At 43.2% G+C, this 72,089-nt stretch overlaps 1 long non-coding RNA gene across 1 annotated transcript; it reads left to right on the top strand.

Moving 5' to 3' along the window:
* Nucleotides 1–34,555: 34,555 nt before the first annotated feature.
* Nucleotides 34,556–51,296, top strand: LOC129851410 (uncharacterized). Its single transcript, XR_008758969.1, has 2 exons — nt 34,556–34,724; nt 51,033–51,296. It is a non-coding gene; the product is annotated as an uncharacterized LOC129851410 (long non-coding RNA).
* Nucleotides 51,297–72,089: the final 20,793 nt, after the last annotated feature.

Below are 72,089 nucleotides of genomic sequence, written 5' to 3'. Positions count from 1 at the left end.
TACAAAAACAATGGAGCAGGCAAACGACAGTTCAAGGGCAAGCAGAGGTCAGTAGTCCAGAGCAGAGTCTGAAAGGTACAGAACGGCAGGCAGGGTCAGGGCAGGCAGAGGTCAGTAATCCAGGGTGGTATAACAAGGTACAGAACGACAGGCAGGCTCAGGGTCAGGGCAGGCAGAATGGTCATAAACCGGGAAAGCTAGAAAACAGGAACTAGAAACAGACAGGCGCACGGGAAAAACCGCTGTTAGGCTTGACGAAACAAAACAAACTGGCAACAGACAAACAGAACACAGGTATATGTACACTGGGGATAATGGGGAAGATGGGCAACACCTGGACGGGGTGGAAACACGCACAAAGACAGGTGAAACAGATCAGGGTGTGACAAGTGTCTGAATTAGAAAATGTTCCTGTCCTGCTAAGCATTCAAAATGTAACGTGTACTTTTGGGTGTCAGGGAAAATGTATGGAGTAGAAAGTGCATCATTTTATTCAGGAATGTAGTGTAGTAAAAGTTGTCAAAAATATGAATAGTATAGTAGAGTACAGATACCAAAAAAATACTTCAGTAAAAATTCTTGAAAATACTACTTAAGTACTTTACACCAATGGATCAATGCACTACTTGATCTGGTATCTTGACTACTCTCTTGTTTTTGGCATTTTCCTCCCTGGAGTCTTCATACATCAAACCATCTAATGATGGATAACTGTTTTAGGAGGGGTTGAAAACAGTTTTTTGATATTTCTTGCAATGGTAAAATGTAAATAACATATTTCTCAGACGTTGTTCCGTATTGTCTTCTCTGAGATGGTTCTGTATTTAAAATAGTTGCATACTGGTAAATTAGACAAACAACTAATGATGGTAGTATAATCATCATCATCAATCATCACCACCAGCAGCATCATTTAGTAGGCCTAGCTACATGACATGCTTAAAAAGGGACGTGTCACCCATGTAATGGATACAGGGCCAACTGCTGAATGTTGATCAATGTGACGGAGGGAGGAGGCTCAGCTTGTCAGGGAAACAGCAGCCTCCCCAGGCAATCTCTGCAGTCAGGAGATGGAATGAACGCAGCCCTGAAATCCATCATGTGCCACATTCGTATGAAGCGTCGTTTGATAGAGAGGAGCCACCGTGCCAGTCCCCTGGGTTACACTACATGACTGATTTGGGATTTCAGCGCTCCTGGCACAATTTTCTGGGAGAATAATTAACTAATGCCACCTGTTTCCTCCTAATGCCCAATGACTTGCTTTTTTACCACCCCCCAAACAAAAAAATTATACAAAAAATGGAGCTGATAAATGTCTGCGTTGAATAACTAGTCAAATGAAATTACATGGAGGAACATTTTAATAATTGTCACAATAGTCGCTCACATTAGATAGCGTTTAGTTGGATTTATTTGTTGTGTTTTGCGAGAACAATGGCATGTCTAATCTTGTGTGGCTGAACCTACTGTAGATGTTGTAGCCTACATAAAATACAGGTGAAATATCAATCACCTGTAATAGCGGCTGTGCTATAGAGTTACAGTAGAAGGTAAAGGGAAATGCTAGAGCAGTATTTCTCAACTGGTTGGACTAGGGATCGACATGCTTTGGTCCTTCCTTTTGCTCCATTAAAACAAACACTTGAGGACTGATGAAATCCGTGTCAGCTATGAATCTGAGCGAGCGGTCAGCAACATCCCAGGGTGGTACCAGGGGGCTGAGCAACTGAGCAACTGTGCAAGACAAGGAATATTATAATATATAATATATGCCATTTAGCAGACGCTTTATCCAAAACGACTTAGTCATGCGTGCATATATTTTACGTATGAGTGACCCCAGCGGGAATCAAACCCAGCTCTACCGACTAATCCACACAGGACCTATTAGGATTATTAGAAGGAATATATATATTATATATATATATATATAATATATATGGTGTCTCTCTACCATCTCTTCGCAAATCCTCTGGAGCACATTTCTTTAGCTATGTACCGCAGATATGATTAGCTACATTTCTCAGCTCCTCACGGCACAGTTATTTCCAGTCGCATCACTGATGTACTAACATGCTCTGCAGGGAAAACAGATACTTATTACTGAGTATCTGACCCCAGTGAGAGATGACATCATTATTTCATCAGACCAGCATTCCTTGCATTCTGAAGCTCTGTATTTTGATACTCTTGCGTTTGGGCCTTTCACCTGCATATGACGGCACTCCGCAGGTTGTCATAAATAATGAATAAAAAACAAAAACAGCTACTCAAAAATGGGTGAAAACAGATGACTATGGCCTTTAGTCCTCAACATACTTTGTCATGTCTGAGACGCTCTCAACAGCTGTTTCGATCAGTGCAGGCTGCTGAGGGGAGGACGGCTCATACAAATGGTTGGAACGGAGCAAATGAAATGGCATCAAACACATAGAAACCATGTGTTTGGTGCATTTGATACAATTCCACTTATTCCGCTCCAGCCTATACCACGAGCCCGCACTCCCCAATTAAGGTGACACCAACCTCCTGCGGTTTATATAATCCTCATAGGTATTGTAGGTTCACTGAGAATACACTCCCATTTATGGCAGCATGATCCACACCCTCTAACTACCATCCTCTTTGGTACTCTGGCCCTGTTGGTAACAGGATACATGCCTGATTGTTGACACTCTTTCTCCATTGTTGTTTTCATGTCAGCCCTCCTCCCTAGTCAGCAGTGAACAGATATCTGTTACCTTCAGCAGTCCAGCCACAAGTATAACCACCAATGAGACCACCAAGCCTCAAGTGACTCCTACTGCCCAACCTCATTCTTCATACAATGGATGATCGTTTCAATAGGGACCAGTTCCAGACAGTTTGGCCTGACATCAACGATGGGGTTGGCTGGAGCAGAAAGGCTGGCACTCAGGTCCGTGTTCCTGCAGTCAGTAAGGGTTTGATTCAATCCATCCCCTCTCATCTCCACTCCAGAGATGCAGATGTGTCCTTGGGCTTCAGTGAAGTACTGTATGTCTGAGAGCTCTCTAACGTTAATTACATGAGCCTCTGGTTCTTCTCCAGTGTTCCCCTTGAGAGGTCTCAATAGAAGAGTTCTGGAGGGGAACGTTGGAATCGCCAGACATATAAAATTTGATTGACTGTGTGACTATGGAACGTTCTGATCCTGCTGTCAGGTACAAAATGGTGAAGGATTGTTCGGGAACAGACGAAACGACAGTAACAGACCACTGAGGTTTGAAACCAAAGCTTTCAATCACACTCACACTCCCAGTTCCGCTCTACCTGATTTGCCCACACAGATCATTATCGCTACAGTATGACTCTGCAAGTCTGCAGGAGGTGACATGGCTAGTGAATATTCAGCATGATCACAGTATGTTAAATATTATACAGATGGAATAAACATAGATCAAAGCCTGTAATTAGCCATGAGAGAAGGGTTGGCAGAGAGGAAGGAGAGGTTGGGATTAACAGTAACCTAACATAGTAGGCGTAGAAAGACGCCTGGGCAGAGTTTCCACTTGCGTTTTTCAGAAGAAACGGAAGCTAGGTTGAAAATACTGTATCCCTGAAAACTGGATGTGAGCATTTTCTGGTGACTCCACTTTGGCTAGAACTAACAGAGACAGAGAGGAAAGCTCCAGTCATCTCAAACCCATGCCTTCTTTTTCCCTGTATCTGTCAACCACAAACCTTTTCAGTGGCTGCCAGCCCAGCCAGTTGCTCAAAACTATTTTGACTGTATTTCTATTGATACCTCAGAGGTGGAGACAAATTAATCTGATGTGTTTCTCTTCTGTGAATCAGAGCAGCGCAAATATTACACAAGTATTATGCTAAAACATTTACCTTCCTGATTAAATAGCACTACCACACTATCATAGTGCTCCTATCCCTGCATGAGGAAAAACACTCCTATTGTCATTGATATGTTCTCAGAAGAAAAAAAACAAGAGGGTGAGAAACTAATAAAAAGAGACAGGTCCTGGAACACTTGTAGTCAAGGTCACAGCCATCAATAGAGTCACAGCATTGGTAGGAAAGAGGAGGCTGGACAGGAATAGCTTGGATTCCAAGCCCATTGTCACGGGAGGCGTCTCCATTCCCCAATGGGTTGCGATAGAGATCTAAGGGCCTGGGTTGCGATAAAGATCACAGATTGACTGGGAAGCCTCCCTCAGGATTTAATTGAAGTCAAACCATGTCACAACATCTGAGATGTAAAAGATGACCTAAGTAACAGTCCATTTTTCATTGAGGCTTTTTTATCAACATGGCTCCTCCTATCCGTTATCTAAAATAGACAACGACCATGAAATGTGGCTGAATGTAATGCGACTTTGAGTATCCTTGACTAGCCTTTATCCTGGGTTTGTTATCAGTTGGGTCAATCTTCTCAATATTTATTTTCATGCTTGCTGTATCTTTGTGTACTGCATACAATTAAGTGGAGGTTCCTATTATTTTCTCTTAAAGTACATTGCACGGCAATTACTCTTTGGCCCATTATGCAATTGTATTATGAAGTGGACTGAGCCATCCATTGCTTGACTTTTTTCCGTCTCCACAGTTTAAGGTCGCAACACACCTGTCTTCATTCAAACTGTAGTCTGACAACAATACCAATATCATCACACAATTATCAACTTCAGCCTGACAGCCATCCAGACTGCCATCGTGCTAATGTATTCACTATTCAATGCACAATCTTAATTACCTACCAGACTCACTGAGTCTGCTCTCTCCTCTCCACCATGGTTCAGATACATCCTAATGGTCGTGTGGCATGCACAGGGCTGTTATTACTGTAGCACGCACAGGCCTGTCATTGTAGGACAAGGAGTGTGTGATTGATGAATTTCCCAGAGTGGAGGAATGTTCCGCTGAGTTGCCTTATGCACCAATAATGACACATGATGGAAACCCCTGTCAGGCCGTCAAGATGGGGAATGAAGATGGATAGTGTCCAGGATACAAACTCATCTGGTCGAGGCAGGAAGTTAAGGAACGTTTTGGTTGCGATAATCTCAGGCAATTAGGCGGCCTCCCGCCTGCTGTGCTGCAGTGTTGCAGGAGACCTAATGGAGACCATCGTTTCTGTGCAGGTTACATGATATCAGTGGCTGTCCAATGGTACGGTCTCTCCTGTCATAGAAGACTAAGGATGGGCATTTTACATTATTTCACTATTCGGCTATCCGGATATTTAGCCGGATATTTTTTAAACATTTTATTTCACCTTTATTTAACCAGGTAGGCTAGTCGAGAACAAGTTCTCATTTACAACTGCGACCTGGCCAAGATTAAGCAAAGCAGTGCGACACAAACAACAACACAGAGTTACACATGGAATAAACAAGCGTACGGTCAATAACACAATAGATAAATAAGAAAGTCTATATACAGTGTGTGCAAATGGCGTGAGGAGGTAAGGCAATGAATAGGCCATAGTAGCGAAGTAATTACAATTTAGCAAATGAACACTGGAGTGATAGATGAGCAGATGGTGATATGCAAGTAGAAATACTGGTGTGCAAAAGAACAGAAAAGTAAATAAAAACAATATGGGGATGAGGTAGGTAGATTGGGTGGGCTATTTACAGATGGGTTATGTACAACTGCAGCGATCAGTAAGCTGCTCGGATAGCTGATGTTTAAAGTTAGTGAGGGAAATGTAAGTCTCCAGCTTCAGCGATTTTTGCAATTCGTTCCAGTCATTGGCAGCAGAGAACTGGAAGGAAAGGCAGCCAAAGGAGGTGTTGGCTTTGGGGATGACCAGTGAGATATACCTGCTGGAACGCGTGCTATGGGTGGGTGTTGTTATCGTGACCAGTGAGCTGAGATAAGGTGGAGATTTACCTAGCATAGACTTATAGATGACCTGAAGCCAGTGGGTCAGGCGACGAATATGTAGCGAGGGCCAGCCGACTAGAGCATACAGGTCGCAGTGGTGGGTGGTATAAGGGGCTTTGGTGACAAAACAGATAGATAGACTTTAACCAGTTTGCTGAGTAGAGTGTTGGAAGCTATTTTGTAAATGACATCGCCTAAGTTGGGGATCGGTAGGATAGTCAGTTTTACAAGGGTATGCTTGGCGGCGTGAGTGAAGGAGGCTTTGTTGCGAAATAGGAAGCCGGTTCTAGATTTAATTTTGGATTGGAGATGTTTAATATGAGTCTGGAAGGAGAGTTTACAGTCTAGCCAGACACCTAGGTATTTGTAGTTGTCCACATATTCTAAGTCAGAATCTTCCAGAGTAGTGATGCTAGTCAGGTGGGCGGGTGTGGGCAGAGTTTAATAAGAGAGTTTAAGAGCAGTTGGAGGCCACGGAAGGAGTGTTGTATGGCATTGAAGCTTGTTTGGAGGTTAGTTAACACAGTGTCCAAAGATAGACTCTCCCGACCAATCTAAATGATGCAAATGCACAGAGGTAAACATTGGACAGGCTGCATTCCTCTGTAGTTTTTCGCTAAACGCAACAGTGAAAGAGAAGTCAGATTTTTGCCATGATAGAAGTGATTGTGTTGCAATCTGGTGAGTGTTTTGCATTAGGTGTATTTGCAATGTCAGGGCAGAATGGATGGCTACATGCATAGCATGTTGTTACCAATTTCACAAGGAGAATCTTCATTTATATCAAAGCTTTAAATGAAGGGACAAGACAGGGATGCCTTTTGTCTAGTTATTTATTTCTTTAGCCACAGAACCCCTAGCATTAATAATTACAACTCATGGCTCAACCCGGGGCATAGAGATTGGTGGAGATCAACATGTGATATCATTGTATGCACTTTTTACTTTATTTATCTGAAACAGAACATTCTCTCATCTATTTTACTGTTGTTGGACAGGATTCAAAGTGAATTGGGAGAAAATTTGAAATTGGCATTATTTCAGTTATAACTCAAGTTTAGATAGTACATTTAAGTGGAAATGGACGTTCACAGATGGAGATATCACCCTATTTCTATGTTAGGTAGGGTCAACATGTCACGCCTTGACCTTAGTTATCTATGTTTTCTTTATTATTTTGGTCAGGTCAGGGTGTGACGAGGGTGGGTATGCTTGTTTTTGGCTTGTCTAGGGTTTTTGTAGATCTAGTTTTTGGAAGTCTAGGTAATTGTAGGTCTATGGTGACCTAAATTGGTTCCCAATCAGAGGCAGCTGTTTATCGTTGTCTCTGATTGGGGATCCTATTTAGGTTTGCCATTTTCCCTTTTGGTTTCGTGGGTTCTTGTCTATGTGTAGTTGCCTGTCAGCACTCGTTTTATATAGCGTCACGGTACTTTGTTTAGTGTTCGTTCCTTATTAAAAGAATGTATGCATATCACGCTGCGCCTTGGTGTCATTACAACGAGCGTGACAGAAGAACCCACCATAAAAAGGACCAAGCAGCGTGTGAATGAGGAGCGGACATCATGGACCCGGGAGAAAGATGAGTGGAGGACATCCTGGACCTGGGAGGAGGTAATGGCAGGGGACAAGACCCTGCCATGGAGGCAGGTAGAAACAGTGCAGGAGGAACGGCGACGATATGAGGGGACACGGTTAGCACGGAAGCCCGAGAGGCAGCCCCAATACATTTTGGGGGGGGAACATGCGGAGTCAGGTTGGAGACCTGAGCCAACTCCTCGTGCTTACTGTGGGTAGCGTGTGACTGGTCAGGCACCGTGTTATGCAGAGATGCGCACGGTGTCTCCAGTTCGCATTCTTAGCCCAGTGCGCTCTATTCCAGCTCCTCGCAGTTGCCGGGCTAGAATGGGCCTCCAGCCAGGACGGATGGTGCTCGCTCAGCGCTCCTGGTCTCCAGTATACCTCATTAGACCAGGATATCCTGCGCCGGCTCTGCATACTGTGTCTAAGGTGCGTCTGCATAGCGCACGGTGTCCTGTGTTAGCGCCCCGCACTTGCCGGGCTCAAGTTAGCATCCAGCCAGAACGCATTGTGCCAGCTCTACGCTGCAGATCTCCAGTGCACCTCAACAGTCCAGTACATCCTGTGCCTCCTCTCCGCACTAGCCCTGAGGTGCGTGTCCCCAGCCCGGTACCACCAGTTCCGGGACCAGGCCTCCAGTGCGCCTCCAGAGTCCAGTACGTCATGTGCCTGCTCCTCGCACTCGCCATGAGGTGCGTGTCTCCAGCCCAGTACCACGCACCAGGTATCCAGTGCGACTCGGCAGTCCAGAGCTTCCGGCGACCGTGCCCAGTCCAGAGCTTGCCATTTTTCCTTTTGGTTTCGTGGGTTCTTGTCTATGTGTAGTTGCCTTTCAGCACTCGTTTTATATAGCGTCACGTTTGTTTTGTTTGTTTGTTTAGTGTTCTTTCTTCATTAAAAGAAGAATGTATGCATATCATGCTGCGCCTTGGTCTCCTCATTACAACGAGCGTGACAACATTATCAAAATGAACATATTATAGTGTCTTCAGAAAGTATTCAGACCCCTTGACATTTTCAAAATGTTGTGTTAGACTGAATTTAGAATGGATTAAATTGAGATTTGTAATCACACTACCCAATACTGTCAAATGTTTGTTAATGTTAATGTTACAAATTAACCTCTTGACGCTAGGGGTCAGATTATTATTTATTTTTTAAAATAACGTTCCCAAGGTCAATGGACTATTTCTCAGGTCCAGATTGTAGAATATGCATATAATTTACAGATTAGGATAGAAAACACTCCAAAGTTTCCAAAACTGTCAAAATATTGTCTGTGTATAACAAAACTGATTATGTAGGCGAAAACCTGAGAAAATCTAACCCGGAAGTGATTTTTTTTTTTTTTTAATCTGTGTTTCCTGGCCCGTCTTTCTTCCATTTAAAGGGGTATCAACCAAATGCCGTTTTTTTAAATAAAAGTAATATTTATCCACAGGGTATGGCATGGCGTTGCAAGTGATAGCCTTCCTTCAAGATCCCTTTCACCCTGTACAAATCTCCCACTTTACCACCACCAAAGCACCCCCAGACCATCACATTGCCTCCACCATGCTTGACAGATGGTGTCAAGCCTTCCTCCAGCATCTTTTCATTTTTTTCTGCGTCTCACAAATGTTCTTTCTGATCCGGACACCTCAAACTTAGATTCATCTGTCCATAGCCCTTTTTTCCAATCTTCCTCTGTACAGTGTCTGTTCTTTTGCCCATCTTAATCTTTTCTTTTTATTGGCCAGTCTGAGATATGGCTTTATCTTCGCAACTCTGCCTAGAAGGCCAGCATCCTGGAGTCGCCTCTTCACTGTTAAAGTTGAGACTGGTGTTTTGCGGGTACTCTTTAATGAAGCTGCCAGTTGAGGACTTGAGGCGTCTGTTTCTCAAACTAGACACTCTAATGTACTTGTCCTCTTGCTCAGTTGTGCACCGGGGCCTCCCACTCCTCTTTCTATTCTGGTTAGAGCAGTTTGCACTGTTCTGTGAAGGGAATAGTACACAGCATTGCACAAGATCTTCAGTTTCTTGGCAATTTCTCATATGGAATAGCCTTCATTTCTCAGAACAAGAATAGACTGACGAGTTTCAGAAGAAATTCCTTTGTTTCTGTCCATTTTGAGCCTGTAATCGAACCCACAAATGCTGATGCTCCAGATACTCAACTAGTCTAAAGAAGGCCAGTTCTATTGCTTCTTTAATCAGAACAACAGTTTTCAGCTGTGCTAACATAACTGCAAAAGGGTTTTCTAATGATCAATTAGTTTTCAAAAAATTATAAACTTGGATTAGCTAACACAAGGTGCCATTGGAACACAGGAGTGATGGTTGCTGATAATGGGCCTCTGTACGCCTATGTAGATATTTATGAAATAAAAATCAGCCGTTTCCATCTACAATAGTCTTTTACAACATTATAAAAAATGTCTACACTGTATTTCTAATCAATTTGATGTTATTTTAATGGACAAAAAAACGTGCTTTTCTTTCAAAAACAAGTGACCCCAAACTTTTGAACAGCAATGTATATGTAAGATCCCTCAGTCGAGCAGTGCATTTCAAACACAGATTTAATCAGAAAGACCAGGGAGGTTTTCCAATGTCTCGCAAAGAAGGGCACCTATTGGTAGATGGTTACAAATAAGAAAAAGGCACACATTGAATATCCCTATGAGCATGGTGAAGTTATTAATTACAATTTGGATGTTGTAACAATACACCCAGTCACTACAAAGATACACTTCCTAACTCATTAGCTGGAGGGAAAGGAAACCCCTCAGGGATTTTACAACGAGGCCAATGGTGACTTTAAAACAGTTACAGAGTTCAATTGCTGTGATAGGAGAAAACTGAGGATGGATCAACGACATTGTAGTTACTCCACAATACTAACCTAATTGACAGAGTGAAAAGAAGGACACCTGTACAGAAAACATGCATCCTGTTTGCAACAAGGCACTAAAGTTATACTGAAAAAAATGTGGTAAAGCAATTAACTTTTTGTCCAGAATACAAAGTGTTAAGTTTGGGGCAAATCCAATCCAATGCATTATTGAGTACCACTCTCCATATTTTCAAGCATAGATGTGGCTGCATCATGTTATGGATATGCTTGTAATCATTAAGGACTGTTACTAAAGAAACAGAATAGAGCTAAGCACAAGAAAAACCTGCTTCAGTCTGCTTTCCTCCAGACACTGGGAGATGAATTTACCATTCAGCAGGTCAATAACCTAAAAGACAAGGCCAAATATGCACTGGTGTTGCTTACCAAGAAGACAGTGAATGTTCCTGAGTGGCTGAGTTACAGTTTTGACTTAAAACTACGGCAAGACCCGAAAATGGTTGTCTAGCAATGATCAACAACCAATTTGACAGATTTTGAAAATAATAATGGGCAAAGGTTGCACAATCCAGGTGTGGAAAGCTCTTAGAGACTTACCCAGAAAGTCTCACAGCTGTAATTGCTGCCAAAGGTGCTTCTACAGGGGTATGAATACTTATGTAAATTAGATATTTCTGTATTTCATTTTCAATAATAAAACAATTATAATCTAAAAACAGGTTTTCACTTTCAGTATGGGTTATTGTGTGTAGATTGGGGAGAAAATAAATAAATAATCAATTTTGAATTCAGGCTGTATCAGGGTCAAGGGGAATACTGTGCTAAGGTTGATGTATTTATTTCAGACACTGCCCGTTTCAATTCCATCCAACTTTTTAAAATAAAACAAATGGCCTATTCTCCAACTTTATTTGGAATGGAAAAACCTTAAGAGTCAAATGGACTATTTTACACTTACCTTATAAAGCTGGAGGTCTTGGACTACCTCAAATGAAGATGTATTACAGGGCTGCACAAATGCCTTCACTTAAACAATGGCCAGCAGACTATCCTTGTCACGTCTGCTCCTGCTCCTCCCCTAGGGTGTACGACGTCGCCAGAGACCGGTCCCTGGATTCATCATTACACACACCTGGCACTCGTCATTACGCACACTTGTTAATCATTATGATTCACACCTGGACTCCATTACCTTCATAATTTTCTCCCCTTTATATGTCACTCTCCCAGGTTCACTCACCAGTTGGTATTGTTCTTGTGAATTGACATACTGCCTTATGTTAGTGTCGTTTTCGTGGTGTTGTTTTATTAAAACGTTTCACCTGCACCTGCTTCCGACTCACCGCCCCATCATTACAATCCTTGTGCATGGAGGACTATCAAATCAAGTTTTAATTGTCACATGCTTCGTAAACAACAGCTGTAGACTAACAGTGAAATGCTTAGTTATGGGCCCTTCCCAACAATGCAGAATACAGTAATAAAATAACAACAATACAAAAAATATGTAATATACATTAAGCAACAATACTAATAATAAATACACAATAAGTAATGGTATCTTGGCTATATACACAAGGTACCAGTACCGAGTCCATGTGCAACGGTATGAGGTAATTGAGGTAGATATGTACACCTAGGTAGGGACAATGTGACTAGGCAGCAGGATAGATAATAGACAGTAGCAGCAGTATACATGATGGGTGTGGGAGTGTGGAAGTGTGTATGTGTGTGTATGTGTTGGAGTGTCAGTGTATGTATGTGTGGGTGTGTGGTTAGAGTCAAGTGTGTGTGCATAGAGAAAAGAGTGCAAAAAGGGTCAATGCAGATAGTCCGGGTAGCTATTTGGTTAACTACACTATATATACAAAAGTATGTGGACATCGCTTCAAATGATTGGATTCGGCTATTTCAGCCACATCTGTTGCTGACAGGTGTATAAAATCTAGCACACAGCCATGCAACCTCCATAGACAAACAATGGCAGTAGAATGGCCTTACTGAAGAGCTCAGTGACTTCCAACATGGCACCATCCTAGGATGCCACCTTTACAACAAGTCAGTTTGTAAAATTTCTGCAATTCTAGAGGTGCCCCGGCCAACTGTAAGTGCTGTTTTGTGAAGTGGAAAGTCGAGGAGCAACAACGACTCAGCCGCGAAGTGGTAGACCACACAAGCTCACAGAATGGAACCGCCGAGCCCTGAAGCACGTAGCATGTAAAAATAGTCTGTTGCAACACTCACTACCAAGTTCCAAACTGCCTCTGGAAGCAACGTCAGCACAATAACTGTTCGTCCGGAGCTTCATGAAATGAGTTTCCATGGCCGAGCAGCCGCACACAAGCCTAAGATCACCAATGTACAATGCCAAGCTGGAGTGGCGTAAAGCTCGAGGTAGCGTTCTCTGGAGTGATGAATCATGCTTCACCATCTGGCAGTCCGACGGACAAATTTGGGTTTGGCGGATGCCAGAAGAATGCTACCTGCCCCAATGCTTAGTGCCAACTGTAAAGTTTGGTGGAGAAGGAATAATGGTCTGGGGCTGTTTTTCATGGTTTCGAGCTAGAGCCCTTAGATCCAGTGGGAAATCTTAACGCTACAGCATACAATGACATTCTAGGTGATTCTGTGCTTCCAACTTTGGGGAAGGCCATTTTCTGTTTCAGCACGACAAGGCCCCCATGTAAAAAGCAAGGTCCATACAGAAATGGTTTGTCGAGATCGGAGTGGAAGAACTTGACTGGCCTGCACAGAGCCCTGACCTCAACCCCAATCTAACAACTTTGGGATGAATAGGAACGGCGACTGCAAAGCAGGCCTAATTGCCCAACATCAGTGCCCGACCTCACTAATGCTCTTGTGGCTGAATGGAAGCAAGTCCCCGCAGCAATGTTCCAACATCTAGAGGAAAGCCTTCCCACAAGAATGGAGGCTGTTATAGCAGCGAAGGGGGGACCAACTCCACAGTAATGCCCATGATATTGGAATGAGATGTTCGACGAGAAGGTGTCCACATACCTTTGGTCATGTAGTGTATTTTGCAGTCTTATGGGTTGGGGGTAGAAGCTGGTCAGGAGCCTTTTCGTCCCAGACTTAGCACTCCGGTAGCGTTTGCCGTGCGGTAGCAGAGAGAACAGTATATTACTTGGGTGGCTGAAGTCTTTGACACTTTTTAGGGTCTTCCTCTGACAATGCCTGATATGGAGGTCCTGGATGGCAGGGAGTTCAACCCCAGTGATGTACTGGGCCGTACACAAAACCCTCTGTAGTGCTTTGGATTTTGAGCAGTTGCCATACCAAGCAGTGATGCAGCCAGTCAAGATGCTCACAATGGTGCAGCTGTAAATCTGAGGGCCCTTGCCAAAATCTTTTCCGCCTCTTGAGGGGAAAGAGGCGTTGTCATGCCCTCTTCACGAATGTGTTGGTGTGTTTGGACCATGATAGGTCCTTAGCGATGTGGACACCGAGGAACTTGAAGTTCTCGAGCCGGTCCACTACAGCCCTCTTGATGTAAATGGGGGCATGTTCGGTACATTACAATTGGTTATTTAAAGAAGAAAAAAACAGCACATGTTACATCATCCTCCACATAGTAACAACATTGAGGCTCATGTTGACCTTTGATGAAATGTACTGTATCACAGAAACAACAGCCTAAAACACTGCCTTGGAGTATTTTTTAGACGGATTAACTAATCTGCCATCTATTTTATGTGAGCCTGTCAAATAAAACCGGCTTGTGTATATATGCAGGATTAATAATGTTTCTAGTCATTAAAGGATTACTCAGTCACTCACTGTGTGTTCCACATATGTCCCTGTCATACAGATGTAGGATCTTAATTTGAGCCAGTTTGCTACAGCAGGAAAATAATCCTGAAAATTCTAAACTTCCAAAGCCTTTTTAAATCTCAAATTCAATGCAGGTTTTAATTGTCCTGCATTGCAGGAAAGTTATCCTGCAACAGGGTGATCAAATTAAGATTTTACATCTGTACACAGTCCTGGCATGTGAATCTGAAGTGATAATCATCCTTTAGAGAAATCTCTTAGACTGCAGGAGGGAACTGGCACAATTGCAAAGGCAATAATGAAACAGTAAGATAATACTGTAGCTGTATGTTTTGGATGTGAACATGAAGTGCTAGCTTGGCATTCGTTCACTAAGAGGAATCATCCTCATTTCATATCATCCAATAGTATTACAATTAAATAACCTAGAGAACAGTAGTTGCGGCTCAGCAAGCCAAGGGGAGGGGAGGGATTGCTGCAGCGGCCTTGTCACAGGGAAGCAGAGCTAATAGCCTCCTCTCCTCTCCAGTTTGCAGCACAGGCCCTTCACTTGAGCTGGGTGATTTTAATTTGTCAAAACTGTTTACCAGCATGGCTCCAAGGCTATTACCAGCATGTCATAAGGGAGCAGATAGGTAATGAAAAAAGACCTGCAGGAACCGGGGGATGTGTTTATTGTGTTTATTGTGTAAGGACTGGAGGAGACAGCTCCAACGACTGTGTCAGCGATACAATACACCACTCACACCTACAGTTTGCCCAGTAGTAAGAGGGTGTCTGATATTATCGCTCTCTCTCTCACACAGTATTGTAAACCTAACAAAAGTGTCATCTTTCAACCAAATTGACTCTCAATCCAATTTAGATATCCACCGATATGAATGATTGGATACATTCTTTTGCAGTGGTAAATTAAATGTAAAATATCACTTTGATTTCAAGTGAGTGGGTAATGGTAAACAAGTGGTGCACAATGGCATCATCATCTTTATCCATGTCTGATTGATGACATTGTCATCTTTGTCCATGTCTGAGGTAAATAATACTTTTAGGTACTACGTAAGTATTTTGGGGGGGGTATCTGTACTTTACTATTTATGTTTTTGACTACTTTTACTTTTACTTCACTACATTCCGAAAGAAAATAATGCACTTTTTACTCCTTACATTCAACATAAAATACTCATTACATTACGAATGCTTAGCATGACAGGAAAATGGTCTAAATCACACACTTATCAAGAGAACATCCATTTACATTTACATTTAAGTCATTTAGCAGACGCTCTTATCCAGAGCGACTTACAAATTGGTGCATTCACCTTATGACATCCTGGTCATCCCTACGGTCATTGATCTGGCGGACTCACTAAACACATGTATCACACCCTGATCTGTTTCACCTGTCCCTGTGATTGTCTCCACCCCCTCTAGGTGTCGCTTATTTTCCCCAGTGTATTTATCCCTGTGTTTCCTGTCTCTCTGTGCCAGTTCGTCTTGTATGTTTAGCCAAGTCAACCCGTGTGTTTTTCCCCGTACTCCTTTTCTATTCTCTTTTGCTAGTCTTCCCGGTTTTGAACACTGCCTGACTCTGGACTACATTCCTGCCTGCCCTGACCTTGAATCTGCCTGCCCTTCGGTACCTATTGGACTCTGAACTGGTTTTGACCTTTTGCCTGTACACGACCATTCTCTTGCCTAGCCCTTTTTGGATTAATAAACATCGTAAGACTCCAACCATCTGCCTCCTGTGTTTGCATCTGGGTCTTGCCTTGTGCCTTGATACAAATGCTTCTTTTGCAAAGGATGTTGGAGTGTGCCCCTGGCTATCCATAAATAAAATCAAAACAAGAAAATTGTGCCGTCTGGTTTGCTTAATATAAGGAATGTGAAATGATTTACTTTTGATACTTAAATATATTTTAGCAATTGCATTCACTTCTGATACTTACACATATGTCAAACCAAATACTTTTCGACTTTTACTCAAGTAGCATTTTACTGAGTGACTTTCACTTTTACTTGAGTCATTTTCTATTAAGGTATCTTTACTTTTTACACCACTGCTCTCAAACACACACACACACACACACACACACACACACACACACACACACACACACACACACACACACACACACACACACACACACACACACACACACACACACACACACACACACACACACACACACACACACACACACACGCCCACACACACACACACACACACACACACACACACACACACACACACACACACACACACACTACGCTGAGTTCTAAATAGAAACAACACGCTAAAATTGTCTTTGCCTTTTCAGTTTTGTTTGTTCATTACTTGGATTTGCTAACATATTAGCAGTGGTAGAAAACACAAAGTGAAGATCTATGAATACTAATTGAATTTCACAGTGTCTAAGTGCATGGTGGCTAGGAGTGAGTTAGCTTGATCCTACAGTGCATGTCTACTCAGAGGTGTGAAAGCAGACCGGCACAGCCCTACTGCAATCAAGGATGGTCTCTATTCATAAACCACACATCAATGTCCCTGTTCTACCCTTTGCTGTCATTTGATAGGAACAATAGGCCACTGGACCAACCACTGAATGGATGCATAACATTACACACTGTGCATGCCTATCAAACTAAATATAGTTCAACATGTAGGGCTGCAAATGCTACCGTCATGGCAGCTCAAAGTTAAGCAGTGTTGAGGAGGATAAGATGAGAGACACACACACACACACACACACACACACACACACACACACACACACACACACACACACACACACACACACACACACACACACACACACACACACAGATAACAAGGAAACGTCTGGCCAGCTGTCATCGCTGTGGTTCCATTGAACAGGCCCCCACACAGTCAACCTTCATTACTGTCATACTATCCCATCATGGGGAATTAATTGCATACCTGTTAATGACATGGCACTTATAATGCCCACCTAGCGAAGGACAACATCTGGGTTGAAGACATCAATGCCACTCCTTTTGCAATTTCTTGAGTCTCCTGAGGTTGAAGAGGCACAGTTGCACTTTCTTCACCACACTGTCTGTGTGAAGGTTCCATTCCAGGTCGTCAGTGATGTGCACGCCGAGGAACTTGAAGCTTTTCACCATTTCCATTGCGGCTCCGTTAATGTGGCCGTGCTCTCTCTGCTGTCTCGTGTAGTCCACGATCAGCTTGTTTTGTCGATGTTGAGGGAGAGGTTATTATCCTGGCACCACTTCGCCAGGGCTCTCACATCCTTCCTGTAGGCTGTCTCAATGTTGTTGGTAATCAGGCCTACCACTGTTGTGTCGTCAGCAAACTTGATGATTGAGTTGGAGATGTGTGTGGCCACGTGGTCATGAACAGGAACACAAGGAGCACACCTTTAGCCAGTGTTTTACAGACCTTTGCACAAGCCTACTTTATTACTAATAGAGTTATTTAACACATCCCCCATCAACTGTGAGGACAGAGAGGCCAGACTGTGGAGCCGTGTGAAAACACAACAGCTGAAGTAACTTGTGGAGCCTTCAGTAGGACACCAACACACCAGGGTTAATTAGCCCTCAGAAACAGAGGGATAACTTGATCCACTGCTTTGGAAGTGAACCGCAGGCTGATAATCAGGTCACATCGAAGATTGATATGATAATCCCAGGGGCAGCACATATAAGGAAAGGCTAACTCTGCATTGACTGGGAGCGAGCCATGGATGGAAGTGGGGGATCTATCCCTCTGAAGTCAGATTTCTTTTTTTTTACGCAAGAAGAATTATTCACTAGCTAGCTGTGTTTCTTCTTTGACATCTTCTCCTGTATAGATAGATAGATGGAGGTATGTATGGAGCATTTCTTTCTCTCATCAATGGAAAACTGCGACTTTGTGAGAAGTGAAGTGGCAGCCAGTGTGACAGTGTGTTGTGTAGTGTTACACCATCCCATCCCATCTAGGAGACGCGGCGTCAGGGCTTAAGATCTGACAGTGAAAAGAAGAGGTGTGAAAACCCTCTGAGGAGAAGCTGTAGCATGATGAGTCACTTTCCTGGTACAGCTGCTGGTGTTTTTAGATGCTCAACAATACCAGTGACTGATACAGTAGAAGTTACTGATAGGAACAGCTTCATGGACCTTACATTTTTACTTGGCAGGTAACAATCACAAAAACAATGTAAAACTCTGACACAACGTAGAAGTGTTGTATTCTGAAAGTTAAAAACCTACTGTACGAGATTCACAGTTCATGGAAAACAGTTGAAACATCATGAATTGGTTTGGTTGTGATCTAATGTCATACAACTGTACAGTAGCATGTGATGCATGCACAACTGGAACTGTGTAAATGATTCTTCAATTCAAGTTACATGCATGTCTCAAGTTAGCGTTCAACCTCGGCATTATACCCCTCAAATCTAGATGGCGGAGGAAGATCCTGGCGGGAAATCTACAGAATGTTTGACCACCATATGAACAACCTGTTTGCTAGCTTTCATGTAGAAAGTCAATATAACATTATTTCAAACATAGCCGGGGTTTTGATTTGCCTTCCATATGCTTCATGCACACTGAAGAATTCTGCCCCCATATTAAAGAACTGGTATGGCACAGAGGGAGATTCCTAGTCCTAGGTGACTGTCTGAGCTGCATTGTGGGAGCTGTGTGGGACACTCAGGCACAGCCACTCATCAACGCAACGCCCTGTCTGACATTTGCAATTGCTTGGCCATTACCAAAAAGGGCTTGACTCTTCCAGACTGACATTTAGGCCCAGAGTGAGATATATCAACATTACATAGGCCGAACAGAACAGGGACCGATACCTTCTCTGCCTTCAGGGAAATGTCAGGACTGAAACAACAGGTGGGATGGGATCTCAATAATATAGAAAATAGCTTTATGTATTCATTAAAATTGGGACAGCCAGTGATTTATCCCTTCCCTCTCTCAGGGGTAAATTCATTCAACAGCCCGTTTAAGCCTACTAATGAGGCAGTGTCACGGTGATCATAGCAACAACAAAAAAAATTGGCACCATTGGGCATATCCACTTTTAGAAAGACAGTTTGGAGAGTCCCAACGGCTCAAATGATCCATGTGCAATTCCCGGTGATACTTCAACTTCACCCAGAGTCACTGTCTTCTCGATTATGATCATTTAAATCACAGTGTGTCCTACATTTGTCCCTGCGTATCCTAATCCTCATCATTTAAATCCAATACTTCAAGAAAGTCATTGCTCAGTCGGGATATGTTAATTAAGGCAAGACTACCACCTCTACAGGTTTAGAAGACTCAAGTCTGCCCTGTTCTTCAGCAATCCTATAATAGTTTTTCTATCCCGTTAAAAATGTGATCCTTTCACAGAGCATGTGTTATCTCTACCCCATTTCCATATCAAGGGAAAGACTGAGAGTTGGGAGGAGAGAAAGAAGCAGAAGACTGCTCCAGGAACACGATGTTCCAGTGGGAAAAAGGGAAAGCGCCTATCAGATGCAGTTCACCCAGCGTGCTGTACAATGGAGTGACGCTTCTTTGGAGAGGCCGGGTTGACCTTTTCACTATTCATCACAAGATTGCATCTCCAGTCCCCAAACCAATCAGGATGGGGGAATTTTCAGGTCAGCATCACCACCTAAAAGTAAAGGTCAGCAGGGAAGCATCCAGGGGTGGCTTGCCTCCTGAAGCTGTAGGAGGTGGAAGAGGACTTATCTAGCAGGAAAATAAGATGCCTTATCTCATCTTAGTCTAGGTCTGGTTCAATCAGCCTTCAGGACTGCTACTCACAAAATGTCTGGCCTTTCTTCACAGAGATGTTCCGGTTCACAGAAAGGCTGGCCCCTTAACTCAATTCACAATGTGTTGATGAGACATTGCTGGGAACAGACTCCGACTCATGATGTGACTAGTGCTGCGAAATACTTGGGAAGTTATTCAACCCGAGTTTAATATATTGAAAGTACATATCTTTCAAGACATTAATATGTCATGGATTTGTTCAAAGGAGACATACTGTAACGCTGCATAGATAATGTGATGACACCATTCTCAAATAATTCATAGATCAATTTGATAACTTATTCAATCAAAAACAGATGATTTAATGAGGTGAAAATGTGAATAACTCCCACTCAGACTTCAGTTTCTCATCCCAGTGGGGATAACCTACTGACGCTATTTATCAAAAGGAACCCACCTCTCAGAATCAATGCCGAGTGAACCCAGTCAATGGCGCCCTGCCTAGGGAACCCGTGGGTAGAGAGGGGGGGAAGGGATGGGGGAGGGGGTGAGAGACAGAAGAGGTCTGATGTGGGCTCTCTGATGCCTAAAAGCAAAATATATCTCCCAGTGACATTGAGGAGGGGTCGGCTGAATGAGGCGAAGGAGGAGGGAGGTGGCAAAGGAGGAGGGAGGTGCAGGTGGAGGAGGAGGGGGGTAGGAGGAGGAGGAGGTACAACCTCCCCCAGCCTGGCTTCATCGATTTCCAGCCAGCACTCCATCTTCCACCTCAACCTCCACCACCCAGAGCCTCGCAGGGATTCAGATCTCAGCTGTTTTATCACCGAGGTGTGATAGAGAGATGGGACCAGGGCCAATGTCAACAATGTTGTTAATTTTATCCACAGGAACCACCTCCAGTTAGACTACTCCTGTAAGTGCTGTAAAGTCCCCTGATGAGCTCTGTCAACAGTATAGTCTGCTTCAGAAAACCACCACAATGTGCGACAAACCAGATCGTTAATTTCATGATAGAAAGGAAGACTTACCTTTGACTTCTCCTAATCTTCATGTTAAGTATGAGAAATACTAACAAGGAAAAGAAGAGACCAACTGAGATAAAGGTTGTATGGAAGAGAGTGTGATGGAAAATAGCCCTGTTGTCCATGAGGAAGTCACAAGGGGAAGAAGCAATAATAAGTGAAATGCCTGCTATATTATACACACAGTTGAACCAGAAAGTTTATTACATGGAAATACAGATTAAAGGCTGGAGTTCCATCAAATCTGAAGTGCAGAAATAGATGAAAATGAGTGATATTGCAGATATTGCACATCAAAGAGCATTTTACAAACACCTGCAATAGAACCGTCCAAGAACCAGGAATGTTTTATTCACGGTCTGGTCTCTACAGTAGCTGCTATTCAAGATAAACTAAGCCATTATACGATTTCAAATGTTTTTCAACAACAATAAAAAGCTGCTACAATATTAGCAAGAGTTATTCTTCCCTCTTACGTTTCTCCTCAAGCCTGTCTTGTGTCTTAGTGATATATTGTTTGAGGTAGACTACCTTAGCGCAGCGAGTATTAAAAGATAGAAAATGCATTACTGTTTACACATAAACAAAACGGCAGAATGTTGTCCAAGGTCAAATGCTCAAATGAATGACGTTTCTTATTTTGCCGTCGGGATACAGAAATCAAGGTTACATTATCTTTGTATCATTACTTCCTTTAATTTTGGTGAATTGCAATCAATGCATGGGACACTATATAACAGAAAAACAACACAAAAACATGCCAATAGCAATCAACAGACCGAAGAAGGTAACGCTTTACATGAAGTTGCCCCTATTACAATGTAACTAACACTGTAATAACTGTTTTATCAACATAGTAGTCACATAGCTTTTGATATGTAATTACATAGTAATAGGGGGATTGTGGAATACGTTATTACACAGTTGGAATAAGGAATGTGTAATTACGCATTCACTTGCTGAAGGTTATTCCACATGTGTAACTGCTGATGTTGTTCCACATTTCTTGTTCCACTCTGTAACTAATGTTCTGTAATCACACGTTTGAAAGTGAATTACCATGTTAATAATCTGACCTTGTTACATTTACTGGATGTTATATCTACTGGATGTTATATCTACTGGATGTTACATTTACTGTATGTTACATTTACTGGATGTTACATCTACTGTATGTTACATTTACTGTATGTTACATTTACTGGATGTTACATTTACTGGATGTTACATTTACTGGATGTTATATCTACTGGATGTTATATCTACTGGATGTTACATTTACTGTATGTTACATTTACTGGATGTTACATTTACTGGATGTTACATTTACTGGATGTTACATTTACTGGATGTTACATTTACTGGATGTTACATTTACTGGATGTTACATCTACTGTATGTTACATTTACTGGATGTTACATTTACTGGATGTTATATCTACTGGATGTTACATTTACTGGATGTTACATTTACTGGATGTTACATCTACTGTACACTCCTACTGACAGTTGTGGCTGCTTTTGCGTGATGTATTGTTGTCTCTACCTTCTTGCCCTTTGTGCTGTTCCCTGTGCCCAATAATGTTTGTACCATGTCTTGCAGGCCTCCCGGGTGGCGCAGTGGTCTAGGGCACTGCATCGCAGTGCTAGCTGCGCCACCAGAGTCTCTGGGTTCGCGCCCAGGCTGGGCTGGGTTCGCGCCCAGGCTCTGTCGCAGCCGGCCGCAACCGGGAGGTCCGTGGGGTGACGCACAATTGGCATAGCGTCGTCCGGGTTAGGGAGGGTTTGACCGGTAGGGATATCCTTGTCTCAGTATGTAAAAAAAAATAATGTAATAAAATGTATGCACTCTACTGTAAGTCGCTCTGGATAAGAGCGTCTGCTAAATGACTAAAATGTCAAATGTAAATGTAATGTTTTGTGCTGCTACCATGTTGTGTTGCTACCATGCTGTGTTTTCATGTGTTGCTGCCTTGCTGTGTTGTTGTCTTAGGTCTCTCTTTATGTAGTGTTGTGTTGTCTCTCTTGTCATGATGTGTGTTTTGTCCTATATTTATATATTTTATGTTTTATTTTTAATCCCCCGTCCCCGCAGGAGGCCTTTTGCCTTTTGGTAGGCTGTCATTGTAAATAAGAATTTGTTTTTCAATGACTTGCCTAGTTAAATAAAGGTTAAATAAAATAAAATAAAATAAATGCTATGACCAAATCAAGTGTAATGAAAAAACAATTTAGTTACATATGTTATACTTGTAATGTACCTACCCAGGATCAAGCAACTTAATGTAAAGTGAAACCTAGTAGGGTATAACTTTTATAATTACTATGTTGTTACAATGTAACAACCATTGCAGACAATGGGATCACCAGGAGAAATTAGGAGACAGGACAACTTTAAGTATAACCCTCTTAGTTACATTGTACTTACTGTAAAATGTATAAAAAATAAAATAAAAAATAAAATAAAAAAATAAGTTAACAATGAACTCTGTAATTACAACGTTACATGGGATATACATATTTACAATGTTCTTACCCATGAGAAAGCAACTTAGTGCAACGTGAAGTGACATTTGAATAACGTTTTAGTTACAATGTAACAACCTTTGTAAACAATATGCTAACCAGGATAAATAAAGAGACAAAACATTTTTCAGTTAGACTTTTCTTTAATGGATTTGACAAGATTCATATTTAAACCATTCAAATTCAATTCCCCATTTCAGACTTATTAAAAACACTGAGTGGTAAAGCTAGCTAGCTAGCGTTTCCCCGTCATTCACTAATGCAATGAAGCCCTTTATTTACTTACCCAGAGTCAGATGAAGTTAGAGGTAGTTTCGCGAGCCAATGCCAACTAGCGTTAGCGCAATGACTGGAAGTCTATGGGTATCTACAAGCATCCTGCACTAATGTGTTATCACTAACACACTGTGTGTCATGTTACTTTTGTCTTAGTATGACTCCATAAAAAAATATGACAGAATAATTATTCTCCTCTTTGACTGTGCATTTTCGGCAGTTCTTACTTTCGCCACTAGAGGGCGCCCTGATGAATTCTGAGGGTCTGTACTCCTGAAGTTGTTGACTGTTTTTGTGCTTGCCAGTTAGCAGCCAATGGCTAGCAGTTTCTTACTGGCGATAAAGATGCATCATTACTAATTTACTTAATGTAGTAAATCAAACATTAAACCTCGTAAAAAATTCAGTTAGACTTGGCGTTTATTTGAAACATGTGTTTATTTGCTTAAATGTGTGCCATTGCCCGGCTATAAAAAGGGGCAGGCAGATATTTGAGACTACATTTAATTGAAGTTTTACTGTAATTGAAAATGACTGGTAGTTAATCACAGGGTGTGCCTTGTTACAATTGTTGTTACCAGGTCCTAGCCTATTTATCAACCCTGGCATTACATGTAGATTCAATGGTAGTGGCACCTTGAATATACAGTACCCTGTAACAAGGTCATATTTTGGTATTAATAACATGGCAATTCACAGGTGACTTATAAATGTGTAATTACAGAACATCAGCTACATAGTGGAACAAGAGAACGTGCAATCACACTATGGAATAACCTTCAGCAAGTGAATTTGTAATTAAACATTCCTTGTTCCAATTGTGTAATAACTGCTGTAAACAGTTATTACTGTGTTAGTTACATAGCAATAGGGACAACTTAATGTAAAGTGTTACCAAGAAGGGTGAAAGGAACACCTTCTTCCACTCTGACAATTCCTGTGCTGACATTTGCATAATTCAATTTGAGAACCACATGCATTTTTTTTGTATTTATTATTAATGTCAATCAACCTTAAATTGATACAACTGATACAAATGATTGACCTTAACCGTAAATGACAGAAACTGCATGTCTCCATGTATCAAGTTGCTTAAAGTTTTTTGGGGTTATCAGCATTGAGCATGTACTGTATTCTCTTAACCATTATTTGCTGTACACTGCGGAATCACCAGTAGTTGTTAAATATTCCCACTGCTAACCCAGGCACCCTCTGGTTCTCTTCCCTCCATTGGGGGTAAACCAAGAAAAACATTCCTTTGAGGGGAAATATCCGCACAGGAGGGAAAGAAATACCATAGAAACAACATATGCTGCAGCTACTGAGAGAAGTTGGACTGTGCACAGACAGTTTCTTATTGCAACTCTTCTGGCACTAATGGTCAGGAGTGAACACTGATACTCTACTCCTGGATATTTAATCACCCAATCAATCTTGCCTTTGACAAAGGCTCCTTAGCGTCCCCTTCTGCAAGAACATCTCTCCCTGCAATCTCCCCACATCTCCCCCTCTATACGACTCAGGGGAGAAGGGGGAGGAGGGGGTGTTTAATCTAGTGATTCAATTCCTGCGAATGCACGTCATTCTCTTTTTCTGTCAGAGAGGGCAAATGGAGCATGCAGCAGAAAACACCCAGACCAAATCACATTTTCTCTCAAGTTCTCTAGCCTCCTCCCTCTCTCTCTCCCTCTCTCCGCTCTCTCCAGTGCTCCCCTTCTAAAAATGAAGCCTTTGAATTCGCTACTGATCTGAAGAAATCAACAAGGTCCAGACAGCTGTAGCAGAGTGTGTCTATTTGTTGTCGTGAACAGATTGCTGTCAACACGTCTGGAGGCCAACCAACCCAGTCGATAAAGACACATCAACACCCACCCACTGTCTTCATTTGAATTCTTCTTCTTTAGTCATGTTTATTCATGATTTATGGTAACTGTTTCAGTCCATAACGTTTTAGCGTTTCCTTCTTTGTGGTCACAGGGTAGTTCCATGTTGGGGGCAAGGTGATATGAAAAGTTGTCAAGGTACCAATTATCACAGGATGTTTGCTACTATATTGGCCACCCTAGACCCACTTCAATTTGCGTACTGCCCTAACAGGTCCGCAGACGATGCAATCGCCATCACACTGCACACTGCCCTATCCCATCTGGACAAGAGGAATACCTTTGTAAGAATGCTGTTCATTGACTACAGCTCAGCATTCAACACCATAGTACCCTCCAAGCTCATCATCAAGCTGGAGGCCCTGGGCCTCAACCCCGCCCTGTGAAATTGGGTCCTGGACTTTCTGACGGGCCGCCCCCAGGTGGTGAAGGTAGGAAACAACATCTTCACCTCGCTGACCCTCAACACTGGGGCCCCACAAGGGTGCATGCTCAGCCCCCTCCTGTACCCCCTGTTCACCCACGACTGCCTGGCCATGCACGCCTCCAACTCAATCATCAAGTTTGCAGACGACACAACATTAGTGGGCTTGATTACCAACAACGATGAGACAGCCTACAGGGAGGAGGTGAGGGCACTCGGAGTGTGGTATCAGGAAAACAACCTCTCACTCAACGTCAACAAAACAAAGGACCCCCTTATCCACATCGAAGGGACAGTAGTGGAGAGAGTGGAACGTTTTAAGTTCCTCGGCGTACACATCGCCTCGTCAACCTCAGGAGGCTGAAGAAATGTGGCTTTTCACCCTAAACGCTGACTAACTTTTACAGATCCACAATCGAGAGCATCCTATCGGGCTGTATCACAGCTCTCCAGAGGGTGGTACGGTCTGCACAATGCATCATCGCCAGCAAACTACCTGCCCTCCAGGACACCTACAGCACCCGATGTCACAGGAAGGCTAAAAAGATCATCAAAGACAACAACCACCCGAGCCACTGCCTGTTCACCCCGCTACCATCCAGAAGGCGAGGTCAGTACAGGTGCATCAAAGCTGGAACCGAGAGACTGAAGAACAGCTTCTATCTCAAGGCCATCAGACTGTTAAACAGCAATCACTAACTCAGAGAGACTGCTGTCTACATGGAGACCCAATCACTAACTCAGAGAGGCTGCTGCCTACATGGAGACCCAATCTCTGACCACTTTAACAAATGGATCACTAGTCAGTTTAAATAATGCCACATTAATAATGTTTACATATCTTACATTACTCATATCATATGTATATTCAACCTCAGGATGCTGAAGAAATTTGGCTTGTCACCCAAAACCCTGACTAACTTTTATTTTATACCATCTATTGCATCTTGGCCTCTGCCGCTCAGCCATCGCTCATCCATATATTTATATGTACATATTCTCATTCATTACTTGTTAGATTTTACTGCACTGTCAGAACCAGAAGCATAAGCATTTCATTACACTCACATTAACATCTGCTAACCATGTGTACGTGACAAATACAATTTGATTTGATTTGATGTGTTCGAGTTAGCATTCGTTAACAGAATATTTACATAATCTACCTGCCCATGAATTACCTTCCACTTTAACTGCTAATCCATTAAAAGTTCATTACACAGTACAAGTTGTACTAGTCTGTAGAAAATCCCAGAGTTTTAATGACCATACTTAGTTTTTACACAGAGATATGAACACCATGATTGTTTTCAGCTGACGTAAGGTGTGCACCATGGAACACATGTGAAAAGTGGGTTATAGTGTTTATGAGAACCAGCCTGAACATACTGTGGCTGTGTCATTTTGTTCTCACTTCCCTCAGCTATTCATTTATTTCAGGTCACATCTCAGCTCTGTAACTACAACCAACTATTACTCTAGCGTTCACCTTGACACACATCAGAAAGGCATTGAGACGCAAATAGTAGCTGTTGACAACCTATAACTTTCACTCAAAAGGTTGTCTTGGGGATTTAATTCAGTATCTAGTTGTATATGGTTGAGTAGATTTTCAGAATATACTGTACCTGTAAATGTTGTCTGTTCCTGAGGCAGATTACATACAGCAAATGGAATATTAATAAGTAAAAGGCTAGTGTTTAATCTGCCTCAGTTTTTAGAAGTTCATCTCAATATCATCACCCATTTTCCTCCTCATCCCGCAGCATCTTGAGGTGGGTGTCAATGTCTAAACATAGTATTCAATATTCATCAGCAAAGCACTGAGCCGTGGCAATACGCATGGTCTGTCAGTATTAGTCATTGATAATCTAAATGTCATAAGAAGAAAAAAAAGAGTAGAGTATTGAATATCTGTCACCCACAACCATTTCTCAGTTGTGTGCTGCATCGTCAGAACATGGCTTCTTTCTCTATACTCCTGCCAGCTTTACTGAATTGACAAATTAGCATACAGGCCTTATGTTAGTTCTATTTATCCATCTCTGCCAGGCCCAAGGCTGTAAGTGCAGCAGCGCCGCTGTAAGCTTTGTCACCCGCACATGGAGCCTGCCTGCCTGTGCTCCACACCAACCAACCAGTCAGTCAGCCAGCCAGCCAACCAGCTCCCAGGCTCCTTCATTTACACTGAGCATAATTAAGAGTGTTCGACCCTGAGAAAGCTGGTGGCTCTCTTGTAGACAACTCCCAGCGGATTTCACACTGAAGCTGGCAAAGCAACTGAGAAGTACTGTAATTTGAAAAAAGAACATCACAAACATCCAGCCTGGGTGACTCTGCCTTTCTTTCAAGCTACTTAATGGAATTATGCTATGCTCAGTGTGTGGGTAAATTCAACAGACATGTGCGGCCAGAGGGGGCTGCAGTTTATAAAATACAGTCTCTTTGTTATACTGTATACAATGCAGAAAGCAGCCTAATGTATTTCAAATGTGATTTCATATAATGTGATTTCATATAATGTGATTCCATATAATGTGAATACATGCAACAAAATAGTGAACTGCTATAAAAAAACATGTTATAGAAAGGTCATTTGTATTTTGAAAGTACAAATTACGATTCTCGAAAGTATCTTGTTACAAAATACATCAGAGTGAAGTGTAATACAAATGACTTGGTTCAGTCTGGTTTCCAACAGACTCTGTGGGACAAATGTACCTTTCAGCCGGACACGAAACCTAAAACACAAGGCCAAGTACACACTGGATTTGCTTACCAAGACAACATTGAATGTTTCTGAGTGGCAGACTTACAGTTTTGATTTAAATCGGCTTGAAAATCTATGACAAGACTTGAAAATGGCTGTCTAGCAATGATCAACAACCAACATTGACAAAGAATAATGTGCAAATATTGTACAATCCAGGTGTGCAAAGCTCTTAGAGACTTATCCAGAAAGACTCACAGCTGTAATCACTGCCAAAAAGATGATTCTAACATGTATTGACTCAGGGGTGTGAATACTTATGTAAATTAGATATTTCTGTATTTCATTTTCAATAAATTTGCTAACATTTCTAAAAACATGTTTTCACTTTGTCATTGTGCGTACATGGGTAAGAAAAAAAAGATGTAATCAATTTTAAATTTAGACTGTAACACAACAAATTGTGGAATAAGTCAAGGGGTATGAATACCCTCTGAAGTCATGGTATAAGCATTGTCATATTTCAATGCAACAAGCCTACAGTAATACTGTAGGTACTATAGGGTTTGCATTGATTGACCAGTGTGTCTGTGTGCGCAGGTGAATGTGTGTGTGTTTCCAACCACTCATTATTCACTACATTACGTCACAGCAGATAACCCCAACAGAAAAGCTTTATGAAATCAGCTAAGCCCATATTCCCCTACCCTCTCCTAGTATTCCACCAGGAATAATACAACCAAGATTACTAACAATCAGGTATACAGGGATTCAAAGCCGCCATAATCTACCACATAACACTGTCACACTCAATATCCCATCTCCACATAACAGAGGCCAGTTGAGAGAGAGAGATAATAGAGAGAATACAGAGAGATAGAAAGAGAGAGCTCCCCTGCATCAGAGTGAGAGAAAAAGGAGAGAGAGAGAGAGAGAGAGAGAGAGAGAGAGAGAGAGAGAGAGAGAGAGAGAGAGAGAGAGAGAGAGAGAGAGAGAGAGAGAGAGAGAGAGAGAGAGAAGAGAGAGAGAGAGAGAGAGAGAGAGAGAGAGAGAGAGAGAGAGAGAGAGAGAGAGAGAGAGAGAGAGAGAGAGAGAGAGAGAGAGAGAGAGAGAGAGAGAGAGAGAGAGAGAGAGAGAGAGAGAGCTCCCCTGCACCAAAGATTAAAGAGGTGACCCTTATTTCCTGTGGGAGCACTTACATCCCACATCTCCCCAAATCCCCAGTGAATACATGATCATCCCTGAGACTGCGTCTGAGATGTAAACAGCCAGCAGAGGAGAAGAGAGACACCTTTCCACCAAACCTCTTTTATCAATCTGATGGGAGGTGTTCAGTGTTATTTTTTAAGCAGGCAGCCAATATCCATACAATCTGTCAAGGGCGGGCTGAGGAGAACGAAGACAGAAAGACAGACAGACAGACAGACAGACAGACCCCTGCCCTGATCACAGAGTGTGCATAACAACCACAATATGACTGGGTTCCAATCCCAGGACACCAATATCATCAGGGAGGGGGGGGGGGGGGGGGGGGGGGGTCTGCTTGACTGGATCTGTGCAGCCTGACCCCTGTAGCCTCTCCTCAGCTCCACTCCCTTGTGTTAGCCTTAGTCAAATGTATACCGTACACACACACACCATCACAGAGCAAACAGCTCAAACACACAAATAACCCTATACCATTGTTGGAGGTACACTAACCAGGGTATATAATACCCCAAGGTAGTGATAGTGAGGTGTTAATCGTGCACTGGCCGACACACCTCTCACTGCACTCCCCGTCCCGCAGTAACTATAATTCACAACAGTTCAAATAATCTATTGCATTCATTTAAGGTCAAAGTAATTTGCCAATTGCATCCATTTTTATGTTCATCATGATTCACTGATCCACAGTAGCCTATACCCAGTAATGTGTTTCATTGCATCAGGCAGTTACAAACTAGATGAAATAACCAATACTATTAAATGTCAGATGACCTTGGACATGCTGAATCATATTTTGAAATAAAAAAGCTACATAAAAACCTCAGGGCTACAATATTTTCTCAACTTAACGACAGAGAAAATATCTATTGGGAAAACCTAGTAAAACATTTGTATGTGTTTGTATTATTAAAGTAGCCTAGCACAAACAAATGGGGATTGAGTGCTATGGGAATGTCTTTATCAAATTACACCCACAAAGCCAAGGATAGCACAAAATGCCTTTGCTGTTAGCAGGTTGTTTGCAGGCAGCAATGAGCTTTGTCTTTTGTATGACAACACGCAGCTTGAAAAACATTGGGGATGGACTATCTAGTCGGTCCTGTTTTTCAATGGAAGCATCCTCACAGCTCCAGTACTGAAGCCTTGTATGGGTGGTTTACTACCAGAGCCAGAGCCAAGAAGGGATGTCAGAAGGCAGAGATGCTGATACAGATTTCTTTATTTTTTATTGAACCTTTATTTAACAGGGCAAGTTAGAAGGCCTGGTTTCACAGCCTGATGCTCTGCTCCCACCTCTACAATCCACAAAGCATTGTTACCTATTACTCCACAAAAGTCGCGGCCCTTACAGAGCAAGGGAAAGAGCTACTTCAAGTGACGTCACCGATTGAACGCTACTAGCGCACACAGCTAAATAGCTAGCCATTTCACATCGGCTACGTGTGTGTTTATCCTCCAATCTAATTCATAGATAAAAATGCTCCATATATATACACTGCTCCAAAAAATAAAGGGAACACTAAAATAACACATCCTAGATCTGAATGAATTAAATATTCTTATTAAATACTTTTTTCATTACATAGTTGAATGTGCTGACAACATAATCACACAAAAATTATCAATGTAAATCAAATGTATCAACCCATGGAGGTCTGGATTTGGAGTCACACTCAAAATTAAAGTGGAAAACCACACTACAGGCTGATCCAACTTTGATGTAACGTCCTCATACAGGCCTCCACGTGCTTGTATGACCTCCCTACAACGCCTGGGCATGCTCCTGATGAGGTGGCGGATGGTCTCCTGAGGGATCTGCTCCCAGACCTGAACTAAAGCATCCGCCAACTCCTGGACAGTCTGTGGTGCAACATGGCGTTGGTGGATGGAGCGAGACATGATGTCCCAGATGTCCTCAATTCGATTCAGGTCTGGGGAACGGGTGGGCCAGTCCATAGCATCAATGCCTTCCTCTTGCAGGAACTGCTGACACACTCCAGCCACATGAGGTCTAGCATTGTCTTGCATTAGGAGGAACCCAGGGCCAACCGCACCAGCATATGGTCTCACAAGGGGTCTGAGGATCTCATCTCGGTACATAATGGCAGTCAGGCTACCTCTGGCAAGCACATGGAGGGCTATGCGGCCCCCCAAAGAAATGCCACCCCACACCATGACTGACCCACCGCCAAACCGGTCATGCTGGAGGATGTTGCAGGCAGCAGAACGTTCTCCACGGCGTCTCCAGACTCTGTCACATGTGCACATGTGCTCAGTGTGAACCTGCTTTCATCTGTGAAGAGCACAGGGCGCCAGTGGCGAATTTGCCAATCTTGGTGTTCTCTGGCAAATGCCAAACGTCCTGCACGGTGTTGGGCTGTAAGCACAACCCCCACCTGTGAACGTCGGGCCCTCATACCACCCTCATGGAGTCTGTTTCTGACCGTTTGAGCAGACACATGCACATTTGTGGCCTGCTGGAGGTCATTTTACAGGGCTCTGGCAGTGCTCCACCTGCTCCTCCTTGCACAAAGGCGGAGGTAGCGGTCCTGCTGCTGGGTTGTTGCTTCCTAAGTGGACAGTTTGATTTCACAGAAGTGTGATTGACTTGGAGTTACATCGTGTTGTTTAAGTGTTCCCTTTATTTTTTTGAGCAGTGTATATAAAACGTATTAACATAAGTATTCAGACCCTTTGCTATGCGACTCAAAATTGAGGTCAGCTGCATCATGTTTCCATTGATCACCTATCTATATAAGGTCCCACAGCAAAAACCAAGCCATGAGGCGAAGGAATTGACCGTCAAGCTCTGAGACAGAATTGTGTAGAGGCACAGATCTGGGGAAGGGTACCAAAACATTTCTGCAGCATTGAAGGTCCCTAAGAACACAGTGGCCTCCATCACTCTTAAATGGAAGAAGCTTGGAACCACCGCTCTCTTCCTAGAGCTGGCCGCCCAGCCAAACTGAGAAATTGGGGGAGAAGGGCCTTGGTCAGGGAGGTGACCAAGAACTCGATGGTCACTCTGACAGAGATCCAGAGTTCCTCTGTGGAGATGGGATAACCTTCCAGAAGGACACACATCTCTGCAGACCTTCACCAATCAGGTCTTTATGGTAGAGAGGCCAGACGGAAGCCACTCCTCAGTAAAAGGCAGATGACAGCCTGCTTGGAGTTTGCCAAAAGGCACCTAAAGGACTCTCAGACCATCAGAAACAAGATTTTCTGGTTTGATGAAACCAAGATTGAACTCTTTGGCCTGAATGGCACATCTGGAGGAAACCTGGCACCATCCCTTTGGTGAAGCATGGTGGTGGTAGCGTCATACTGTGGGGATGTTTTTCATCAGCAGGGACTGGGAGACTGGTCAGGATTGAGGGAAAGAGCAAAGTAAAGAGAGATCCTTGATGAAACCTGCTCCTAAGCCCTCAGAATCTGAGACTGGGGTGAAGGTTCCCCTTCAAACAGGACAACGACCCTAAGCACACAGCCAAGACAACACAGGAGTGGTTTCAGGGCAAGTCTCAATATCCTTGAGCAGCACAGCCAGAGCCTGGACTTGAACTCTGGAGAGTCCTGAAAATCGATCTGCAGCATTTCTCCCCCTCCAACCTGACAGAGCTAGAGAGGATCTGCAGAGAAGAATGGGAGAAACTCCCCAAATACAGGTGTGCCAAACCGAAGAAGACTCAATGCTGTAATCGCTGCCAAAGTGCTTCAACAACGTACTGAGTAAAGGGTCTTGTTGTGTGTAGATTGATTGTGGGGTGTTGTGGGGTATTGTGTGTAGATTGATGTTGTGGGGTATTGTGTGTAGATTGATGTTGTGGGGTATTGTGTGTAGATTGATGTTGTGGGGTATTGTGTGTAGATTGATGTTGTGGGGTATTGTGTGTAGATTGATGTTGTGGGGTATTGTGTGTAGATTGATGTTGTGGGGTATTGTGTGTAGATTGATGTTGTGGGGTATTGTGTGTAGATTGATGTTGTGGGGTATTGTGTGTAGATTGATGTTGTGGGGTATTGTGTGTAGATTGATGTTGTGGGGTATTGTGTGTAGATTGATGTTGTGGGGTATTGTGTGTAGATTGATGTTGTGGGGTATTGTGTGTAGATTGATGTTGTGGGGTATTGTGTGTAGATTGATGTTGTGGGGTATTGTGTGTAGATTGATGTTGTGGGGTATTGTGTGTAGATTGATGTTGTGGGGTATTGTGTGTAGATTGATGTTGTGGGGTATTGTGTGTAGATTGATGTTGTGGGGTATTGTGTGTAGATTGATGCTGTGGGGTATTGTGTGTAGATTGATGCTGTGGGGTATTGTGTGTAGATTGATGAGGGGGAAAACAATGCCTTAATGTAACAAAGTGTGAAAAAAGTCAAGGGGTCTCAATACTTTCCAAATGCACTGTATGTTCCTAGAAACTGTATATTACTTCATTTCAATACCAGACTCCTCCTTAAACAAATGGCATAGGCCAGTGTTCATAGGCCAGTGTTCAAAAAGCATCATACTAATGAAAGTAGGCCTAGTACAAAATGAAAACAAAAAATGAGTAGTAAAATGGGAGTCCACATAAAACAAACAGCAGTTAGCTAGCCTTCTTTTTGCACAATGTTGCACAATATATATTACACAAATCTAGCAATGTAGTCTGATTATATTCCATTTCAAAGGTATTTATACAAAGTGCATTTAAAAAAATAAAAAATTATACACTTCTATTTTCGCAATTTGTATTACATTTAGCAAAAACTCCTATGCCAACAATACATTGCAGTTTTGACTTCAAGAGCGTAACAGCCTGCAGGTGGCTTCGGTGATGCCATGGAGGCGAAACGGGTAAGTAAGTACTAAAGGGCCCAAAGAGTTTTGTCATGTTATGGTGCTAGTAGATGATTTTTTTTAAACTAAGATAGCCAGCTATTTAAGTGCACTGGGGCATGCAAAACGACGAACTGGCCCACTCGGATCTAGCATGGTGTTTGGGGATGGTATAAGTTAGCTAGTTAGCAAGCAAGCTAGAACAACTCCATCAACATTGCACGTTTTGCAGAAATTAATGGTCAAATTCCAATCGATTAATATCATTGTTTATTTCAAGGTATGTCTTTATTAATGCTTAACTGCTTGATCTTTATAGGCCATTATACCTGGATTTACTGTTACTGCTGCTAGTAACGTTAGCACTCAGGTTAGCATGTGATTAGCTATAGCTACCATCGGCCAACAATAGAGTTTTAGCCAGTTTGGTTATAGACGTCTAATGTCTACTATGATGGTAAAGGTTTATCTTGAGTGTGTGTAATAGTACGAGAAATGCTGATGTGCTGAACTGCTAATAAGTGATGTGTTACAAGGTTGCTAGTGGTTAGCTAGTAGGGGTAAGTCAGAAGGAGTGGAAAAGGGGTTAAAAGCTTGTGCACTGTATAAGTGCTAAGACATATTTTAGCTGATACAGAACAGAGAGAGACCAGAGACCCGAGTTCGTAACCGGGTCCTGACAAAAGTGGTCTGTAATATTGGGACTTTTACTTGGAAGGATGAAACCAATCAGAATGTCTTAACAGCAACCTAATTCAGCAATCTTTCCTTTAACACACACTCATGCATCTGCCAGTCAGGCAACTCTGGATGGATTCACAAAGAGTCTTTTCATTTGAAGAACACACTGGCATGTTTCCAGATGTATAATTCATGACATCCACCTGTTTTTTCTCAAATGTTTCCTCTTCCTACATTCCAGTGGGTTTCTGCATGCTATGATTATTCATTACGAAGGCCTGTACCATCCACAGTGACCGTGTTCATTATGATGGAGTGGGTTTTGTTTATCCTGCCTCTCACGTGCAGCTAGGCCAGCTGAATACTGAGTGACTCACCATGCAGTACAGGTGTGATACAGCATCACTTCACTCACTCATAAATCTCCCATGTCACTGAGCAAACACAGGTCTAATATGACGGTTACCAGTTTAGCCACAATACTTCCCTGCACAACCAACCACATCCCATGGACTCTCTTGAGAGACATTTAAAGAAAAATAATTCAAAATCCATTAACAGAGTCCATTAAGAAATGTTTTTTCAGTGTATATTTTAAAATATGCACACACGCACACTGCGTAATTTGTTAATATCATTTATGGAGCTGCTGATGATGAAAATAGGCAATCCAATTGAGTGACTGTAATTACCTACTTAGTAATTAATCTATATTGCACATTTCTGCATTTGACACACACTGCATTTGGAGTGCAGTTATTATTAAATAATCTCGAAACACAATGACTGAATACAAACAGAGTCCAAAACGATGGAAACGCCATAGAAATGGTATTAGATAGAACATTGCGGCCCTGCCCGCCTGTGTGGCAAACAACCTGTGATTACCTAGGTTACCCCATTGCCTCACAGCAAAACAATCACCTTTTTCAAACGCAATTCTTGATCTCTGCTTCTTTTAGTCAATTACAAAACCACATTTAAGAAAAGTACAACATGTCTAAATATGACTTTTCAACATTGTCTGCTCCCGAGCGTTCTCACTACTTAGAAAACGTAATATAGTAGGGCTTCCGTCATGCCCATTTTCATGCCCATACTAGATGCAACGTGAGTTAGTGAGTGGTACCTAGCTACCGACTGGAACATTAAGCTAGCCAAGACCAGCAAACGGACTGTACAGCTACAAGTAGTGAGTGGAGTAACACATGTACAATACTAAACAAGTTAAATGTCTTACCTGTGTTGAAATGTTTTCCACAATCATACCTACATGTATCCTACTTGGACACCAGGTCACCACATTTCCCACTATCCCACTTCGAATAGCCTGAAGCCACAGGGCTCTTCTCGCAGGCCCTATTTCGCTACGTAGGAGTATTGTGAACCGCAGGTCAGGATTTTGACCTGGTGACATGTACACAGCAGCTTTTTGGCATGTTTTGTTGTTTCTGTATAACAAAATATCAACTACGAAGTTGGCTCTTTTATAATGGGGGTCAATGGGAAATAAATCAAATCAAATTTTATTAGTCACATACACATGGTTAGCAGATGTTAATGCGAGTGTAGCGTAATGCTTGTGCTTTTAGTTCCGACAGTGCAGGAATATCTAACAAGTAATCTAACAATTCCCCAACAACTACCTAATACACACACATCTGAAGAGGTGAATGAGAATATGTACATATAAGTAAAAGGATGAGTGACGGCCAAGCGGCATAGGCAAGGTGCAGTAGATGGTATAAAATACTGTTTTGATATGAGTAATGTAAGATATGTAAACATTATTTAAAGTGGCATTGTTTAAAGTGACTAGTGATCCATTTATTAAAGTGTCCAGTGATTGGGTCTCCATGTAGGCAGCAGCCTCTCTGAGTTAGTGATTGGGTCTCCATGTAGGCAGCAGCCTCTCTGAGTTAGTGATTGGGTCTCAATGTAGGCAGCAGCCTCTCTGAGTTAGTGATTGCTGTTTAACAGTCTGATGGCCTTGAAATAATGTTTGTTTTCCCCAATTTGTGGGTGTGTTTGAGGGGAATTCCTAATTATTGTGTGAAAATCGACTCGGAGCATCCCCCCGTAGGGGAAAGATGAAGAATCTCCTCATTGCTGCCTATCAAAATTATACTACATTTAGGCCAGTGTGCAAATTACAGGGGGCAGAGGGGACAGACCCCCCGAGTGAGACATGAGCTCCCCTAAATGCAACAAAAGTCAAACCTTGGGGGCGTCTCTAATTTAACCATTATCCTACACTGTTAATATTATGTGCTTTGTAACACCAACACTAGTAGCAACAAACATGCATACAACATCCTGTAAAAGAAGTCTAGAAGTGTTGAATTACCCACAATCCTCTAAAAACAGAGCCACTTGGCAAGTACAATGATCACTAATCACTAAAACCAGACTTCCAGTGATTTTAACCTGTCAATTTTCTTGATCTTTGATAATTCTCATAGAATATAAATTAACAAATCATTGAAACGGCTTGCATTCATTTTTATGAAGAATATTTTTTTTTGTCAATTTAATTGAACCCCACAATAAATTCTGTGTGGTTGAGTGTGTAAAATTCTAATTCAATTTCAATTAAATTTACCATCTGGGTGCCCCAGAAGTCGGGGGTTCAATTCCCACTTCCGCATGTTCCACATTTACTCCTTCTCTGTCTCCTCCTGTTTCTAATCTTTCTAAATAAAACAATGAAAACAAAAAAATTAAGGCGGAATTCCACAAAAAATATTCTCCATAGGCATGAATCAATATTTAGTCTAGAAACCATTTGCATTTCTCAACCATTTGATTGTCTGAGAGAAACAGTCTGTTTTGATGCTGCGTTTTACATGCACTGTAACCCCAAAAAGTGTTTTCACAACACTCTCTTAAAAACTCCAACATTCAGATTGAGGAACTACGTTGGGTGTTTCAGAGTACTTCTATTTTGTTTTATAACACTTTCAGTGTACCATAATGATTACATAGGGTTTACATAAAAAAAAATAAACGCCATATCTCAGGTTAGGTGGACTACTTTTCATGGTTTCATTACACAATAATTTATTCCAAATTAAAGGAACACCACCACCTCTCTGTCATGGTTTAAACCAGTGACAGTTGGTTCAGGTTCTTTCAAATCGCATTCATCTCTACTCCGCCTGTCTGCCACTCTGTCTGTCTTGAGTTGTGCTAATGAACTTGCAACCTTGTATCGACTGGGTTCAGCCCGCTAGAGAACTTGCAACATTGAGTATGTTTACATGCACACTAATAACTCGATATTTAACTGATTATGGCAGTAGGCTGATCATGTAATAGTCATGTAAACACTTTACTCTGTTTATTTTAACCGGTGTAAGGTCAAAAGCGATTTTCTGCATTTTCAGAATGAATAGGGAAATCGTTCTTCTTGCAAAGTATGGAAACGGTTTAATCAAACTAATTGAGTGTATGTAAACTTCTGACCCACTGGGAATGTGATGAAAGAAATAATAGCTGAAATAAATCATTCTCTCGACTATTATTCTGACATTCCACATTAATAAAATAAAGTGGTGATCCTAACTGACCTAAAACAGGGCATTTTTACTAGAATTAAATGTCAGGAATTGTGAAAAACTGAATTTAAATGTATTTAAAGGTGTATGTAAACTTTCAACTTCAACTTTTTCTATATTTTTGCTATTTTCTACACTGTAAAGTAATAATGAAGACATCAAAACTATGAAACAACACATATGGAATCATGTAGTAACCAAAAAAGTGTCAAACAAATCAAAATATTTTAGATTTTAGATTCTTCAAGGTAGCCACCCTTTGCCTTGATGACAGCTTGCACACTCTTGGCATTCTCTCAACCAGCTTCACCTGAAATGCTTTTCCAACAGTCTTGAAGGAGTTCCAACATATGCTAAGCACTTGTTGGCTGCTTTTTCTTCACTCTGCGGTCCAACTCATCCCAAACCATCTCAATTGGGTTGAGGTCGGGTGATTGTGGAGGCCAGGTCATCTGATGTAGCACTCTATCGCTCTCCTCCTTGGTCAAATAGCCCTTACACAGCCTGCAGGTATGTTTTGAGTCATTGTCCTGTTGAAAAACAAATCATAGTCCCACTAAGGGCAAACCAGATTGGATGGCGTGTGACTGCAGAATGCTGTGGTAGCCATGCTGATTAAGTGGGCCTTCTCAATAAATCCCAGTTTCACCAGCAAAGCACCATCACACCTATTCCTCCATGCTTCACGGTGGGAACCACACATGCAGAGATCACCCAATTCACCTACTCTGCGTATCACAAAGGCACGGCGGTTTGAACCAAAAATCTCAAATTTGGACTCATCAGACCAAAGGACAGATTTTCATCGGTCTAATGTCCATTGATCGTGTTTCTTGGCGTGAGCAAGTCTCTTCTTATTATTTGTGTCCTTTAGTAGTGGTTTCTTTGCAGCAATTCCACCATCAAAGCCTGATTTACGCAGTCTCCTCTGAGCAGTTGATGTTGAGATGTCTGTTACTTGTAACTCTGAAGCATTTATTTGGGCTGCATTTATTTGGGCTGCAATCTGAGGTGCAGATAACCCTAATGAATGTATCCTCTGCAGCAGAGGTAACTGGCTCTTCCTTTCCTGTGGCGGTCCTCATGATCGCCAGTTTCATCATAGCGCTTGATGGTTTTTGCGACTGCACTTGAAGAAACTTTCAAAGTTCTTGACATTTTCTGGATTGACTGACCTTCATGTCTAACGTAATGATGGATGTTCATTTATCTTTGCTTATTTGAGCTGTTCTTGCCATAATAGGGACTTGGTCTTTTACCAAATAGGGATGTCTTCTGTATACCACCTCTACCCTGTCACAACACAACTGACTGGCTCAAACGCATTAAGTATAATGTCACTAGGTGAGACCCAAATGCAAAAGGCAAAGTAAGCAGATGGTTGGAGTTTAAGATGTTTAATAAATCCAAAGGGAGTAGGCAAGAGAATGGTCGTGGACAGGCAAAAGGTCATAACCAGATCAGAGTCCCGGAGGTACAGAGCGGCAGACAGGCTCGAGGTCAGGGCAGGCAGAATGGTCAGGCAGGATGGTAAAGAGTCCAGAACAGGCAAGGGTCAAAATCGGAAGGACTAGAAAAAGGAGAAAAGACAAAGCAGGGAAACGGGAAAAAACGCTGGTAGGCTTGGACATACAAGACGAACTGGCAGAGACAGACAGGAAACACAGGGATAAATACACTGGGGGAAACAAGCAACACCTGGAAGACAATTACGAGGACAGGTGAAACAGATCAGGGTGTGACAGTATCTCCCCCCCTCTAGGGCCGCCACCTGGCATCCTACCTGGGCGCAAACCTGGTTGACTGGGCTGTCAGCAGTGGAAGTCGGCAATGAGGGCTGGATCCAGGATGTCTCTAGCAGGAACCCAGCACCTCTCCTCCGGGCCATAACCCTCCCAGTCAACCAGGTACTGGAAACCCCTGCCCTGTGGTCAAACACCCAGGAGACAGCTCACCGTGTATGCCGGATGGCCATCAATGAAACGGAGAGGGTGGGGATGGGCCTGGAGACAGAAGACAAAGACCTGTGAGACATGAGTTTAATTCTAGACACATGGAACGTAGGGTGAATACGAAGGATACGAGATATCAAGAGACGAACAGCAGTGGAACTCAGGACTCTGGAGATGGGAAAAGGACCAATGAAACGAGGGGACAGTTTGCGGGACTCTACCCAATGCGGTAGCGGGGAGCTGGGGTCCGGCGAAGGTCTGCTTGTCGGCGATACCTGGAGTTGGTCTTGAGAATAGCCTCCCTGGCTCTTTTTCAGGTACGTTGACAGCGGCGGACAAACATCTGGACCGAGGGTACACTGACCTCCTGCTCTTGGGAAGAGTGGAGCCTGATACTCCATGGAGCACTCGAAAGGGGAGTGTCCCATGGCAGAACTGGGAAGGGGGTTCCGGGCATACTCCACCCAGACCAGTTGATGGCTCCAGGTAGTGGGGTTGGTTGAGAACAAGCACCTTAGGGTGTTCTCCAGGTCTTGGTTGACTCGCTCCGACTGACCGTTAGTTTGGGGATGGAATCCGGATGACAGGCTGGCTGACGACCCAATACGGGTGTAGAATGCCTTCCAGAACTGAGACGAGAACTGAGGACCCCGATCGGAGACCATGTCTACCAGGAGTCCATGGATCAGGAAGACATGCTGCACCATAAGCTGGGCCGTCTCCTTGGCAGAAGGTGATTTGGGGAGAGGGATGAAATGGGCGACCTTGTAGAACCGGTTGACAACCGTCAAAATGACAGTGTTCCCATCAGATGAAGATGAAGCCCAGTGACAAAGTCCAGAGATATTTGAGACCAGGGACAATGAGGAACCGGTAGTGGCTGCAGGAGACCAGAAGGAGCTTGCCATAGAGTCTTGTTTTGAGCACACACAGTGCATGCGGTGATGAAGGCAGAGACGTCAGGGACCATTGTGGGCCACCAGAAACGTTGTCGAAGGAAGGCTAGTGTACGACGGGACCCTGGATGACAGGTCAGCCTGGAGGAATGAGGTCCAAGCTGGGAGCGTTGTGCCTCGCAGACCAGGGTCTCAATACCCCAATCCACAGTGACAGCAAGGCATGAGGTAGGGAGAATGGTTTCAGAGATCAAGGGTGTGGCAGAGGAACTGTATAGGCTTCACGTTCTTTGACCCTGGGCGGTAGGAAATGGTGAAGTTAAATCTGGTGAACAGGAGGGCCCATTGTGCCTGCCTGGAATTGAGGCGCTTGGCTGTATGGAGATATTCCATTTGTTTATGGTCGGTCCAGACCAGGAATGGCTGTTCTGCTCCTTCCAGCATCCACTCTTCCAACGTCATCTTCACCGCCAGTAGTTCTCTGTTGCCAACATAGTAGTTCCTTTCAGCAGGATTGAGACGATGGGACAGGAAGGCACAGGGATGACGCTTCTGGTCCTGGGCAGATCGCTGGGACAGGATGGCCCCCACTCCAAGATCCGAAGGATCCACTTCCACCATAAAATTGATGCGAGGGGTCCGAATGGATGAGGATGGATGCTGTTGTGATTCAATGCTTTGGTCCACAAAGGTTTTGTTGACAGCTGGAGACTATTTGAATGGTACCTTGGGAGAGGTGAGTGCCGAGAGTGGGGCCGCCAGGATGCTGTAGTCCCGAATGAAACGGCGGTAGAAGTTTGCAAAACCAAGAAACCGTTGCAACTGCACCCTGGACGTTGGTTGAGGCCAATCCACCACTGATTTCACCTTTCCATGATCCATCTGAACATTGCCCTCAGCAATGACATATCCCAGAAAGGTGATAGTAGAGCAGGGGAACTCACACTTCTCGGCTTTCACGAACAGTTGGTTCTCCAGGAGGCGCTGAAGAACCTGTCTGACATGAAGAACATGTTCTTGTGCAGATCGGGGGAAAAAACAGGATGTCGTAAAGGTACACAAACACAAACCGGTTTAGCATGTCCCGAAGCACATCGTTTACCAAAGCCTGGAAAAACAGCGAGTCCAAATGGCATGACCTGGTACTCATAATGTCCACTGGCTGTGTTGAAGGCTGTCTTCCACTCATCGTCCTCGCGTATCTGAACCAGGTTGTAAACATTTCGAAGGTCCAACTTGGAGAATATGGTGGCCCTCTGGAGAGGTTCATACACAGAGGAGAGGTAGAGGGTATCGATTCTTGACAGTAATGTCGTTAAGCCCCCGGTAGTCAGTGCATGGACACAGGGTCTTGTCCTTCTTCTCCACAAAGAAAAACCCTGCGCCGGCAGGAGATGCAGACGGACGGACAGCGCCAGTGTCCAGAGACTCCTCTATGTACTCCTCCATAGCTTTGGTCTCTGGTCCGGACAGAGAATACAATCGACCCAGAGGTGGTGTTTTGACTGGGAGAAGATCAATGGCACAATCATAAGGACGGTGCGGGGGAAGGGAAGAAGAACATGCTTTGCTGAACACTCCCAGGAGGTCATGGTATTCTGTGGGGATAGCAGAGACATCCACAGTCTTGTTAACATTCTGAGGAAGGTGACTTGGGGAAGGCTGTGCTGCTTGAAGGCAGTGGAAAAGGCAAAATGGGCTCCAACCCAGGATGGAGCTTGTGGTCCAGTCAATCACAGGATTGTGCTTTTGAAGCCAGGAAAAACCACCGGAACATGGGGAGATGTAATGAGGAGGAACTGTATAGTCTCACAGTGGTTACCAGAAACCTGTAATTGAATGGGCACAGTACAATTGGTGACTTATAGAGCGGCCGTCCAGTGCCCTAGCATCCATGGGCACAGAGAGAGGCTGAGTGGGAATACCAAGCTCCGAAGCTATTGTGGCATCCATTAGACATTCATCAGCCCCAGAGTCAATGAGCACTCAGAGACTTGGATTGGTCTCCCCACAGCACAAGAGCCAAAAAGGGGTGTGCAGGTGAGGGGAATTAGGGAACTCCCAGTTTCACTCACCATGGTACTGGTACCCACTGAAGACAAGGGTTTCTGAATTGAAATGCATTCCAGGTGAATTCCTCATGAAGCTGGTTGAGAGAATGCCAAGAGTATTCAAAGCTGTCATCAAGACAAAGGATGGCTACTCTGAAGAATTTAAAATATATTTTGATTTGTTTAACACTTTTGCTTCCTACATGGATCCATATGTGTTACTTCATAGTTTTGATAACTTCACTATTATTCTACAATGTAGGAAATAGTAAAAATAATGAAAAACCCTTGAATGAGTAGGTCTGTCCAAACTTTTGACTGGTACTGTACGTATCAAAAGTAAATGAAATTGCTAAAATATACTTAAGTATCAAAAGTACAAGTATAAATAATTTCACATCCTTTATATTAAGCCAACCAGACGGCACGGTTTTCTTGTTATATTATTTTACGGATAGCCAGGGCCACTAACCAACACTCAGACATCATTTACACATGAAGCATGTGTTTAATGAGTCAGCCAGTAGTTCAAAATCCCCAAATGCATTCTGATTAGGCACCAAGCCATGCAATGTCATAAGGCACTGGAATTCATTACCTTGTTTAGGAAGCTCATTGCAGGGATTTGTTTCTAACAGAGAGGGGAAAAGTTGTTCACTTTTGCGTACAGCTACAGCTAATCATAGGCTTAGGCTAGGTAGTAGCTACTTGTTTCGTTAAGTTTTGGTAGCGGCAAGGTGAATAATTATAGCTAGTTGGTTAAGCTTTGATCAACATGGATATCCAAATGGCTGGGCAATGCCAAGAGCAAAAAAACTGAGGACCACCATGTCGAGAGCGACGCCAAGTTCACCGACCAGCCTGCTGGCCTGACCACTGAGGCTGAGGAGCTTAGCATCAAATATAATACCTGCCCACCCACCACGCCACCAGCCGACCAATAAGATTGAGAAGACACAGCAGCACCAGGGTAACATCACAACAAGCGCCTGCACCTCCGTTACCCCAGCCACTAGCACCTGACGACCTGTTGAATCTATCCAAAACTGAACCGGTGGAGGAAGAGTTTATTGTGGCTCGCACATTCTTGCAAAGTAAAATCGCAACCACAGCCAGCAACAACAAATGGACCCCAGTCAGTGTTCTTCAAAGATACGGCAGGACTTTGTCACCAATGCCGACTGTGCTGTTGGCGTTTTAATCAATCAATCAATCAAGTTTATTTTATATAGCCCTTCGTACATCAGCTAATGTCTCGAAGTGCTGTACAGAGACCCAGCCTAAAACCCCAAACAGCTAGAATGCAGGTGTAGAAGCACGGTGGCTAGGAAAAACTCCCTAGAAAGGCCAAAACCTAGGAAGAAACCTAGAGAGGAACCAGGCTATGAGGGGTGGCCAGTCCTCTTCTGGCTGTGCCGGGTGGAGATTATAACAGAACTATGCCAAGATGTTCAAAAATGTTCATAAGTGACAAGCATGGTCAAATAATAATCATGAATAATGTTCAGTTGGCTTTTCATAGCCGATCATTAAGAGTTGAAAAACAACAGGTCTGGGACAGGTGGCGGTTCCATAACCGCAGGCAGAACAGCAGCAAGGCCAGGCGGACTGGGGACAGCAAGGAGCCACCACGCCCGGCAGTCCCAACGTATGGTCCCAGGGCTCAGGTCCTCCGAGAGAAAGAAAGAGAGAAGGAGAAAATTAGAGAGAGCCAAGCATGGTCAAATAATAATCAGGAATACATCTGTTGGCTTTTCATAGCCGATCATTAAGAGTTGAAAACAGCAGGTCTGGGACAGGTAGGGGTTCCGTAACCGCAGGCAGAACCGTTGAAACTGGAATAGCAGCAAGGCCAGGCGGACTGGGGGCAGCAGGGAGTCGTCATGCCCGGTAGTCCTGACGTATGGTCCTAGGGCTCAGGTTCTCAGAGAGAGAAAGAAAGAGAGAACGAGAGAATTAGAGAAAGCATACTTAAATTCACACAGGACACTGGATAAGACAGGAGAAGTACTCCAGGTATAACCAACTGACCCTAGCCCCCCGACACAAACTACTGCAGCATAAATACTGGAGGCTGAGACAGGAGCGGTCAGGAGACACTGTGGCCCCATCCGAAGATACCCCCGGACAGGGCCAAATAGGAAGGATATAACCCCACCCACTTTGCCAAAGCACAGCCCCCGCACCACTGGAGGGATATCTTCAACCACCAACTTATAATCCTGAGACAAGGCCGAGTATAGCCAACAAAGATCTCGTTTAAACACGATTAAACATTTTGGGGTTACTCAGCAATGTGTGAAAAAGTGTTCTCCACCCTGAAGAACATATTCAGTGAAACCAGATTCTGAAAACACTGCATGTTACTTGTCCAGCTGGGATTTGAGAGGGACCTGACAAGTACAATTAGCCAGGAAGGAGAATGGAATAAAAAACTTCTCATGAGTTTCAACACATCATCAAGGAGGCTGCAGCTCTTCTAAATGGTAAGCTACAACCTTTATAGCCCTGGCCGCCATGCCAGAATGATTTATTTATTGCTTTTCCTTCATGTAGGCCGAAGCCTACTGTTGGTTTGGTTCCTTTTTGAATGTAGTGTAGGCTATAGTTTAGTCCTTTGCTTTTTACTTCAATGCATATTAGATTAACTGTGATTCTTAATGCCATTGCTTGCATTTGTGGGTCTAATTGCTATTGATAGATATACAGCTTTGCATTATTTGATGGGTATAGGGACAATTACCAATGTAGTCTAATTGGTTGTGCTCTGAGGTGAGCTCTGGCTCAGTGCTCTTGTTGTCCTGGCTGTCCACTCCGATGGTGCTGAAATTGGCAGCTCATCTAAAGTTATCCTTTCATCTTGTAGCCTTCTGTCCATGGTCCTGAATCGATTGTGTATGAGGTGTATGCTGTTTTAATGAGAGCATCTTGGGCTACCAGTCTTCGTGGGGCTTCTCTTCAATGACACAGACACATTTTTCGCATCTTCCCTACTCTCTTGCTATAGCATTTGTGTATGAAACTCTCCCACACGGAAAATATTGCGCGCCTGGATAAGTGATCTGCTTGGCTTACTGTAGGTTCTTACTGTAGGTTCTTACTGTAGTTTACTCTCATTGTGTAGTGTCACACATTTTACATCGATGTAGCCTATAGTTGTAATGATTGAAGGCTGTAAGAATCTTTTCCAGCACAGTGGTGCTCATCCTGTACATCTGACCTGTGCGTGTTGCTAGGCGTAAATTATGTGTAGGACTACATTAGCTATGGCTGCATTTCAGATACACTTGTATGTAGTAGTGGGGAGCATCTCTTTCTTGTGTTATTCTATAAAACAACGGTTATTGATGTGTACAGCTGCATTTCAGATACACTTGTATGTAGTAGTGAGGAGCATCTCTTTCTTGTGTTATTCTATAAAACAACGGTTATTGATGTGTATGGCTACATTTCAGTAGTAGGACCAATCTACCTTTTATTAGGGCTCTAAAGCAATACTAGTTGTGTCCCCCATGGATTTAAAATGCCCCCTCGGGCAAGTCTTCCTGGAGCCGGGCATGGTCGAGTTAATACAGTATTGGCCCAGTAACTTTAGAGTTTTTCAATTAAGCACATTTGCTGATTCTTTTTAATAATCTGTAGACTATATTTTGTAAATAACATCTGGATTCTATCATCCCCGGGACTGGTAAATAAATAGGCCTGGTACAACCTACTTTAGTTGATCTTCTATTAAGCAGGTTGCCAGGTTCTCTATCTTTACCCCCATTTACTCAACATGAAAATAGAGATGGCAACAGAACTTGCAACATACGGCCTAGCGACACTAGAACTTTGTGACGGCAACCCTCAAACCTCCCATTCAGACATTGGATGCAAATTAACGGTGCATTTCAATGTATTCACGATTTACAGTACAATACTGTAAAATCTTCCCCAGGTAGGTGTTTGAGAGATACAGTAATGAGTCAAAGGGCATGAGTTCAGTTGATTTTGTATTCTCCCCAGACAGCCAGACCTCTGGCCCCAGGACACTGCTCTGCTCTGGGGGTCACATGGATAACAGGCTGGGTTCTGCATAGCAAAAGATGGAAATAATGCACTGTTCTCTTCTCAGAAAGAGAGAAAGAGGCCAAAAGGAGAGTTGAACTATTATTGCATATCTCTTCACCTGCACCTTCAGTATGCTCAGCTGAGCAGCGCTAAAATGAACTATAGGGACAGTAGTCAGTGGTATAGAATTGAGAATGCATGAGGCTGAATTGATCGCTGCAGGGTAGGCATATTGTCACACCCTGATCTGTTTCACCTGTCTTTGTGCTTGTCTCCACCCCCCTCCAGGTGTCACCAATCTTCCCCATTATCCCCAGTGTATGTATACCTGTGTTCTCTGTTTGTCTGTTCCCAGTTCGTTTTGTTTTGTGAAACCTACCAGCGTTTTTCCTCTTGCTCCTGTCTGTTCTAGTTCCTTTTTTCTAGTTTTTTCCCGGTTTCGACCATTCTGCCTGTCCTGACCCTGACCCTGACCCTGCCTGCCGTTCTGTACCTTGCCACACCACACTGGATTATTGTCCCCTGCCTGCTTTGACCTGTCGTTTTGTCAGCCCCTGTACTAGTATTAAACTTTTGTTACTTTGACACTGTCTGCATCTGGGTCTTACCTGAAACGTGATACAAATGTCATGCTAAGTGGATCAAAATGGGGTTTGAATAAGTAGAACCTAGTCTTGGGTTAAAACCACTATAAAGGAAAATGTTTGGTTTGTGGGACCAATTTTCAATGTTTACTAAAATACAACTGACAAATTAATTAGTTGTTTCAACCTGAGACTCATTGGCCTTGGCTCATTTTATGTGAAGAACATGTAAAAGAACACATTTTCATTGAGTGTACACTGTGCACCCCTCTACACATTTACATTACATGTGGTGTTCGGGTCATTTACAAAATAGCCTCCAACACTCTACTCATCAAACTGGATGCAGTCGATCACAGTGCCATTCGTTTTGTCACCAAAGCCCCATACACCACCCACCACTGCGACCTGTATGATCTCTTCGGCTGGCCTTCGCTACATATTCGTCACCAGACCCACTGGCTCCAGGTCATCTATAAGTCTTTGCTAGGTAAAGCTCTGCCTTATCTCAGCTCAATGGTCACCATAACACCCACCCGTAGCACGCGTTCCAGCAGGTATATCTCACTGGTCATCCCCAAAGCCAACACATCCTTTGGCCGCCTTTCCTTCCAGTTCTCTGCTACCAATGACTGGAACGAATTGCAGAAATCACTGAAGTTGGAGAGTCATATCTCCCTCACTAACTTTAAGCATCAGCTATCTGAGCAGCTTACCGATCGCTGCAGCTGTACACAGCCCATCTGTAAATAGCCGATCCAACTACCTACCTCATCCCCATATTTTTTTTATTTACTTTTTTGTGTACTTTTTTGCACACCAGTATTTCTAATTGCACATCATCATCTGCACATCTATCACTCCAGTGTTAATTTGCTAAATTGTAATTACTTCGCTACTATGGCCTATTTATTGCCTTACCTCCTTACTCCATTTGCACACATTGTATATACAGTTGAAGTCGGAAGTTTAAATACACCTCAGCCAAATACATTTAAACTCAGTTTTTCACAATTCCTGACATTTAATCCTAGTAAATATTCCCTGTTTTAGGTCCGTTAGGATCACCACTTTATTTTAAGAATGTGAAATGTCAGAAGAATAGTAGATAGAATGATTTATTTCAACTTTTATTTATTTCACCACATTCCCAGTGGGTCAGAAGTTTACATGCACTCAATTAGTATTTGGTAGCATTGCCTTTAAATTGTTTAACTTGGGTCAAACATTTTGGGTAGCCTTCCACAAGCTTCCCACAATAAGTTGGGTGAATTTTGACCCATTCCTTCTGACAGAGCTGGTGTAACTGAGTCAGGTTTGTAGGCCTCCTTGCTCGCACATGCTTTTTCAGTTCTGCCCACAAATGGTCAATAGGATTGAGGTCAGGGCTTTGTGATGGCCACTCCAATACCTTGACTTTGTTGCCCTTAAGCCATTTTGCCACAACTTTGGAAGTATGCTTGGGGTCATTGTCCATTTGGAAGACCCATTTGCGACATAGCGATGGTCACTATGGCCAAACGGTTCTATTTTTGTTTCATCAGACCAGAGGACATTTCTCCAAAAAGTACGATCTTTGTCCCCATGTGCAGTTGCAAACCGTGGTCTGTTTTTTTTATGGCGGTTTTGGAGCAGTGGCTTCTTCCTTGCTGAGTGGCATTTGAGGTTATGTCGATATAAGACTCATTTTACTGTGGATATAGATACTTTTGCTGTTGTTCTGGGATTGATTTGCACTTTTTGCACCAAAGTACGTTCTTCTCTAGGAGACAGAATGCGTCTCATTCCTGAGCGGTATGACGGCTGCATGGTCCCATGGTGTTTATACTTCCGTACCATTGTTTGTACAGATGAACGGTGTACCTTCTGGCTTTTGGAAATTGCTCCCAAGGATGAACCAGACTTGTGGTGATCTACAATTGTTTTTCTGAAGTATTTTGAGCAAAGAGGCACTGAGTTTGAAGGTAGGCCTAGAAATACATCCACAGGTACAACTCCAATTGACTCAGATGATGTCAATTAGCCTATCAGAAGCTTCTAAAGCCATGACATAATTTTCTGGAATTTTCCAAGCTGTTTAAAGGCACAGTCAACTTTGTGTATGCAAACTTCTGACCCACTGGAATTGTGATACAGTGAATTATAAGTGAAATAATCTGTCTGTAAACAATTGTTGAAAAAATTACTTGTGTCATGCACAAAGTAGATGTCCTAACCGACTTGCAAAAACTATAGTTTGTTAACAAGAAATGTGTGGAGTGGTTGAAAAACGAGTTTTAATGACTCCAACCTAAGTGTATGTAAACTTCTGACTTCAACTGTTGATTTTTCTAGTGTGTTATTGACTGTACTTTTGTTTATTCCACATTTAACTCTGTGTTGTTTTATTGTCGCACTGCTTTGCTTTATCTTGGCCTGGTCGCAGTTGTAAATGATAACTTGTTCTCAATAAAGGTGGGAAAAAAACTCTCTTACCTTGGCCTGCTGTAACTATATATGTGAGTGAGGTGTTAGTAATACAATTCCTGAACTAAGTGTTTTTATCCTTCTAGACTGCAGTGTTCAGCAACAAGAAGAAGGACTGCCATGTGTGTGGCCCCAAAAAGGACAGAAAGACAGTATACGTGCATCAAGTGCCAGAATTACATTTACAACACAGACACAGTAAAACTCTGTCCACCATGTGGTGTAGTCCAGCCTTCATTTCTGTTCAATGGGGCTCATTTATCATTTCCATAAAATACTGCATGTAAAATATGTCCTTCCAATTTGTTCACTTCAAAGCAATAAACATCAATAGTGATGAAAACCTTTTATATTTGTTCAAGAGAAACATGATTTATTCCACCCATGTCTTGATTATAATTGCATTTTATACATTTTATTAAAAAAATAACAAATAGCACTTTTATTGATAAATGTGATCTAGAAGAGATAAATGGCAAATATTAACCATGTATGCTGACTATATTCCTTGTAATTGAAGTCAACATCTAAGTATGAAGTATTTTTACAAACATTGTTATGGTTGTATTGTTGTAAAAACCTGATAATGTTGACCCGCGAACATTGCCTGAATAAGGAAAACATGAAGACCACACAAGGGTTAATTGCTGTATTGTAAGAGTTTGCTTGAGTCCATTGGTTCCACTGAACCAGACACATGCTATTTGAACCCAGGTCTGGTTTACTAGCTGTTCATGCAGCCCTGTTGGTGGCAGGCAGGCAGCAACAGTGGAGAATGTGATAGTGTAAACTCCCTCTGGTTACTAGCTGTTCATGCAGCCCTGTTGATGGCAGGCAGGCAGCAACAGTGGAGAATGTGATAGTGTAAACTCCCTCTGGTTTACTAGCTGTTCATGCAGCCCTGTTGGTGGCAGGCAGGCAGCAACAGTGGAGGATGTGATAGTGTAAACCCCCCGCTGACACTATTAGGCTGGACTACATAGTGTCATTTAGAATGTTTATGACTCTGCCTTGGGTGCCCACTAACCTCTAAATAACCTGTCATCAAAAACAGATTCTCCATGAGAGGCTTTTAGAGATGGCCCAGTGTTGCAGTTGGCCTATTGACTGGTTTAGCCGGACTAGTCCTTCTCACTTCCCCATCCCTCATCATACTGCAATTTATAGAAGAACTGTTTACCTGCTCTCTACCTCCTCTCCCTGTGCTTCCTATCCTATCCACACTATGTGTTTACTAAATTAAAACATAATCTTGCAGGTGCAGTGACTGTTTAATCAATATTGGTATATTTTACTGCTTGTTTTCCATTAAATAATTGATGTCGCACACACTCTTTGGTCTAAGATTGAAATAAGATGTAGAGGCATTCAAATAACTTATCTGAGATAAAAAGAAAATGGATTAAAAAAAGGATAGCAGAAATTAAAGAGGAGGGGAGGGACCCTGCGGGACATGCTTAGCATATAAATGGATAGGAAAATAGGAAACTTCAGCAAAAGTTATTGGTCCAATTATTAAGCTCCATTCTTTAGGGTTTAGTGTGTAGCAGTATTTATTGAAGTAATCAGACGTTTTATCACTGGCACAGACCAGTCCGTCACATTTTAAACAAGGCAGAGTCATTAAAGCCTGGTAACATTTTTCCTCTAATGAAATAATGATTAGAAGACTGGAGGAGGAGAACAGCACAGTGGGTTTATTTGGTGTTGAGTGATACTCACGCCCCCTGCTGCAGCCCCTGCAGCACTGTAGCTGAGACTACAAGAAGTTAAGTGAGTTAATTTACATCATTAGAGGTGTTGCTTGTTTCCCTGGCTTGGTTTGCAGTAGACCCAGGCCCAGTAGTCCCCAATACAGGATAACTAAAACTGAAGACTAAAAGGGACTCCCAGAAAGAGAGGTATGTAGTAATGTACCTCAGCTCAGCTGGCTAAATAACCAATTCCAAACATCATCACCATCCTCCTTGTAGGCCATTTGAAGGAGAGAGGCCCTGTCCCTCCCAGCACCAATCACTCCTGAGACATAATGCAGTGTGGTGGTGGAAACACTCAGAGGACAAAACTCACTGCTGCCTGCCACCAACATGTCAGCAACAGGGGCACTGCTTCCTCTCCTTAGCCAGGCAGGTATCATTTGAATTCCAGGGACATACAGGGGAGAGAGCAGAGAACAGTAGGGCACAGGTTATTCCTACTAATGGTTCTACTGTACCTTCACCCTTCCTGTGAAGGTGAACGTGGCCCTTTCCATGGGTGGGACACAGACCGGGACTGGACAAAAACCGGACAAACACTGTTTTTAAAATATTTTATTTAACCTTTATTTGACTAGGCAAGTCAGTTAAGAACAAATTCTTATTTTACAATGACGGTCTACCCCAGCCAATCCCTCCCCTAACGCAGACGAAGCTGGGCCAATTTTGCACCGCCCTATGGGACTCCCGATCACAGCCAGTTGTGATACAGCCCGGGATCGAACCAGGGTCTGTAGTGACACCTCTAGCACTGAGATGCAGTGCCTTAGACCGCTGTGCCAGTTGGGAGGATCCGATGGCGACTGAAGAAAGCAACAACAACAAGCACCAGAGCTGATGGATGACTCCTGGCATGGGAAGGGGGAGCGAAGGGATTGATCCGCGGCCCCGGTATCTGCAGTGTTTTTACCCACTGTCAAACATGTGCCGAGGGGAGATGGATGCTGTCTGCTCGGGCAGTGGATTAATGGCTGTCTGATACTGAGACGGGTCCCCACCCCACCATCCCTCACCCCTAACTCAGCCAGCTGAGAGGTAGGCTACTCTCGGCAGAGTTGGAGAGGTATTGACAGGGGCTCAAGGCACCAGGAGATTGGAGACTGCCTAATATCCCCCGCACAACTTCCCAACCCTGCAGGAGAGAGCAAGGATGGGGGAGCATGGCCTGCCTCTCCAGACTAGGGCCACCACTTCTAGCCAGACAGACAGACTGATTGTTAGAGGGCTTGGCCTCTCTTTCTCATCCACCTTCCTTCGGATTCTTTGCTCTTTGCGTTAGCCGGACGTTCTGTAATGAATGTGCATGTGTTGCTGGATGACAGTCACTTCAGTTCAACAAACAGCATATAGATTTCCAATTGCTCTCTGTTAATGACCAAAACATAACCTCTCGTGCAATTGCCAGTGACATAGCTACTGTGCTCCAAAATAAATGTGTCATGGAATTACAATGAATGTTGTCTGTGCATGCATAGTGATGTATTCAGTAAGCAAATATTCCATTAGTGTAATTGAGATGGGGGAAAAACATGCTGCATCTATTTCAACATCAACCTAACCCCTTTGCAAAACAGAATGATGTTTTAAATGATGGTGCGATGAACATGTTATCTAGTGAGGGAAGGACACACACATAATCGATACACAAAGAATCAATAGTACTGAAATAGTATAATCGTGTGTGTGTGTGTGTGTATAAACAACGTGAAATGGCTCGCTAGTCAGCAATGCGTGCTAGTAGCGTTTCAATCGGTGATGTCACTCGCTCTGAGACCTCGAAGTTAGTTGTTTCACTTGCTCTGAAAGGGCTGTGGTTTTTGTGGAGAGATAGGTACAATGAGGGAAAAAATTATTTGATCCCCTGCTGATTTTGTACTTTTGCCCACTGACAAAGAAATGATCAGTCTATAATTTTAATGGTAGGTTTATTTGAACAGTGAGACAGAATATCAACAAAAAAATCCAGAAAAACGCATGTCAAAAATGTTATAAATTGATTTGCATTTTAATGAGGGAAATAAGTATTTGACCCCCTCTCAATCAAATCAAATCAAATTTATTTATATAGCCCTTCGTACATCAGCTGATATTTCAAAGTGCTGTACAGAAACCCAGCCTAAAACCTCAAACGGCAAGCAATGCAGGTGTAGAAGCACGGTGGCTAGGAAAAACTCCCTAGAAAGGCCAAAAACTAGAAAGAAACCTAGAGAGGAACCAGGCTATGAGGGGTGGCCAGTCCTCTTCTGACTGTGCCGGGTGGAGATTATAACAGAACATGGCCAAGATGTTCAAATGTTCATAAATGGCCTGCATGGTCAAATAATAATAATCACAGTAGTTGTCGAGGGCGCAGCACCTCAGGAGTAAATGTCAGTTGGCTTTTCATAGCCAATCATTAAGAGTATCTCTACCGCTCCTGCGGTCTCTAGAGAGTTGAAAACAGCAGGTCTGGGACAGGTAGCACGTTCGGTGAACAGGTCCGGGTTCCATAGCCGCAGGCAGAACAGTTGAAACTGGAGCAGCAGCACGGCCAGGTGGACTGGGGACAGCAAGGAGTCATGTCAGGTCGTCCTGAGGCATGGTCCTAGGGCACAGGTCCTCCGAGAGAGAGAACACGGCACGAACCCAAGGGGGGGCGCCAACCCAGACAGGAAGATCACGTCAGTGACTCAACCCACTCAAGTGACGCACCCCTCCTAGGGATGGCATGAAAGAGCACCAGTATGCCAGTGACTCAGCCCCTGTAATAGGGTTAGAGGCAGAGAATCCCAGTGGAGAGAGGGGAACCGGCCAGGCAGAGACAGCAAGGGCAGTTCGTTGCTCCAGAGCCTTTCCGTTCACCTTCACACTCCTGGGCCAGACTACACTCAATCATATGACCCACTGAAGAGATGAGTCTTCAATAAAGACTTAAAGGTTGAGACCGAGTCTGCGTCTCTCACATGGGTAGGCAGACCATTCCATAGAAATGTAGACCTATAGGAGAAAGCCCTGCCTCCAGCTGTTTGCTTAGAAATTCTAGGGACAATTAGGAGGCCTGCGTCTTGTGACCGTAGCGTACGTGTAGGAATGTACAGAAAGATTTCTGGCTCACAGGTGTCTTTTATACAGATAACGAGCTGAGATTAGGAGCACACTCTTAAAGGGAGTGCTCCTAATCTCAGCTTGTTACCTGTATATCAAATCAAGTTTATTTATATAGCCCTTCTTACATCAGCTGATATCTCAAAGTGCTGTACAGAAACCTAGCCTAAAACCCCAAAAAGCAAGCAATGCAGGTGTAGAAGCACGGTGGCTAGGAAAAACTCACTAGAAAGGCCAAAACCTAGGAAGAAACCTAGAGAGGAACCAGGCTATGAGGGGTGGCCAGTCCTCTTCTGGCTGTGCCGGGTGGAGATTATAACAGAACATGGCCAAGATGTTCAAATGTTCATAAATTACCAGCATGGTCAAATAATAATACCAGACACCTGTCCACAGAAGCAATCAATCAATCAGATTCCAAACACTCCACCATGGCCAAGACCAAAGAGCTCTCCAAGGATGTCAGGGACAAGATTGTAGACCTACACAAGGCTGGAATGGGCTACAAGACCATCGCCAAGCAGCTTGGTGAGAAAGTGACAACAGTTGGTGCGATTATTCACAAATCGAAGAAACACGAAAGAACTGTCAATCTCCCTCGGACTGGGGCTTCCATGCAAGATCTCACCTTGTGGAGTTGCAATGATCATGAGAACGGTGAGGAATCAGCCCAGAACTACACGGGAGGATCTTGTCAATGATCTCAAGGCAGCTGGGACCATAGTCACCAAGAAAACAATTGGTAACACACTACGCCGTGAAGGACTGAAATCCTGCAGCGCCCGCAAGGTCCCCCTACTCAAGAAAGCACATATACATGCGCGTCTGAAGTTTGCCAATGAACATCTGAATGATTCAGAGGACAACTGGGTGAAAGTGTTGTGGTCAGATGAGACCAAAATGGAGCTCTTTGGCATCAACTCAACTCGCCGTGTTTGGAGGAGGAGGAATTCTGCCTATGACCCCCAAGAACACCATCCCCACCGTCAAACATGGAGGTGGAAACATTATGCTTTGGGGGTGTTTTTCTGCTAAGCGGACAGGACAACTTCACCGCATCAAAGGGACGATGGACGGGGCCATGTACCGTCAAATCTTGGGTGAGAACCTTCTTCCCTCAGCCAGGGCATTGAAAATGGGTCGTGGATGGGTATTCCAGCATGACATTGACCCAAAGCACACGGCCAAGGCAACAAAGAAGTGGCTCAAGAAGAAGCACATTAAGGTCCTGGAGTGGCCAAGCCAGTCTCCAGACCTTAATCCCATAGAAAATCTGTGGAGGGAGCTGCAGGTTCGAGTTGCCAAACGTCAGCCTCAAAACCTTAATGACTTGGAGAAGATCTGCAAAGAGGAGTGGGACAAAATCCCTCCTGAGATTTGTGCAAACCTGGTGGCCAACGACAAGAAACGTCTGACCTCTGTTATTGCCAACAAGGGTTTTGCCACCAAGTACTAAGTCATGTTTTGCAGAGGGGTCAATTACTTATTTCCCTCATTAAAATGCAAATCAATAAATAACATTTTTGACATGCATTTTTCTGGATGTTGTTGTTATTATTCTGCCTCTCACTGTTCAAATAAACCTACCATTAAAATTATAGACTGATCATTTCTTTGTCAGTGGGAAAACGTACAAAATCAGCAGGGGATCAAATACTTTTTTCCCTCACTGTAACGTTGCTTCATGGGTGACTGTTGTTGATGTGTGCAGAGGGTCCTTGGTTTGAGCCCAGGTTGGGGCAAGGAGAAGAGACAGAAGTAAGGTTGCAAAGGGAGGGTATTTTACTGGAAACTTTTGAAGTTTACCAGTGAACTAACAGAATGTTTGTATCTTCAAAGATTTTATATAATCTATCACAAGACGTAGTGGCCCTTTAAAGTACTTTGGATTAACACAGGTGTCTGTAATAATCTCTGGCCCTATGTGTGGCCTTGTCACATGTAAAACATGAAATCATTGAATAAGATTATTTAATTACAAAAAAATTGAATGCCAAAGCTGAGGCTTTCAACATGAAATATCCTTTATATATTTTACTATGTCAAGATGTATTTGTTGTCAATGTTTTGGCGTCAAACTGGTGGCAGTTGTATATAAAAAAAAGTTAATCATTTGAAGAGGTGCAGAGTTAATTTAAAATAATGCCACAGTTGATTAGATGCTTTTTTCAAATATTAGGCAATTTTATCTTGAACCGTTTGGTCTATCTACTAGAAACTAGACAATATGGACACAGAAATAATATACAGTTAAAAAAGTTATTTAAGTATAAATTTCCATTTTTTTTTTGCTAATTAACAGAAAATACTGAAGATTCCGGTAACTTTGGTAAATTACCATTAGCTTTGCAACCCTAGATGGAAGTAATACTGTTCCAGGCGATTGTGTTACATGTGTGCGAAACATGAATTGGAAATTATTGTACTTAAAAATATATATAATGTATATACAGTGCCTTCGGAAAGTATTCAGACCCCTTGACTTTTCCACATTTTGTTACATTACTCCCTTATACAAAAATGGATACATTTTTAAAAAAAGAGACGCAAGTTTGTTGTCACGCCCTGACCTTAGTTATCTATGTTCTCTTTAGTATTTTGGTTAGGTCAGGATGTGACGAGGGTGGGTACGCTTGTTTTGTATTGTCTAGGGGTTTTTGTATGTCTAGGGGTTTTGGTAAGTCTAGGTCTATGTTGGCCAGAATTGGTTCCAAATCAGCTGTTTATCGTTGTCTCTGATTGGGGATCATATTTAGGTTGCCATTTTCCCTTTTGGTTTTGTGGGTTCTTATTCTATGTTTACTTGCCTGTCTGCACTAGCCATATTATCTTCACGGTTCATTTTGTTATTTTGTTCGTTTTGTTCAGTGTTCATTCTTTAAATAAAGAAGAATGTATGCTTATCACGCTGCACCTTGGTCTCCTCCCTACGACAGCCGTGACATGTGTAGCGTCATACCCAAGCAGACTCAATGCTGTAATCGCTGCCAAAGGTGCTTCAACAGTACTGGGTAAAGGGTCTGAATACTTATGTAAATGTAATATTTCAGTTTTTTTTATAAATTTTTATTTATTTCTAAAAATGTGTTTTTGCTTTGTCATTATGGGTTATTGTCAATGGGTATGAATACTTTCTGAAGGCACTGTATATATGTTCTCTGACTGTCTTCCCAGAAATTGGCTCATTCTTTAGCTTTGGATTTTTAAAGAAAGTTATATGACCTCAAACTATATGAGTTGTAATGATGAACAGGCACAACCTCATTGGTATTCATATACTGTAGGACACATTGAAGGTCACAGTCCAAAAACAAGAACTCAAAAATTGTATGGATTTCTTTTAGGTTTGGGAATGTTGTGTGGAGTGAGAGCGGGACTTCAGTATGCTGTTAGTGTTCTCTCTCTCTCTCTCTCTCCGCACAGCTCTGCCTCCAAATTTCTTAACTCTGCCTGCAGAAAATGCTACGGCTGGTTTTCACAAAAGATGCTCAGTAAGACAACAGGGTGTGTTCTGTCTCAGATTAATGAGCAGTTAAATGCAGGCAGACAGCAACGGAATTAACAAGAGCCATCAATCCCACCCTCCTTCTCTTGTTTTCACAATATCTTCCTCAGCTTATATCTAATTAAAAAATGGCACAATGAAATATGCACTTCACACTTTTCTCCTCAGCATTGTTCCTTTATAACCAAAATATCTATGAAAGGTATGAAAAGAGGACACTGGTGTTTAATCAAGCCAGGCTCTATATTAGAAAGTATGGTTCAATAGATAGCTGGTTGTATAATATACCTGTTCCGTTACTTATCAAGAAGACACAACACTGCACACACTTCCCACTGAAATTAACTATTCTTTTCATTGGATTAACGTTAAAGTTGGGTAAATAAAAAATAAAAAAATCCATTCGGTTGATGATTTTTCCAAATCCAATATATTTTCCATGTTTATTCAAAGTCATTACATTTTCTGGTTGAAATGACATGGAAACAGCGTTGGTTCAACTGGGTTGTAGGACAAGCTCCATCACCCTATGCACCTCCCCCCCAGCAAAAAAAAAACAAAAACACAACCATTTCATTTCCAGTGAAATGGTTCTATCCCAGTAGAAGAGATGGCATCGTAGTGTGATCAAACACCAGCCAAAGTTTAGATACAGCAGGCAGAACTAAGCTCTCTGGAGGGGACCCTCAGAGAAGAATTACACACAGGTTGGGTTTGTGTGTCTGAAAGGAACCAGCAGTCATGGGAGCGTATGATCAATCAGTCCAGAAGTAAATGGGAATGTGGAATCAAGGTTGGGAATCAAGTGATTTGCAGACAGGGCAGAGAGAGGCCCAGGGTTGGGGGGTTAGTGATGGATTGTTTTCTGTGAAGGGGAGAGAGGACTTGGAGTACTTTTTCTACTGTCCCCAATCGTCCCATTTATCTGTGTCACAGAGCAGCTTTGTGAATCTGGGCGTGGAAGAGAGGAGTTCTTTATTGGGAAAGAACAACTCGGCTATCATCAATGCATCCTGTTATCCAATTCCAACCAAAGACGTTCAGAGAGGTTCATACTGCTCCTGGGTCATATCAAACCATAAATGATAAATACTTTCAACACACTTGGAAGTAGATCTATACTTGTCCCAACTGTTCTGTTATCTATGCTTTTCATATTTACTCCACATTACCCATACTGTAGGTATTTACAAAGTATAAAGTAAAGTAATATTGGGAATGGAAAATGTAACAAAAATATTGATTGTGCTAAATTAAGTAATTATAATATACAATGACCTTCTCCAGGTTCCCCCAATCTTGACACATTGAATACATTTCCTTGACTCTAAATGGGTCAAAACAAAACAGATATGTAATTTTGTTTTTGCTGCAATTGATCATACCTTGGCAAAGAAAAGTTAATAGTTTTTATAATTGCAATATCTCCAGCCCCATCATAGGCTCTTATATGAGTGCTTTTATTTCATACCTTTCTTTTCATGCTTATACTGTATTTTCATATGTTCATAGAGATAGCAGCCATTTTAAGAGGCAATGATTGTAGCTAAAGAGAGCAACTGGCCAGACATAAGGTTAACCTCTACACAGAACAAAAATAAAAGCACAAAATGCAACAATTACAAAGACTTTACTGAATTAGGCCCTAATCTATGGATTTCACGACTGGGAATAAAGATATGCATCTGTTGGTCACAGATACCTTAAAAAAAAGTAGGGATGTGGATCAGATAACCAGTCAATATCTGGGGTGACCACCATTTGCCTCATGCAAAGCGACACATCTCCTTCGCATAGAGTTGATCTATCTTTGCTTTCCTAACTGCCTGCGTATATTGGTTCCTAACTTCCCTGAAATTTGCCTATTGCGGGGGCTCGTTGCAAATGCAGTACGCCACAGGGTGTTTTTGTGCTGGTCAAGGGCAGTCAAGTCTGGAGTGAACCTAGCGCTGTATCTGTTCTTAGTTCTACATTTGAATACGGCATGCCTATTTAAGATGGTGAGGAAAGCACTTTTAAAGAATAACCAGTCATCATTTTTTAAATTAGAAGCTCAAACTGTTTGGGCACAGACCTGGATAGCATGACAGAACTCTGCAGGCTGTCTTTGCAGTAGCTTGCAACTCCACCCCCTTTGGCAGTTCTATCTTGGCGGAAAATGTTGTAGTTTGGGATGAAAATGTCAGAATTGTTGGTGGCCTTCCTAAGCCACGATTCAGACATGGCTAGGACATCAGGGTTGGCGGAGTGTGCTAAAGCAGTGAACAAAACAAACTTAGGGAGGAGGCTTCTGATGTTAACATGCATGACACCAAGGCTTTTATGGTTACAGAAGTCAACAAATGATAGCGCCTGGGGAATAGGAGTGGAACTGAGGGCTACAGGGCCTGGATTAACCTCTACATCACCAGAGGAACAGAGGAGGAGTAGGATAAGGGTACGGCTAAAGGCTATAAGAACTGGTCGTCTAGTGCATTGGCGACAGAGAATAAAAGGAGCAGATTTCTGGGCATGGTAGAATAGAATCAGGGCATAATTTACAGACAATGGTATGGTAAGATGTGAGTACAGTGGAGATAAACCTAGGCGTTGAGTGACAATGAGAGAGGTTTCGTCTCTGGAGGCACCAGTTAAGCCAGATGAGGTCTGCGCATGTGTGTGCGGTTGGACAAAAGAGCTATTTAAGGCATTTTGAGCGGGACTGAGGGCAGTGAAATAAAACAATAAGAACTAGCCAAGACAGCAGTAGATAAGGCATATTGACATTAGAGAGAGGCATAAAGCAAACACAGGTGTTGATTAGGAGAGCTAAGACAACAACGGGTAAATGGTGATGAAAGGGCAGAGCGGGTCAGTTAGGTACATACAGGACCTGAGTTCGAGGTTGGGGCCGACAGGTAAACAAAATGAGGTACCATGTTATTGAAGCAGTCCAGGGGGCATCAGCTGTGTAGCCGAGTGATCATAGGGTCAAAAGAGCAGCAATAGATGAGTCAGGGTGTGTGGTTACAAGGACCAAATAGTCCAAAAAGTTAAACATGTTAAACAAACCAAATATATTTTATATTTGAGATTCTTCAAAGTAGCCACCCTTTACCTTGATGACAGCATTGCACACTCTTGAAATTTTCTCAAACAGCTTCATGAGGTAGTCACCTGGAATGCATTTCAATTAACAGGTGTGCCTTGTTAAAAGTTCATTTGTGGAATTTATTTCCTTCTTAATGTTTTAGCCAATCATTTGTTTTGTGACAAGGTAGGGGTGGTATACAGAAGATATCCCTATTTGGTAAAAGACCAAGTCCATACTATGGGAAGAACAGCTCAAATAAGCAAAGAGAATCAGCGGAGCTCCAAATTAAGCAGCAGCAGCTGAAAAGATGAGCTCCTACAAATATTGAAATTTAAATGTTTTTTTAGAGTAAAGTACATCGAAAAAAAATCAAAAGAAAACTGCAAACTGAATAGGAGACCAAACAAGCAGCAAACAAAGAAGAAAGGCTTTTGAAAAAGTAACAATTTTTTCATAAAATTATACCGTTTTCTTAGCTAGCTAAGTTGTTTACCTGTTGCTAGGCAGTTGCTAGGGACATTCCTGGAAGAAGCTAGCTAGCTAACAAGGTGTGTCTAGTTGGCAGAAGAGAAGAAGGGACAAAGAAGGGACAAAGTGGGACAAAATAAGGACAGAAGAAAAGGGAAAGGGGGGAAAGGGGACATTAAGGTGAAGCAGTCCTCTAAAGACACAAAAGACAATAATACAAGAAACAACACTTCTATTGCCTCTCCCTCTACGATACGCACTTCCGGGTTGGAGCGAGTAGTTGCATTCCGCTTTGCTCCACAGGTAGTATTACATTTCATTTCATTACAGTACAACAGTTTGATTTGTTTGATCTTAGCTGGCTACATAGCCGTCTTTGTATCCAAGATAATTGTGTAGTCTAGAGTAATTGTCGAGGTTACCTAGCCAGTTAGAGGTTACCTAGCCAGCTACACTTTCAAACAAAGTCAACAACGCAGCCACTGCTAGCTAGCCTATTTCACCAGCAGCAGTACTATATCATTTTAGTCAATAAGATTTTTTCAACGTAAGCTTAACTTTCTGAACATTCGAGACGTGTAGTCCACTTGTCATTCCAATCTCCTTTGCATTAGCATAGCCTCTTCTGTAGCCTGTCAACTATGTGTCTGTCTATCCCTGTTCTCTCCTCTCTGCACAGACCATACAAACGCTTCACACCGCGTGGCCGCTGCTACTCTAACCTGGTGGTCCCAGCGCGCACGACCCACGTGGAGTTCCAGGTCTCAGGCAGCCTCTGGAACTGCCGATCTGCGGCCAACAAGGCAGAGTTCATCTCAGCCTATGCTTCCCTCCAGTCCCTCAACTTCTTGGCACTGACGGAAACATGGAATACCACTGATAACACTGCTACTCCTACTGCTCTCTCCTCGTCTGCCCACGTGTTCTCGCACACCCCGAGAGCTTCTGGTCAGCGGGGTGGTGGCACTGGGATCCTCATCTCTCCCAAGTGGACATTCTCTCTTTCTCCCCTGACCCATCTGTCTATCGCCTCCTTTGAATTCCATGCTGTCACAGTTACCAGCCCTTTCAAGCTTAACATCCTTATCATTTATCGCCCTCCAGGTTCCCTTGGAGAGTTCATCAATGAGCTTGACGCCCTGATAAGTTCCTTTCCTGAGGATGGCTCACCTCTCACAGTTCTGGGTGACTTTAACCTCCCCACGTCTACCTTTGACTCATTCCTCTCTGCCTCCTTCTTTCCACTCCTCTCCTCTTTTGACTTCACCCTCTCACCTTCCCCCCCTACTCACAAGACAGGCAATACGCTTGACCTCATCTTTACTAGATGCTGTTCTTCCACTAATCTCATTGCAACTCCCCTCCAAGTCTCCGACCACTACCTTGTATCCTTTTCCCTCTCGCTCTCATCCAACACTTCCCACACTGCCCCTACTCGGATGGTATCGCGCCGTCCCAACCTTCGCTCTCTCTCCCCCGCTACTCTCTCCTCTTCCATCCTATCATCTCTTCCCTCTGCTCAAACCTTCTCCAACCTATCTCCTGATTCTGCCTCCTCAACCCTCCTCTCCTCCCTTTCTGCATCCTTTGACTCTCTATGTCCCCTATCCTCCAGGCCGGCTCGGTCCTCCCCTCCTGCTCCGTGGCTCGACGACTCATTGCGAGCTCACAGAACAGGGCTCCGGGCAGCCGAGCGGAAATGGAGGAAAGCTCGCCTCCCTGCGGACCTGGCATCCTTTCACTCCCTCCTCTCTACATTCTCCTCTTCTGTCTCTGCTGCTAAAGCCAATTTCTACCACTCTAAATTCCAAGCATCTGCCTCTAACCCTAGGAAGCTCTTTGCCACCTTCTCCTCCCTCCTGAATCCTCCTCCCCCTCCTCCCCCCTCCTCCCTCTCTGCTGATGACTTCGTCAACCCTTTTGAAAAGAAGGTCGACGACATCCGATCCTCGTTTGCTAAGTCAAACGAAACCGCTGGTTCTGCTCACACTGCCCTACCCTGTGCTTTGACCTCTTTCTCCCCTCTCTCTCCAGATGAAATCTCGCGTCTTGTGACGGCCGGCCGCCCAACAACCTGCCCGCTTGACCCTATCCCCTCCTCTCTTCTCCAGACCATTTCCGGAGACCTTCTCCCTTACCTCACCTCGCTCATCAACTCATCCTTGACCGCTGGCTACGTCCCTTCCGTCTTCAAGAGAGCGAGAGTTGCACCCCTTCTGAAAAAACCTACACTCGATCCCTCCGATGTCAACAACTACAGACCAGTATCCCTTCTTTCTTTTCTCTCCAAAACTCTTGAACGTGCCGTCCTTGGACAGCTCTCCTGCTATCTCTCTCAGAATGACCTTCTTGATCCAAATCAGTCAGGTTTCAAGACTAGTCATTCAACTGAGACTGCTCTTCTCTGTGTCACGGAGGCGCTCCGCACTGCTAAAGCTAACTCTCTCTCTTCTGCTCTCATCCTTCTAGACCTATCGGCTGCCTTTGATACTGTGAACCATCAGATCCTCCTCTCCACCCTCTCCGAGCTGGGCATCTCCGGCGCGGCCCACGCTTGGATTGCGTCCTACCTGACAGGTCGCTCCTACCAGGTGGCGTGGCGAGAATCTGTCTCCGCACCACGTGCTCTCACCACTGGTGTCCCCCAGGGCTCTGTTCTAGGCCCTCTCCTATTCTCGCTATACACCAAGTCACTTGGCTCTGTCATATCCTCACATGGTCTCTCCTATCATTGCTATGCAGATGACACACAATTAATCTTCTCCTTTCCCCCCTCTGATAACCAGGTGGTGAATCGCATCTCTGCATGTCTGGCAGACATATCAGTGTGGATGACGGATCACCACCTCAAGCTGAACCTCGGCAAGACGGAGCTGCTCTTCCTCCCGGGGAAGGACTGCCCGTTCCATGATCTCGCCATCACGGTTGACAACTCCATTGTGTCCTCCTCCCAGAGTGCTAAGAACCTTGGCGTGATCCTGGACAACACCCTGTCGTTCTCAACTAACATCAAGGCGGTGACCCGTTCCTGTAGGTTCATGCTCTACAACATTCGCAGAGTACGACCCTGCCTCACGCAGGAAGCGGCGCAGGTCCTAATCCAGGCACTTGTCATCTCCCGTCTGGATTACTGCAACTCGCTGTTGGCCGGGCTCCCTGCCTGTGCCATTAAACCCCTACAACTCATCCAGAACGCCGCAGCCCGTCTGGTGTTCAACTTTCCCAAGTTCTCTCACGTCACCCCGCTCCTCCGCTCTCTCCACTGGCTTCCAGTTGAAGCTCGCATCTGCTACAAGACCATGGTGCTTGCCTACGGAGCTATGAGGGGAACGGCACCTCCGTACCTTCAGGCTCTGATCAGGCCCTACACCCAAACAAGGGCACTGCGTTCATCCACCTCTGGCCTGCTCGCCTCCCTACCTCTGAGGAAGTACAGTTCCCGCTCAGCCCAGTCAAAACTGTTCGCTGCTCTGGCACCCCAATGGTGGAACAAACTCCCTCACGACGCCAGGTCAGCGGAGTCAATCACCACCTTCCGGAGACACCTGTAACCCCACCTCTTTAAGGAATACCTAGGATAGGATAAAGTAATCCTTCTAACCCCCCCCCCCCCTTAAAAGAGTTAGATGCACTATTGTAAAGTGGTTGTTCCACTGGATATCATAAGGTGAATGCACCAATTTGTAAGTCGCTCTGGATAAGAGCGTCTGCTAAATGACTTAAATGTAATGTAAATGTAGAAACGACAGTCCATCATTACTTTAAGACATGAAGGTCAGTCAATCTGGAAAATGTTACGAACTTTGAAAGTTTCTTCAAGTGCAGTCGCAAACACCATCAAGCTCTATGATGAAACTGTCTCTCATGAGGACCACCACAGGAAAGAAAGACCCAGAGTTACCTCTGCTGCAGAGAATAAGTTCATTAGAGTTACCAGCTCAGATTGCAGCCCAAATAAATGCTTCACAGAGTTCAAGTAACAGACACATCTCCACATCAACTATTCAGAGGAGACTGCGTGAATAAGCCTTCATGGTCAAATTACTGCAAAGAAACCACTACTAAAGAACAGCAATACTTAGAAGATACTTGCTCGGGCCAAGAAACACAAGCAATGGACATTTGACCAGTGGAAATCTGTCCTTTGGCATGATGAGTCCAAATTTGAGATTTTTGGTTCAAACCGCCGTGTCTTTGTGAGACGCAGAGTAGGTGATTGGGTGATCTCTGCATGTGTGGTTCCCACCGTGAAGCACGGAGCAGGTGTAATGGTGTGGGGGTCTTTGCTGATAACACTTTCTGTGATTTATTTACAATTCAAGGCACAGTTAACCAGCATGGTTACCACAGCATTCTGCAGCAATATGCCATCCAATCTGGTTTGCGCTTGGTGGGACTATCATTTGTTTTTCACCCTGACAATGACCCAAAACACACCTCCAGCCTGTTATTTGATCAAGAAGGAGAGTGATGGAGTGCTGCATCAGATGACCTGGCCTCCACAATCACCCGACCTCAACCCAATTAAGATGGTTTGGGATGAGTTGGACCGCAGAGTGAAGGAAAAGCAGGCAACATGTGCTCAGCATATGTGGGAAGACTGTTGGAAAAGCATTCCTCGTGAAGCTGGTTGAGAGAATGTGTGCAAAGCTGTCATCAAGGAAAAGGTTGGCTATTTTGAAGAATCTAAAATGTAAAATATATTTTGGTTTGTTTAACACTTTTTTGGTTAGTACATGATTTGACATTAGTTCTTTCATAGTTTATATGTCTTCACTATTATTCTACAAACCCTTGAATGTGTAGGTGTGTCCAAACTTTTGACTGGTACTGTATATATGTTTGTATTGCTTGTTTTTGCATGTTATTTTGAAGGCTCACAGTAATTGGACACAGTTAAAATGACATCAAATCAAGTTATAGACTAGAGGTCGACCTCTAGTCGGCCATTCCGATTAATCGTAATGGCCGATTAATTAGTGCCGATTTCAAGTTTTCATAACAATCAGAAATCTGTATTTTTTTTACACCTTTATTTAACTAGGCAAGTCAGTTAAAGAACAAATTCTTTTTTTCAATGACGGCCTAGGAACGGTGGGTTAACTGCCTTGTTCAGGGGCAGAACAACAGATTTGTACCTTGTCAGCTCGTGGATTCAATCTTGCAACCTTACAGTTAACTAGTCCAACGCTCTAACCACCTGCTTTACATTGCACTCCATGAGGAGCCTGCCTGTTATGCGAATGCAGTAAGAAGCCAAGATAAGTTGCTAGCTAGCATTAAACTTATCTTATAAAAAACAATCAATCAATCAATCATAATCACTAGTTAACTACACATGGTTGATGATATTACTAGTTTATCTAGCGTGTCCTGCATTGCATATAATCGATGTGCATTCGCGAAAAAGGACTGTCGTTGCTCCAACGTGTACCTAAGCAGAAACATCAATGCCTTTCTTAAAATCAATACACAAGTATGTATTTTTAAACCTGCATATTTAGTTAATATTGCCTGCTAACATGAATTTCATTTAAATAGGGAAATGGTGTCACTTCTCTTGCAACAGAGTCAGGGTATATGCAGCAGTTTGGGCCACCTCGTTGCGAACTGTGTGAAGACTATTTCTTCCTATCAAAGACAGCCAACTTCGCCAAACGGGGGATGATTTAACAAAAGCGCATTTGCGAAAAAAGCACAATTGTTGCACGACTGTACCTAACCATAAACATCACTGCCTTGCTTAAAATCAATAGACAGAAGTATATATTTTTAAACCTGCATATTTAACTAAAAGAAATCCAGGTTAGCAGGCAATATTAACCAGGTGAAATTGTGTCACTTCTCTTGCGTTCATTGCACGCAGAGTCAGGGTATATGCAACAGTTTGGGCCGCCTAATTTGCCAGAATTTTACATAATTATGACATAACATTGAAGGTTGTGCAATGTAACAGGAATATTTAGACTTATGGATGCCACCCGTTAGGTTCCGTATTTCACTGAAAGAATAAACGTCTTGTTTTCGAGATGATAGTTTCCGGATTAGACCATATTAATGACCCAAGGCTCGTATTTCTGTGTGTTATTATGTTATAACTAAGTCTATGATTTGATAGAGCCGTCTGACTGAGCGGTGGTTCGTAAGCATTTGAATGAATGCTTACGTAAGCAGCAGGCTCGTAAGCATTCATTCAAACAGCACTTTAATGCGTTTTGCCAGCAGCTCTTCGTCATGCTTCAAGCATTGCGCTGTTTATGACTTCAAGCATATCAATTCCCGAGATTAGGCTGGTGTAACCGATGTGAAATGGCTAGCTAGTTAGCGAGGTGTGCGCTAATAGCGTTTCAAACGTCACTCGCTCTGAGACTTGGAGTAGTTGTTCCCCTTGCTCTGCAAGGGCCGCGGCTTTTGTGGAGCGATGGGTAACGCTGCTTCGAGGGTGGCTGTTGACAATGTGTTCCTGGTTCGAGCCCAGGTAGGAGCGAGGAGAGGGACGGAAGCTATACTGTCCAGTGTGGGGTTACAAAGACTAGTAGTCCAAAAATGTATTGTATGCTGCTGCATAATGATGTATTATGCCAGGGAGCTATGTATGCTGTAGCTAAGAAAGTAATACTAAGTGTATGTTGTGTAGTAAGCTGTTAGTAGCCCATGTGCCTCACCCTAACAATTTGGTCCCTTTCTCCATCTTAACTTAGCCTACTGTTCTAAATTGGTGGTGCACACGTAGCCTATAGAGCTTTCATTGTAAGAGCTTTCATTGTCTGTTTATTTTCCCCCTTTATTTATCCTACTGTTCTGACTTTGTGTACAGGAAGAATACTGTAAGAGCGGCCCGTGTTCTGAATTCTATCGCTGTACATTTCAAAAGTGCTGAAGAAATAGCTATATTCACTCCTAGCTCGCTCATTACTGTCTTATTCGAAATTACAGATTGCCTCTTATCTGCTCGTCATTCCCTTTTACCATAGTTTATACGTACATCTCAATTATCAGTAGAAACCACATTTGTTTAAGCATGTCAGCCATATCAGCTCTGTATTTTTAAAGGCAGTAAAAGAGGCTGAATGAACTGTTTTGTAGCCAGACAAGGCTCCACTGATAGCCAGGTGTAGCAGTGGTAAGGATTCACTCCATGGTGCTGAATAGAAAGCTCTTATGTTGGGACAGCTTTATGTAGGCCCTAACAGTTTGTGGGCACCATTTGTCACCGTTATAGTGCAATTAATGTATTGTTTAGTGTTGTGTTGGGTTGTGTAATGGCTTTGCTGGCATGCATCGAACATTGTTTTTTGAGTTTGCCCCACCAAGATTTACATGCTAAAATCGCCACCGCCCCCAGCACAAGGTGCACCTGTGTAATGATCATGTATCATATATATATGTATACAAACAGAATACTGTATACTGTAAGTTCCAAACAGGGATGGAATGTTCACTCAGTAAGTATCAAAGACCCAAATATGACAATTCACAAATGTATGTTGCGAAACCACTAACATTTCAAAGCTACCACTTCACTGCCTGAAAGCTGTGCCTAAGTCAAACCCATGTGACGTGGATGATATAAGAATATGAATAATGATTGACACCATACATATTTCTATTTCAGAGCCTATACTGTATTGATTAATCATTGCAGTGGCTATATTAGGCTGTGAAGGACAAACGTAGAGATCTTTAAAGGAAAGTGCAATCACGAGATAAGTGAAAAATAACAGTGCTATGCCGAGAACACTCTGAACAAAGGTAAACATTCTAGAACCGAGAGGATCGCAATTGGAGTTTAATGAAAGACAACTAATGCATAGCGGAACACCCAAACCCTCTGTTGGGATACATTCTGAAATTTCAGAATGCATCCCAACAGAAGGTTTATGTGCTAGAGTATCAGAATGCATCCCAACAGAAGGTTTGGGTGCTAGAGTTTCAGAATGCATCCTAACAGAAGGTTTGGGTGCTAGAGTTTCAGAATGCATCCCAACAGAAGGTTTGGGTGCTAGAGTATCAGAATGCATCCCAACAGAAGGTTTGGGTGCTAGAGTTTCAGAATGCATCCCAACAGAAGGTTTGGGTGCTAGAGTTTCAGAATGCATCCCAACAGAAGGTTTGGATGCTAGAGTATCAGAATGCATCCCAACAGAAGGTTTGGGTGCTAGAGTTTCAGAATGCATCCCAACAGAAGGTTTGGGTGCTAGAGTTTCAGAATGCATCCCAACAGAAGGTTTGGGTGCTAGAGTTTCAGAATGCATCCTAACAGAAGGTTTGGGTGCTAGAATATCAGAATGCATCCCAACAGAAGGTTTGGGTGCTAGAGTTTCAGAATGCATCCCAACAGAAGGTTTGGGTGCTAGAGTTTCAGAATGCATCCTAACAGAAGGTTTGGGTGCTAGAGTATCAGAATGCATCCTAACAGAAGGTTTGGATGCTAGAGTATCAGAATGCATCCCAACAGAAGGTTTGGGTGCTAGAGTATCAGAATGCATCCCAACAGAAGGTTTGGGTGCTAGAGTTTCAGAATGCATCCTAACAGAAGGTTTGGGTGCTAGAGTTTCAGAATGCATCCCAACAGAAGGTTTGGGTGCTAGAGTTTCAGAATGCATCCTAACAGAAGGTTTGGGTGCTAGAGTTTCAGAATGCATCCCAACAGAAGGTTTGGGTGCTAGAGTATCAGAATGCATCCCAACAGAAGGTTTGGGTGCTAGAGTTTCAGAATGCATCCTAACAGAAGGTTTGGGTGCTAGAGTTTCAGAATGCATCCCAACAGAAGGTTTGGGTGCTAGAGTTTCAGAATGCATCCCAACAGAAGGTTTGGGTGCTAGAGTTTCAGAATGCATCCCAACAGAAGGTTTGGGTGCTAGAGTATCAGAATGCATCCCAACAGAAGGTTTGGGTGCTAGATTTTCAGAATGCATCCCAACAGAAGGTTTGGGTGCTAGAGTTTCAGAATGCATCCCAACAGAAGGTTTGGGTGCTAGAATATCAGAATGCATCCCAACAGAAGGTTTGGGTGCTAGAGTTTCAGAATGCATCCTAACAGAAGGTTTGGGTGCTAGAGTATCAGAATGCATCCTAACAGAAGGTTTGGGTGCTAGAGTTTCAGAATGCATCCCAACAGAAGGTTTGGGTGCTAGAGTATCAGAATGCATCCTAACAGAAGGTTTGGGTGCTAGAGTTTCAGAATGTATCTTAACAGAAGGTTTGGGTGCTAGAGTATCAGAATGCATCCCAACAGAAGGTTTGGGTGCTAGAG

The sequence above is a fragment of the Salvelinus fontinalis genome, chromosome 3 (assembly GCF_029448725.1).
Source record: "Salvelinus fontinalis isolate EN_2023a chromosome 3, ASM2944872v1, whole genome shotgun sequence".
Taxonomy (NCBI): Eukaryota; Metazoa; Chordata; class Actinopteri; order Salmoniformes; family Salmonidae; genus Salvelinus; species Salvelinus fontinalis.
This window is presented reverse-complemented; position numbering and strand designations above follow the sequence as displayed.